The following is a 72,089-nucleotide window of genomic DNA, read 5'->3' as shown; positions in this document are numbered from 1 at the left end:
CCAAGATAGTGAAAGATATCCCTCTTAGGTACCTCCTGTCTAGTGAGAGTAAGAATTTGATTATTGATTTAGGTGAACCATTGTTATCATTTAGAATTAAATCAGAATGTGTTGGCTTTGATACTCGTACTGTAGTCTTGTATGCTTATGGAATTATCTTTGCAGGTGTACGACGTTGTTGTGTTGTAAGCAGTGTATACGGTTTGATAGAGTGATATCATCTAAGAAAATTCCAACAAATAAATGTCTACTAATGAATGGTTGATAAAACATCAAGCTCAAGTCCACTTTTTGAGGCTAACGTTTTAAGCAGGGTTTTGTATTAGAGAATCAAATCAGATTAAGATGAAATCTCCTCAAATTTGCTTTGATTGGGCTATATTGAGTAGTTGGGTTAGATTAGGCAAGTGAATTAGATAAGGTTTATCTCTTTCCCTTCTTATCATGATCTCTTTCTATGTTTATCCCTATGGGTGTTTTGCATAAACACACATTAGAGCTCTTTGTAAAGCATCTAAGAAATTCAAAAATAATAGAAATCTCAAGAACTGGGCCCACACTCACTTGTAGTAGTTGTACATCTCTATCTTCCAACTTAACTGCACTGCCCCAATTGTAAATTGCCTATGTACCCTCTCGATGAGAACTGGGCTCACACTCATGTGATGCCCAACAATATGGACCGTTCATTGGCTAGAAGTATGACTTTAAAACGTCGTCGTTCAAACGTCATCTGAATGACCTTAACATGTCAAGTGCATGTCCACTTTTGCCCAATAGGTAAATGGAGAAATTAAATGATTCGTGTTTGGAGAGTGATGGGGTGCCCAAATTCCATGGGTTAGTTGAGATTGATTTGAAATGGAGATCAGTATTATCCATTTAGGAGGGGTGATGATATTTTCACCCCCCCTGCATTACTACACGCTTCTATAATGTGATTTGGCATAAAGTTGCCCACTTTTCACGTCAAATCAGGTCACAAGGGGAGCGTGCATGGGGCGTGAAAATATCATCTCCCTTAGGCTCTGTTCACTTGCGTTCCCTGGAAAACAACTTATTTTTCCCTGACAAGACCTTGATAAGACAGAATTCTGTTGTTCACTTGCTTTCCAGGGAAAATAGAATTACAGGTGTGGAATATTTGCAAAAAAAGCAAAAAATGACATGGAAAAGCCCATTTTCCCACGCTTTAGGGATTTCATTTCCGACCAAAAACACATGGATTTCGTTTCCCTGGAAAACTAGTGCAAAAAGAAGGGCAAGCAGTTTCCCTGAAAACATTTTCCAACGCAAGTGAACAGTCTAGGAAAACTTTTTCCTGCACAGATTCCCTGAGGCTCTGTTCACTTGCGTTCCCGGGAAAGCAAATCCCTGGAAAACAGCCTCTTTTTTCCTTGACAAGACAGAATTCTGGTGTTCACTTGCTTTCCTGAGAAAGTAATAAGCCTAGGTGGAAAATGTCAAATAATGACATGGAAATTGCCAAAAATGATGTGGAAATGTCTCTTTTCTCACAAGTGTGGGAAACCAAATCCCACTATTTTGGTCGGATTTGCTTTCCAGGGAAAACTAGTGAAAAAAGGTGGGCAAGCAGTTTCTCGGGAAATCTTTTCCTGCACAGTTCCGGCGCACGTGAACAGGCGCTGGAAACCCTTTCCTACACAGTTTCCCTGGATTTCTTTTCCTAATGCCACGTCAGATTCCCGGGAAACCTTTTCTTTTCCTTTCCCGGGAAAACAAGTGAATAGAGCCTGAATTTCTTTTCCAAATGCCACGTCAGATTCCCGGGAAACATTTTCTTTTCCTTTCCCTGGAAAACAAGTGAACGGGGCTCCAATTGCGTTCCCTGGAAAGCAAATCCCTGGAAAACAACCTTTTTTTTCCTTGACAAGACAAAATTCTGGTGTTCACTTGCTTTCCAGTGAAAATAGAATTACACATGTGGAATTTCTGCAATAAGTCAAAAAATGACATGTAAAAGCCCATCCCCCCCCCCCTTTAGGGATTTCATTTCCGACCAAAAACACACGGATTTCGTTTCCCTGGGAAAGTAGTGCAAAAAGAAGGGCAAGAAGTTTCCTTGGAAACCTTTTCCAGCGCAAGTGAACAGTCCAGAAATAGTCCAGGGAAACCTTTTCCTGCGCAGATTTCCTGGATTTCTTTTCCTAATGCCACGTCAGATTCTCGGGAGACATTTTCGTTTCATTTCCCGGGAAAACAAGTGAACAGAGCCTCAACGTAAACCAAAGGAGAATGAACAATGGAATGATGGCTGCCGTGAGGATATGACTCCAAGATATGATATTGATTTTCTATAAAGGTGAATGGGATCATTTGGTTTTCATTGACAGCATATACTTGTCGTAAATTACATTCATACCATTATCGGTATACATATACTAAATTAATGGTGTGCATACACGATTTGTACCTACTAATACAAACTTAGTAAGAGGATAAATTAAGAAAGTTTTACCACTTAATTATTTACAAATGCAAAATTAATCTCTACTTAATAATGGGATCTACATATATAGAATGCATGACAAGAAGCAGAGAGTTGCCTACTTAATAGTGTGGTTTAATCTTGTCCTATAATCAAACTCTTTAAACTACCTAATGTCAATAATTCAAGACATCTAAGGAGCTAACCAACAATGATGGCACGTGGAAATATTTCACTCACTAATTGGAAATGAAAAACCTGTTTCTTTGTGAGGTGGGTACATTTGTCTTTCACGCTCTAACCCAGTCCTTTAAATTCTCAGTCATATGAGCCTTCAATTTGCATTGTTCTTGAAACAAGATCTAGTACATCCTTTCTACTCTCATAGTCATGGCTCTTGAAGGCTGCCCCTCCGATTCTTCTCCCACTCTCCATTCATCTAGTAGTGAAAAGGAGGTCGTCCGTCAGTCAGCAAACTTTCATCCTAACTTATGGGGTGAATTTGTTCATACATTGTCTTCTCATGAAATTGTAAGTATCATCCCAAATATATATGGTGGCCGAGTGTGATGTCCAGTGGTGGCAGCAACCCCCTTGATATTTGATCCAACAGCAGGCCACTTTTTAATATGATGTTGTTGGATCAAATTATATCAAGGGCAGTACTTCTGACGTACCACCTACACTGGACTTCATGCTTGGGCACCATATAAAAATCTCTCTCTCTCTCTCTCTCTCTCTCTCTCTCTCTCTCTCTCTCTCTCTCTCTCTCTCTCAATGATCTCCTTTGAACTCTTAATGTGAAGAGTGATCGCATACCATTCTGTATTTGAAAACTATCACCATTAGAGAGTAGGCTTTCACTCGGATGCCTTACTGGAAATAATCCCATTTCCCTCGAGGTTTTCCATATTTTATCACTTGATTATTTCATCACTGAATAACACTTTAGTAAGAGGGTATATGGCCACTCCCCTTTCCTAACTAGTTTTTCGGATATGGATATGTATTTTAATTTTCTCATAGACAATATTGAATATTGATTTCACTAGCTTCTTGAGAAGATAAAACATTTCTCAAGAAATACTATTATCCATGTTAAAAATTTTACCGGTTTAGTAGCAATATATTGCCACTTACTCTGACCTCATGGATAAAATAATTTACCTTTAGTGACCCTCAGTGTCACTTCTCCAATCTCATGGAATATTATCACATTTATGCTCTTCGATTTCTTTGAATCCAACTCACGTCTTTCATTCTGGATTTTCAATCCAAATCTCATCTTTTTGCTTAGATTTTCAAATCCAAATCTAACTTGTAATCCTGGATTTACTTCAATCCGAATCATATATGCAATCTTGAATTTGCTCAAATTCAAAATGGTCAGAATATTTTTTTAGTTATGCATACTATCTTCTCAAAGTAGATATACTTGATAACATTTTTAAGAAAGAATTTCTCTATATAGCATGCTACTATATACATGATGATACTCTTTAACCATGTATTTTCAAATAAAAAAGATGTTCACTTTATGATTATGTCAATCGTATATTCACGTTATGAATACCAACTGATGATAACTCAATCATAATGCATGAAACACAATATCTATCAATATATAGGCGTAAATGAACCTTCATCACAAGAATGACCTTCATCTCTGATCATATCCGACATCCATGTGTCTGTTTTTCTCTTTCTTACTTCTAAAAGTCATGTCATGCATGAAATGTACATGTCAGATTTTACGTCGCTCTAGTAGTATGGTGCCCAAAATTCTAAATTTTAAATTATCCATTAGCCAAAATACTAATAGAATGTATATGCAATCACAATCATTCGGTTGATTGTTAAGGATGCAAGCACGATGCTTGATGCTACTTTGGATAATCACCAAATGACAGCCCCAAGCAATAAATTATATATATGAAACTAAATGAGTACCTCTTTCTCCAATTCTACATTGAGTTTCTTACCCGCAATCACCGAATCGATAACCAAATCGAACCAGTCTTTTAATCGCCACCAAATGGAGGGTATAATTAAAGTCTTTGGGACAAATTGGTATGGTGGATGAACAAAATTGTTTACAACAAAGGAAGAGAATAAGAGAGGAAGAGAAGTAGGCAAGGCAACTAAAAGGCTTTCTCTTAAAGACTTTAATTTCCCCACTTATGCAGGTGGCTACCATGGAAATAAGTCCCGAGGATACAATGCCTACACTAAGAACAAGGGCTGCACCCCAAGTTCAAGGCAACCAGTATGCCCTTTAAATAACAAGAAAATAGAAAGAATAAAGAGGAGAAAGACGATTTAAAAATGAGATCCCAAGTCTTCTTTTATAGAAGGTAAAAAGACACGAAAGCACCCTTTCAAATGAATCCTTTCATTTAAAACAACACCTTTCCATAACACAAGTGTCTTTTGATTAGAAATACATTTTCACATAAAAAGAAGTGTCTCTTTGTAAAATCTCATTTTTCTATTTTACAAAATAACATATTTTAAAAATATCCAACAGATCTAGCCTAACTTTCCTACGTTTAAGCGAAATTAAAACATTGCGCTTTTGGAGAGAAGAATAAAATCAAATTTAAAGTCTAGAATTTTGAATTTTCTTGTATGTCTTGAAATCTCTTGTATGTCTAATTGCATTGGTTTTATTTCTTTATAAGGATTAAAATTCTGAGATCTTGAGACTTAAGTTAATGTAAGACTAAGAACTCTACCCATATTTCAAAAATTGGATTTTGTCGGACAATTTTATCAGAGTTTTAACTAACTTTTTAATTTTTTTGGGTTTGCGATTGCGTAGTGGTAGATCTGAAGGTCATGTTTCTGGTTATGATCACAGATGACATTTGAAAGTTGGATTTGTTGGGCATTTTGAAAGGGGTTTGTGGCCATTTTAGCATTTGGGTCTTATGTATAATCTAACATGGCCTAGAATATACCCTTTTAATAACTTCGGATGTCTACTATCTGACTGATTCTTTTGAAAAATTAAATCAATAAAATAAAATAACTTGTTAAAGATGTACATGTTTTAGAGTTGTCTCTTGATTACTAAGATTTTAGTCAAAGGATTTTAAATTCAATTTTGTAGATATATAGCTAATGCGAAAGCGCAATAGATATGTAGTAAAATATTGTTGAGTACTGAAAAAAGCTAAAGGAATTCTCGGTCCTCAAATTTGGCTCATTAGAGAAATAACCTGCATATCTCGTGGAAAATTTAAATATCAAATGACAAGTCAAGTCCTCATTGGAGAGGGTGAGATCTCTAGGACCCAACAATTCTAATAGCTCTTCTATTTTGAAGGTGATTACATGCTTAGTGTGAGTATCCGGCCTAGATAAGTTTCCATATACTTTGGCTTTCTTCGTTTGTTTTTTGTATCCACTAGTTAGTGCATAAAATATTCCTTTTCAACATCTTCATCCGCATCGTCATCATAATTATCCTTACTTGAATCCCCTTTCATTGTTTATCTAGCAATAAGAATGAGTCATGCTTTTTAAACTAGTAGGATGTTTTTAATAGTGTAAGGTGTTTGTCCAGGGGCCTGATGCATTGGCTAGACAACGAATTGAAGAACTGAAAGAAGAAGTGAGTTGCATGCTAAGCAATTCCAGTGATCCCTTCCTAGAAATGAATTTGATCGATACACTTGAACTCCTTGGAGTGGCCTATCACTTCGAAACACAAATCGAAGAGGCATTAAGCCGGATTTACATTGCATATACAAATGGCGGATACAATGATGATGATCTTAATGATGTTTCTCTCCGATTCGGACTACTTAGACAACACAGATATAATGTCTCATCCGGTATGAGTAACTATTTGTTTGATGTTCTATTAATTTAGTGTGCTTTCACACATTTGTGCGTATCATTTTCATTTTCATCTTTGATATTTGATGATGAATGTCGCAAAATTTTATTTGTCAAACAGATGTATTTCTCAAATTTATGGACGACGAGGGAAACTTCAATGTGATCTTAGCAAGCGATGCACTAGGTATGTTGAATTTATATGAAGCGGCACATCTTAGTACACAAGGAGAAATTGTACTTGATAATGCCTTGGCATTTACCGCAAAGCACCTCCAGTCCATGATACCCCACCTAAGTCCTACTCTTGCAAGACATGTAGAGAAATCCCTAGAGTTGCCTTTACAGAAGAGCCTCCCAAGGCCGAATGCAAGACAATACATCACTTTATACCAAGAACAGTCTACAAAGAATGAAGTACTGCTAGAGCTTGCTAAGTTAGATTTCAATCTCTTACAGTCAATTCATCAAAGAGAGCTAAGAGACATCTCAAGGTAAATTGCAAGAACTGAATTTGTATGAAGTCCAGCAATATTAGTGTTTTTTTGCACTTGATATGTTGATACTTTTCCTTAGGTGGTGGATAGATATTGACCTCCCAACAAAGTTACCTTTCACTAGAGACAGAGTTGTTGACTTGTACTTTTGGATATTGGGAGTGTATTTCGAACCACAGTATTGCAGAGCTAGAATGATTTTGACCAAAATAATTTCATTCATATCTATTATGGATGATATTTACGACGTTTATAGTACACTGGATGAACTCCAGATATTGACTGCTGTAATCCAATGGTCTGGGATTTGCATTCTCATCTTCTTTTCAAATTTCCAATCCATAATTGAGAGATTTATAACTAAAATGTCATTCCTTTATATTTTCTTTGACCTAAAAATGTAAATTTCAAGCTGAAAATGTGAATTTTTACTGAATTTTCAGGTGGGATATTGGGGCCATGGATCAACTACCAGAGTACATGAAAGTGTATTTTCATGCTCTCGTTAACACGGTCTCTGAAATTGAGGAGGGATTAACGCCGGATGAAAAATACCGTATAACTTACTTAAAAGAATCTGTATGATATGCATCGTTAATGTTTTCTATTTATGTATCTAAGTAGATATAGTAACTATATCTTTCATTAATCCAATCTTCGAAAGTTCCCCAAGTCGAACAGCCCTAGTCAATTGTTTTTATGGTAATGATAAATGCGCCCCTTTTTGTCGCTTGAGACAGCCAGCTGCATTGTACGTGGCAATCAGGTCACTTCATTCCTTCAAATGTGAAGTACATCAGCCCCTTTGCATTCATAGATACACTCTAGCTGGGTGTCCCAAGTAATCAAGTAATGAAAAGGTGCGCATATATCATTTCCCATTTTTTACCTTGTCCAGAGTACTCGTCCAAGTATGAGTTTTGCTGTATCAAGTCAATCTAACGCCTTTGACTCACCCGATTTATTGAAAAATTTACTGCCAATCATTGACTCACCCAAGTGAATTCCCTCTTACATTGCACGAGTTCTAGTCCAAGGGCATATTTTCAAACACTCCACTAAAAATGACAATAAAGATGGTTTATTGGTTGAGTTTTTTTTTTTCTACAGTTGGTTATCCCTCTTACATATACTTCCCAAGTTGTAATTTTCTACAGTTGGGTATCCCAGATGAAATGTTTGAATAGAGCTTACTTCGAGGAGGCCAAATGGTTTCACTCAGGGGATCGTCCAACATTTGAGGAGTACATGAACATTGCGCTAATCACTGCTGGTTACCCATTTCTGATCATAGTTTCTTACATTGGCATGGATGAAATTGTGAAAAAAGAGGCCTTTGATTTGATTAATAGCTTCCCCAATATCATTAAGTCAACTTGTATACTGGGACGAGTCCTTAATGATATCCAATCACGCAAGGTATGATGAATTCAAAAAAAGAAAGAGAGAAAAGTTCTATTTTCACATGTTTTAATTATCACAATATTGCATATAATTCATGGGTTTCGAACATGTAGTTTGAAAAAGAAAGAGGACACATTCCTTCGGTTGTGGAGTTCTACATGAAGTCGCACAGATGCGCAGAGCTAGAGGCGCATGAGAAGTTGCAAGAAATGGTTTCCGTTGCGTGGAAAGACATCAACCAAGAATTCATTAATCTGAATCATATTCCGATGCCTGTCATTACTAGGGTACTCAATTTTGCACGTGCGAATGAAATGATATACCATTACCGAGATGGATACACTGATTCAACAAATGAGATCAAAGACTATATCGCCTTATTGCTTGTTGATCCAATTCCCCTTTGATGAGCAATCCACTTGTTTTTAGAGCCCCTAAAATCAGGCCTTGGAACATAGTCATAATAGGATCCAACGTTAGATGGGCTGTCTAACCAATTTAGTGGATCAGAAACTACACTTAGATCTGTTTGCATACAACCTTGTTATCCAGAAGGATTAGGATAACAATTTGGTAATCCTAATTCTTTCTTGGAAGAGAATCTTTTTTTTTTTTTTAATTTATGTCATAGTAAAAGACTAAAAGTTGAGCATATTTAGATACATATAGGGAATTGGTTTTGTGACCCATTAATCTAGGCAATTTGCACCATGTTTGTTTTCCTTATTTGATTTTCTTATCACGTTACCGTTGTGGACTTGAACCCGTTACAAGCAGTTCGGTATGAGAATCTTTCAACACTTCTTTTAACCACTAGTGTCTTTATTAGAACCCGTGACCACCAGGTCACAATGGAGCAACCTTACCGTTGCGCCAAGGCTCGCCCTCATAGATATGTCTATTATGTGGGAAATGATATTTCCAACCCCTTTTTTTAGACATTCTGCCCCTTGCAGTCTCTTTTTCATATTTTTCTAAAATGACTTTCTTAATTCTTTCATCTATTCTAGCCTACTCAAAATGGGGAAGGGAAGGAGCAGTTGATGCTCGAAATTCTCTCTCTGACCATATTCAAGATCGACCATTCGGTTATTTGATAAAATAACAATTTTGAAGAGGAAAAACAAAGGGGCTGGAAATAATAGCTATATGTGTGTTTGTGTTTGTGTGTGTAAGTGAGTTAGTGCGCGCGCGGGCGTGTGTGTGTGTCTGTGAGGAATAAGATTGTGCGCTCAACCGCACCAAGCTTAGGTGCGGTCGAGGGCCCAAAACTCAAGTGGGCCCACATTGTTAGGATGATCCAAAGTTTGCAAGGCCCTTACATAGATAGGGTGTGTACAAAAAATCAGCTCCATAGGATCATCCTAACCCATCCAAAAGTGGAGGGCAAAATGGACAGACACCGTTTGCCACAAATTTGCCCATTTTTGCCCTCAACTTTTGGAGAGGTTAGGATGATCCAATGGAGCTGATTTTTTGTACACACCCTATCTATGATGGGGCCTTGCAAATGAATTGTTTTGATCACCACCCAAAATGTGGGACCCATGTGTTTGGGCCCTCGACTGCATATAACCTTATATGCGGTCGACCGCACATTCCTTATAAGGTTATATGCGGTCGATCGCATATAAGGTTATATGTGGTCCTCATATAAGGAAACTGTTGGTGAGCTTAAGCTCACCAAACTTATGGTGAGCTAGCTTGCCCAATCACATGGGGGCCCACTTTGTTAGGATGATCCAAACCATTCATTTGAAAGTCCCTTACATAGATGGGGGGTGTACCAAAAATCAGCTCCATATGATCATCTTAACCCCTCCATTTGTGGAGGACAAAAATGGACAGACACAAATCTGCCCCATTTTTGTCCTCCACAAATGGAGGGGTTAGGATGATCCTATGGAGCTGATTTTTGGTACACCCCCTATCTATGATAAGGCCTTGCAAATGAATGGTTTGGATCACTCCCCAAAAAGTGGGACCCATGTGATTGGGCAAGCTAGCTCACCATAAGTTTGGTGAGCTTAAGCTCACCAACAGTTTCCTCTCTCTCTCTCTCTCTCTCTCTCTCTCTCTCTCTCTCTCTCTCTCTATATATATATATATATATATATATATATATATATATATATATATATATATATATATATATATATACATATGAGAAAACGGTTCCTGCACATATGTGTAGAGAGTTCTCTACACACTAGCTTAAAATACAGTAGGGGCCCACATTGTTTGGGTGATCCTATATATCTCTCTCTCTCTCTCTCTCTATATATATATATATATATATATATATATATATATATATAGAGAGAGAGAGAGAGAGAGAGATGTGCCTCTAGTCGGTCGACTAGATATGATACACGTATATAATTCAATATAATATGATGTAATATATAGATATTGAGGAATGGTTATGTTGGGAGAGATGTCATTGTAATACAATTAGGCACACTATGTGGCATGGTGGGTTGTATCTTTGATTTGTCCAAACCATCCATTTCATGTGCCTTAGTGTGCATATCATATAGGCTAAAAGTCACGGCAATCATGAGATCCTAACATCCAACAATGTGTTTTTTCGGCCGTTGAAGACACACCTCAGTTTGCCTCATTTTATCCTTTGTTGCACATACGGAGTTAGAACTTAGAAGACTTTCAGTTGGATATTAAAACGACATTTCTTAATGGTGAACCAGATGAAAAAATGAGGGTGATGGCGTGCAATCCTAACGCAGATTAGACCCTTCTGACTGTTAAAACAACAATTTTTACTTGTAACAAAAATGAGGGCAATGGCCCACAATCCTAGCCTACATTAGACCCTATTTCAAAAAGGGATACATTACTAGTCCTTCCCTCCCAAGATTGCTTGTCCTCAAGCGATTCAATCAAGGTGATGGGCGGAGGCCAATTTTGAATGGAAGCTATCTTTTGTTGATCGACCTTAACTCTTCCCTTCCTTATTATGTGCCCTAGACACCAAAGTTCCATCATTCTAAATATGGAAACCATGATCATACTACGTGTCCCATATATCAACCTAATGTTAACCCATAAAAGCAAGTGAAGGATCCCCTGTTTCCTTATTGTGTGGTACTATTGGTTATGAAGGTAACCTTTATGCCCTCATTGACTCGTGACTATGTTGTGAAGTAGAAGTTTGATATATGTTACTCTAAAATGTTTCTTATGGTCATGACTGGTGCGGTTGGAAGGGGCATGTCTGGGAAATCAATTGTTCTGAAGCTAAACGACAAGAGGAATGGAGGAAGAGTCTTTGGTAACATATTCTTTGGTCAATATGTAAGCATTAACTAGATCTTCTGCCAGAAAATCTGTGTTTTCTTCATTGTTTTTTAATATCTATTGAACGAAGAGAGTTTTCTGAACCAAGTAATCCTTCATCGGCCAGTTAGAAGTTTTCTTGCCAGTTAGGAGTTGCTCAAAAAATGGATTGTCAACTCGATGCAACTTTGTGTAGCAAAAAACCTATGGGAATTTATATGTACTCGATTCTGATTCTTCATATAATATTGAGGCCCTGTTCCTGTTCGTTTAAGATTATGACAAACGATTGTGAGTGCCAAACTGATTATTGGACTCAAAATTACTTTTAAATTTGAGTCTAATAATCAGTTTGGCACTCACAATCGGTTGTCATAATCTTAAATGAATAGGGCCTTAGCTTTATGTGGTTGCTCAATTTTATTTTGAAATGAAAGATTCAAGCACTTCAAAAAGAAATCTGCGTATTTTTCTTGTAACTTGAGAATGGAATGCCATGCTTATTACTAGTTGTCTTACCTCTAGAACCTTATTTCGCAGTGTCTATCCAACAAGTTCCGAAGATTTATGATCTATGTTCATGCAAAAGGAATGATAGTTGATGACGAGTATGTACTCAGGGGATCTGCTAACATTAACCAAAGATCATTGGATGGTTCAAGGGATACAGAAATTGCTATGGGTGCTTACCAACCCAATTACACGTGGGCTGGAAGGCAAAGTCATCCACATGGCCAGGTTTGAAATTTGTTTAGTCTTAATAAATGCATATGCAATGTGCCATTCATTTGCTATGGATCTGATTTTTTTGTAAACACCTTATCTATGTGAGGGCTTTTAAAATGGATGGCTTGGATCACCCAAACAATGTGGGCCCCCACTGTATTTTAAGCTAGTGTGTAGAGAACTCTCTACACATATGTGTAGGAACCGTTTTCTCTCTCTCTCTCTCTCTCTCTCTCTCTCTCTCTCTCTCTCTCTCTCTCTCTCTCTACACATATGAGAGAGAGAGAGGTGCCTCTAGTCGGCCGACTAGATATGATACACGTATATAATTCAATATAATATGATGTAATATATAGATATTGAGGAATGGTTCGTTGGGAGAGATTTCATTGTAATACAATTAGGCACACTCTATGTGGCATGGTGGGTCGTATCTTTGATTTGTCCAAACCATCCATTTCATGTGCCTTAGTGTGCATATCATATAGGCTAAAAGTCACGGCAATCATGCGATCCTAACATCCAACAATTGTTTTTTCGGCCGTTGAAGACACACCTCAGTTTGCCTCATTTTATCCTTTGTTGCACATACGGACTTAGAACTTTGAAGACTTTCAGTTGGATATTAAAACGACATTTCTTAATGGTGAACCAGATGAAAAAATGAGGGTGATGGCCTGCAATCCTAACCCAGATTAGACCCTTCTGACTGTTAAAACAACAATTTTTACTTGTAACAAAAATGAGGGCAATGGCCCACAATCCTAGCCTACATTAGACCCTATTTCAAAAAGGGATACATTACTAGTCCTTCCCTCCCAAGATTGCTTGTCCTCAAGCGATTCAATCAAGGTGATGGACGGAGGCCAATTTTGAATGGAAGCTATCTTTTGTTGATCGACCTTAACTCTTCCCTTCCTTATTATGTGCCCTAGACACCAAAGTTCCATCATTCTAAATATGGAAACCATGATCATACTACGTGTCCCATATATCAACCTAATGTTAACCCATAAAAGCAAGTGAAGGATCCCCTGTTTCCTTATTGTGTGGTACTATTGGTTATGAAGGTAACCTTTATGCCCTCATTGACCCGTGACTATGTTGTGAAGTAGAAGTTTGATATATGTTACTCTAAAATGTTTCTTATGGTCATGACTGGTGCGGTTGGAAGGGGCATGTCTGGGAAATCAATTGTTCTGAAGCTAAACGACAAGAGGAATGGAGGAAGAGTCTTTGGTAACATATTCTTTGGTGAAGATGTAAGCATTAACTAGATCTTCTGCCAGAAAATCTGTGTTTTCTTCATTGTTTTTTAATACTATTATGTACTCCTCTATATGAGTACTATTATATAATATGTTTGTTTTTCTAGAAGTTTGTAGTTGCACACTGGGTGGGCATTATTCTGAGGGTTGAGAAGGATTAGAAACTGATATAGCCGAATATGTCTAGGGAAAGTGTTAGATGTATCAAAATTAGTTAGATAGGAACATACCATGATACTCTCCCAAGAAGAGAAACTCATGTTAGTCGCATGCTCTATTTCTCAGTGTGAAGAAAACACTTTCAATGGAGAGAATCGGATGAGTTTTGCGGTTGCAAGTGTGCCCCACCATGGACAAGTGGAAGAAGTTGGAGTTAATAGGACGTCCATGTGGGTCCCACTAAGCTACTCAACCTGGGAATCCTTGTAAGACTCTTAGGATTCCTTATATGAGTTGGAGTTGCATTCTCTCTATGCAACTCACTCCCAAGGAGAGTAGGAGTTTCGCAAGGAGTGTGCTACTCATTCTACAAATACACCTTATGAAATCTCCCCCTCTATTTTTCTCTCTCATCTTCCTATAGTTGGTGATGATATCTGGTTCTATTGTTTCCTTGGGATTTAGATCATGGAATACACCAATCGTTCTTGTAGCATTTGATCCCAGTCGGACAATTGATTGGATGGTCTCAAAATTCATTAGACGAATCCACCTTTGATACTCTCCCCTGTGCTCTTTGTGCACAGCTAAGCCAACTTAACCCTACACCTAGCTATCATGAAAATCTTCAGAAATATCATAGCATCATTCTATGCTTCATTGAGCATAAAACATCTATATTGTGAGGGCACAGTTTAAGTAGAACGACTAGAATACTTCCTTTGCTACCACACTATTAAATTGTAAACCTTTAGCTACATCTATTTATGGTTATGCTACTCATGCACAACTTACCATGTTTTGTAATTAATTAGTGTCTCAACAATGAATGAGCTTTGAGTTTCTCCGGAAAGATCCCAACTAGAATTGCCAGTCAGCAATTATCAATGCTTACCAAAATTTATGGAAGTAAAACAAATCCATGCCAACTTGGATCTCAGATGCTGCCACAATACAATTGCAGATGAGTTCGTGAACCTAAAGGCAATAGGAGCAAAATATGAAAGTACACTGTTGAACAAAGAGAGTTTTCTGAACCAAATAATCCTTCACCGGCCAGTTAGAAGTTTTCTTGGACTCAATATTACGTTTAAATTTGAGTCTAATAATTGGTTTGTCACTCAAAATCGGTTGTCATAATCTTAAATGAATAGGACCTTAGCTTTATGTGGTTGCTCAATTTTATTTTGAAATGAAAGATTCAAGCACTTCAAAAAGAAATCTGCATTTTTTTCTTGTAACTTGAGAATGGAATGCCCTGCTTATTACTAGTTGTCTTACCTCTAGAACCTTATTTCGCAGTGTCTATCCAACAAGTTCCTAAGATTTATGATCTATGTTCATGCAAAAGGAATGATAGTTGATGACGAGTATGTACTCATGGGATCTGCGAACATTAACCAAAGATCATTGGATGGTTCAAGGGATACAGAAATTGCTATGGGTGCTTACCAACCCAATTACACGTGGGCTGGAAGGCAGAGTCATCCACATGGCCAGGTTTGAAATTTTTTTAGTCTTAATAAATGCATATGCAATGTGTCATTCATTTGCTAGGGGAATTTTTATATACTTAAAAGGTTAAATATAAAAATCTTGTATAAATATCTATAATGCTAAAATGATTCTACCAAGTAGAATGACTAAGATATCCTGATGCACTTTTATCTATTAACCATGCTAAAACTAGCCATTCAAAACAAAAGAAGCAATACTAGCCAAAACTGTCCACTGAAATTCAGGAACTTCTATGGGAAGAATACATATCCTTACTCATAAAAAAATACACATATCTATGAATCAGAAATAATACAAGGGATGTTCAACATTTGGGCATTAAATTTCTAGACCCATCTTTAATGAACGGAATGTAAATTCTTAAAATTGGAAAGTGTGACCAAACATTATGCAATTATACTTATGGAAATTCGTACAATAATGCTTGATGGAGATTAATAGAGAATTGGGATTGAGCCTCTAGCTCAATGGTCAAGGCTTTGTTCTTCAACCTGGAGGTCGGAGGTTCAATCCCAAGCTTTCCTACACCCAAAAAAAAAGATTAATAGAGAATTTTGTATTTTAGTGCATTGAACTTATCTTATTGATTTTTATTGTTTAAATCCTGGTTGTTTTGGATTTTGAGAACCAATTGTGAGTCAAAAACTTATTATTGAACTCAAAATTAAACGTAAATTTGAGTCCAATAATCAATTTTTGACTCAAAATTGGTTCTCAACATCCGAAAAGACAGGTATTAAGAAGATCATTTAGATGTCTTGTGATTATAAATGTACAACTAATCTAATGTGATACGGTTTTTTTATAGGTATATGGGTATCGGATGTCGCTCTGGGCAGAGCATTTAGTAGGCTCTCTGGAGGATTCTTTCCGCGAACCACAGACATTGAAGTGTGTTAGGCGTGTAAATCAGCTAGCAAAAGATAACTGGAAGTCATATGTATCTGATGATATGAAAGAAATGAAGGGGCACCTGATGAAATACCCAATTCAGGTGGAGAGAGATGGAAGAATTGGGCCATTACCCGGTAATGAAAATTTTCCTGATGTGGGTGGTAAGATTCTTGGAGGTCAAACCACTCTCCCTGATGTTCTAACCACATAATTTGTCAGACCCAAAGAAACTGGATAGACTGAGCTTCAAATAATTTAATACAGTCCAACCTTTCGAAAAGAATTATGGGTTGGAATAGTGTGCTAATTCATGGGTTAGATGAGATTTTTTATTTTTGATTTTTTTTGTTGGCTAATTGCAATCTAGATCCCTTATTTATCACTGATATCAAGTGTTACAAGGACATTAAGTTTTCTCAATGAATGGAGTAAATTACTGGTACAGTTATTTTATTGTTCATGGAATTCAAATGATCTGGCTGAAAATCCTGTAGTTAATTTTTTTTATCAGTTTCTCTTGCTTGATCTTGATTCAATGGTAATAAGACATGGGACCCACTTGATCGATCGGCGTCCTAAAGAGTCAAAGCAGGTGGGGCTAACTTCCAATGATCAAATAAACTGCAGTAAGTTTCACAATTGCAAAGTTCCATTGGGGGCAAAGTCCCATACAGGGCTAAAGCTTAAAATCATTTTTATGCTAAGAAAATTATATACTGCTTGTTTGGGATCACTTGAATTTGGATTCTTTTCAGCAGTATAATTTTATAAAAAAAGGGCAGGTACTGTTAAATGATATTTTCAGATTATGTAGACTTTAGGTACATCACTCATGAAAGTGCAAAATTTCAGTAGGAAGCTATTAATAACAATTTAGAGCATAAATAGAATGAAGAAATTCCTCAAAAAACAGTCCAAAGCAACAATTACAGTCCAAAACAATGTATGAATAGTAACATGCATAAAATGGGCCGAGAATTGATGAAATATAGCAAGAAAAATGATTAAGACTAGGAAAATATTGGATAGAAATTGAGATGAATGGATGGAAACAGAATTTTTGTTGAAATATTTGATAGAAAAACAGCAGGAAGTACTTAGCTTGGAGATGGAGTCATGCCAAGAGGAAGGAGATGGAAGGCCTTCAATGTATAGGAATTCCTTTCTAACATCACACTAAGATCTCCTTACAAGCTCCAAATTCTCCCTCCCCCAACCTGGGGTTACAAATCCTTCTCCAAATTTGCCAAAAATCATCAAGTCACCTCAAAAGCTCTCACTAAAAGGCCCCTCAAACACTCAGTAATTATAAGTATACCCTACATACAAATACACCCTACTAAAAAAGAAATAACAAGTAATGCCACTTAAGGATTATTATATTTGTGTCCCTACCCTACTCTTCCTAGAGTTGGCCCTCTCATACTTTGGCCGGAACCTGGTCCTCATCATTCTTGCAATTCGATTGTGCACGGTAAAAACATCAATGAACATTGCCTTGAAGAAGGTATAATCTGATCCTATTCTTTTCTCTTTACACTAAACGAATTGATAAAGTCAATCAAACCGATAGTCATATGATTGTAGTTCGAATATTACTTGAATTTGAGGCATATTTTTGCCAGTTCGAAAGGCATTCGAAGACCTTGTGTCGAACGATATTTTCTCTTATATCAGTAGGGTATAGGATTTTTTCACCAACAAAGGAGTTAAAAATAGTTGTCTACATTGTAACTATTCGATTAAATCTCATTTTATGACATAATCATTGGCTAAATTTACACAAGCATAAGTTCTTATTTTATATAGAATTAAAATATTTCTTACTATCAAAATCTAGAAAACTTGAATGCTCAAACAATAGCTAATTTCTCATTGCTTCCTCATAAGATAACCCTTAGTATAAGAGAAATACAAATAGATGGACTCTTTGAAACCTTGTAGCAGAGTCATTTATTATTAAAAGGTCTCTTGGGATATTTCCCTTGTACTTACACAAGGGACCATCAAATGATATTCTACATTTTAAATGGGAATTGGATCAACCATCACTAAGGTGATACGCTCTTTGGTCTCATGTGTTGAATTCGTGTATCCATCTCTGTACTGGTATAAGACTTCGATCACACGAACAAGATTGACAATCCAAATAATGAGAGGCATCGGAACAGGAGTTGGTTTAATGCAGTCTTTGTTGATGTCTTTCCACGCAACGGAAACCATTTCTCGCAACTTCTCACATGACTCCATCTCTGTGCAACTGTGCTCCTTCATGTAGAGCTCCACACTAGAAGAAATGTGTCCTCTTTCTTGTTCAATCTAAATGTTTGAAACACAAAAATTATTGGTGCTCAAGTTACAAATGTTGAAAATAGGACTCTCTTTTTTTTCTATGAATTCATCATACCTTGTGTGATTGGATATCATCAACGAGTCGACAAACTATAGAAGCTTATCTAACGAGATTGGGGTTGCTATTAATCCAGTCAAAGGCCTCTTTTTTCACAATTTCATCCATCCCAATGCAAGAGACTATGATAAATAATGGGTAACAAGAAGTGATCAGCGCGAGGTTTATGTATTCCTCAAATGTTGGATGAAATAATATATAAAAGCTTCTTACGTAAGCCTTGAGCATAAACTATCTCTCTTATCAGTTTAATGCCGTGTTTCAAAACTCAAATTTGGACTAGAAATTGGCTATGGTAAAAGGGAGTCTATTTAGGCAAATTAATGGTTGGCACAATCAATTTTTTATTAATTTCCGCATGTTATATCAAGGAGTTTTGATGGACTTGGTAGCTAGGGAAAAACTCATACTTGGACGAGAACTTGGCCAAGGTAAAAGGGAGTTATGAGATCTTTAAGAGGATTAAAAGATAACAAAAATAGCCATGCATATCATACAGCTTCTTTCAAGTAAGATGCGTAGTATTTTTCATCTGGAATTAATCCCTCCTCAATTTCTGAGACAGTATTGAGGAGTGCATGAAAATATACTTTCATGTACTCTGGTAGCTTATCCATGGCCCCAACATCCCACCTGGAAATTAAGAACATAAAATTTCTGCATTATTAAAATCCCAAATGAATGACACAAATCAATTATGTAGAGGTTAGAATCTTGCAAAGAAGATGAGAAAGATTATAAGAACCAAATTCTAAACCTTTGGATTGCATTGGTCAATAGCTGGAGTTCTTCCAATGTACCATACACGTCGTAGATGTCATCCATTACCGATACAAATGAAACTATTTTGGTCATAATCATTCTACCTCGGCAATATTGTGGTTCGAAATAAACTCCTAATATCCAAAAGTACAACTCCACAATTCTATCTCTGGCAAAAGGTAACTTAGTTGGGAGGTCAATGTCCTTCCACCACCTAAGGAAAAGGATCAAGATACACTATGTTAAGATGGTAATAGAATTTACCTATTTTAAAAGTGTAAGCTCCATAATTTGAGTTAGCTTTGTTATTTTTATGTTGTCAAACATCAATATATCTATCAAGTGCATAAACTTTGATGCAATTTACCTTGAGATATCTCGTAACTCTCGTTGATGAATTGACTGTAACATGTTGAAATCCAGCTTTGCAAGCTCTAGTAGTACTTCGTTCTTCGTAGATTGTTCTTGGTAAAAAGAGATGTAGTTTCTTGCATTCAACCTTGAGAGGCTCTTGTGTAGAGGCAACTCTAGGGCTTTCTCTACATGTCTCGCAAGAGTAGAGCTTAGGTGGGGTTATCATGGCCTTAAGGTGCTTTCAGGTGAAAACCAAGGCATCATCTAGTACAACTTTCGGTAATTTCGGATTTCGGTCAAAATTTAAAACCATGCTCCAAACTACTATTTTTCTTCCTATTTAAACTCAACACCGTGGAGGTAAAAATCCAAATTAAAGCCGTTAGGTTTTGATGTTTTGTGACTAGTAACTCCCTATATCAACTCAAACCATTTAGGAGAAAAACTTTTCCGATAAAAAAAATTCTTGGAGAAAAAGCGAATGACCCCAGGCATGTACCCCATAACGCAACCTTCCTAGTATGGTCACCCAAAGGGTTCCTAGTATGGTCATTTTCTAGTCATTTTACCTAATACGATATATTTTTGATCAGTTTTTAATGTCATGTGGGTACTTAAGTCATTTAACACTTTTTTGGTATATTTTGGTCATTTTAACCCCTTACAGGTCAGATTTAGATTTATAAATAACCTCTCGTAGAAAGAATTTATAAATCTAAAAAATTTCACTAACATGATGAATTTGTAAATCTTGTGGATTTCATTCAAATCTAAATCCATGTCATAAAGGCTTGCCAAATGCCGAATTTGGATTTAAAAATCCAAATTCACCTCCAAATTCAAATCCAAGGGGTATCCAAATGGGCCCTTATGGATTTTATATGCTATCTGTACTTCCGTCCACCCAATTCTCTCCTCTCTTTCCTTCTTAGCCCCTAGAACAAAGTTGGCCCCACAAATATTCCATGGAATCTGATTAAATTCTCATGAATATGCATGCACCGACAAGTAATAGAAGTTCATCCCATAACCATGATGAATCTATAGATGATCTTTTTTGTTTCATTTTTGTACTCTTTCATAACATCTCTCTCTCTCTCTCTCTCTCGTGTATAAACTACTATAGCATGGTTTTACAATGGTGGGTCCCACTCTATTCATGGGTTTGGGTAGAGTTGGTAGCCTGGCCCCACCCCATCAATAACATTAGGGACGAAATAGTGTGCCCAACTATACCTGAATTTGGATAGACATGGTAGGCTCCACCCATAAAATGGTAGCCCCATCTCAAAACAAGTGTAAAACAGTGGCTCTATCCCATAATAACATGAGGAGTAAAAATAGTGGGCTCCTCACCGTGCATGGGTTTGGATGGAAATGGTGGTTCCACAACATCAAAACATGTGCTGTAAAATGGTGGGCCACCCATGCTTAGGTAGAGAATGATACCATAACCGAGAGTAAAAAATAAGGGAAAAATAGAGATACACCTCCTCTAGTTTCTGAACATTCAACTATAATCCTAACTTTCAAAATGTGATAAGTACACCCCCTGAAGCTTTTTTAACGTGGGGAGTAGATGGCGAGGCGGAAATGACCAAAATGCCCTTGTCTTCCCCAACTGAAAATTAGAGTTTTCAGACTTGAAAACTGAAAATTAGGGTTTGATTCAAAACCTTGTTTATTTATCAACATAAACCCTCGATTTAGGAGTTTTATTTGTCTTCATTCACACCATTATCAAGATTTGCACATAAACCCTAATATTTTAGGGCTTTTTTTTTGTTTTTTATCAATGTTTTTTCTTGAAATGTGGGTTTGATGTAACCATGGGGTGGGATTTCATTGTCTGTGGTGGAGGCGACGGCGGCGGTGGAAATGGCGTAACCCTAATCCCTCTGCAAATGAGGGTATTTCTGTCCTCAAAATATTAACCATGGTTAGTTTCAGTCTTTCCGTCAGGTTAAACTGACGGACCATTGACTGAGGGGGTGTTCTTGTCACGTTTTGAAACATTAAGGGGTGTACTTGTCACGTTTTGAAAGTCAGGATTAGAGGTGAATGTGTCAGAAACTAGAGGGGGTGTAAATGTAATTTTCCCTAAAAAAAATCACCTTTTTGGTGAGTTTCCTAAAACAAAGGAGGCTTAGTACTTGTGGTGAGATGGCTACAACAAATCGGTTTGATTGGTCTCCTCGACAGTTTCTTTACCATTACTCATATATTAATAGTAATTCATGGGTTGTGATTTTCTCAGTCGTATTTCCCTAGACGGTCTTGGGAGCCATATTGGTTGTGTGAGACTTTATCGCTCCAAACCACGGTTTGAAATTTCGGCCAAAATTATCGAAATTTTTGTAATTTCGGCTGAAATTTTCTAAAGCAATAAAAAATTAATATTCTTTCGAAATTTCGCCGAAATTACCCAATTTATCTAAATTTCGACCAAAATTTGGTACGTTTTGGGCATTTAGGATTTCGGGTTGGAAAAAAGAGTTCCTCAGGTCAGGTCAGGTTCGGGTTGCAAAAGGGTTCCTCGGGTAAGGTCGGGTTGGCCTCAACCCGACCAGAGTTGCACGCCTCGGGTAAGGTCGGGTTTAGCAGAAATTGGAATTTTGACCGCCGATTATGTCGGGCGCTTGTCGGGTGACGTGGAACCCTCGAAATTCGCCGGACGAATTTCTCCAAATCCAAGGAAAAATGGGAGAATTTCTCAGGGAAATTCTTTTTCACCGTAATTGTCATAAATTTCTACTTTTGCTTGTAGTTTTTTTCGTAATTGTCATATCTTATTACATTTTGTTGGTATTTTTTTTCGTAATTATCAAACTTTATAACCATTTCTAGGTAATTTTTCATTTAAAACTTTATAACTTCTGCTATTTTACTTTTTTTTTGTAATGATTACTTTTTTTGCTTATTTTTGCTTTTGCTAGCAACCTTTGCCCATGTGCGCATCTTTGCACAAGGATGGCCACATGCCCTTGATATTTGATCCAATGGCAGCTTCTCAAAAAGTGACCTGCAGAGATGCTGCCATTGGATCAAATATCAAGGGCGGTATGTACCTAAAAAGTATTCCTTTAATTTTCCTTTCTTTTTTTCTTTTTCAACTCATTTATCTTTATTTATCTATTTTCATTTTGATTTTCTCCTTTTTTCTGGCTCGACTCCTATAAAATCTCATAACTACAATATCAAGTGAATCTTTATATGGTGTAAGCCCCTATTGTCCAGTATTATTTTAAAAATATTGTACGTCCCACACCATATGATGATCCAAACTATCCATCTGATGGGCTACAACGTATTGGTTGTGCCTAAAAAAACCATTTCCATAGGATGATTTTCCTCTATAGATCAGAGGGCTAGGTTTAGGGTTGCAACTCGGGTCGGGCGGGTTGGGTTTTGGAGAACCCAACCCTACCCGAGAAATATCTCGGGTCGGGTTGGGTCGGGTTTTTTTTCGGAAAACCCACGATTCCCAAACCCGGCCCTACCCGTGATAAATCTTGGGTCGGTTCGGGTCGGGTCGGGTTTTTTCACGTTGACGCAAATTTTTAAGGAAAATTCTTGTTTGGCAAGGCAACTCAACTCATAGAAGCAGAAATTACACTCACATTACACTTGAATCAAACAATGATGTAATTACACTCACATCACACTTGAATCAAACAATGCTGTAATCAAACAATGTTGTAATTACAATCAAACAATGCTGAATCAAACACTTGAATCAACTCAACTCATAGAAGCAGAAATTACACTCACATACAGTAACAGTGGGTGCGTGGGTTTTCACTTTTAACTTTGGGATAATTACATTTACACCCCCTATAGTTTCTGACACATCCACTTCCACCCCTATAATTTAAAACGTGACAAATACACTCCTGTAGTTTCAATTTGTTTAAGGTTTGCCCCCTCAGCTGAAGGTTCGTCCATAGATTGAAGGGTTAGGATGATCCGATGGAGCTGATTTTTTGGGCACACCATATCTATGTCAGTACCCATCAAATGAACGCTTTGGATCATCCAAATAACGTGGGCCCCTACCCGAATCCAAACACTACCAAAAAATCATCCAAATAATGTGGGCCCACATTGTTTGGATGATCCAAAGCGTTCATTTGATGGGTCCTGACATAGTTAGGGTGTGCCCAAAAAATCAGCTCCATCGGATCATCCTAACCCTTCAATCTATGGAGGAACCTTCAGCTGAGGGGGCCTACCTTAAACAAATTGAAACTGCAAGTGTGCATTTGTCATGTTTTAAACTATAGGGGTGGAAGTGGATGTGTCAGAAACTAGAGGGGGTGTAAATGTAATTATCCCTTTAACTTTTAACTAACAATAGAAAAAAATGTACATACTATAACTTATGTAACTCGGGTCGGGTCGGGTCGGGCCCCTTGAAACCCGGCTCGACCCGAGATTCATGCGGGCTTTTGAATGCTGAACCCGGCTCGACCTGAAACCCATGAAACCTGAACCCGACCCAGGCTATTTTCGGGTCGGGTCGATGCGGGTCGGGTTTTACCCGGCTCGAGTTGCAGCCCTAGCTGGGTTCATCCTATATATATATATATATAAATGATTTTTTGGGCACAACCTATTCACGTTGTGGCCCATCAAATGTACGTCCCACACCATAGGATGATGCAAGCCATCCATTTGATGGGCCACAACATAAACAGCCTGTGCCTAAAAAATCATTTCCATAGGATGATCTTCCTTTATAGATCGGAGGGCTAGGTTGATCCTGTGGAAATGATTTTCTGAGCACAACCTATTTACGTCGTGGCCCATCAGATGGATGGTTTGGATCATCCTATGTTGTTGGCCGTACAATACTTTTTAAAAAATATTGGACTATACGGGAAGATTATGCTGTTGGCCGTACAATACTTTTTTTTAAATATCATCACCCTTCCTAAATGTATAATACTGATCTCCATTTCAAATCAATCTCATCTAACCCATGGATTTTGGGCACCCCATCACTCTCCACACACAAATCATTTAATTTCTCATAGAGAAGGTACATTGGCAATTTACAATTGGGGCAGTGCAGTTAATAAAGTTGTTGGAAGATAGAGATGTACAACTACTACAGTGAGTGTGGGCCCAGTTTTCATTAATAAACTTAAATAATTGAAGCAAAGATAGCGGAGGAGGACCACCGACTCAGGTACTATTAGGTCTTCCTTTTGGGGAAAGGCGAAAGCAAGAACGTGAGGCACGTTTTGGCCGTCTCTTGTAAAATCTCGAATAGTTTTGATTTATATTTTAAAGAAAGTTCTAGGTTCAGTTAAAAAAGAGGCCCGTTTCATTTTTGGCCCGGTTTATTTTGGATATTTAGAATAAGTCCTCATGGGTTACAGTATAAAAAATTTCAAGAAAACTCATGAAATCCTCGCAAGTGTTCCAATCTGGGAGACTTACAGTGTAACGGAGAGGTTGAGGTATATTTTCATTAACAAATGATTGAATTAAATTTTTATATGGAGGCAATGTTTTAACATTAAATAAGTTGAATTTCACCTATGTCTAACATCTAATTTGAATTTAGAAAATTCTTTTCCATAGGTGTTGCATAATTTTGCAAATTCTTGTCTTCTAGACATTGAAGAATTGATAAATGTAATATAAGTTTTAATATTTTCTATTTGTGGGTCAATAAGAGCTAAACCATCTTGCACAGTCAAATTTAAAATATGGCATGCATATCTAATACGAAAAAGTTTTTCACTTAAAATAGGTTTCAATTCAGTTTTTAATGACTCTACTACGGAAGTATTATTACTAGCATTATCTAGAGTTATAGAAAAAAAAAAATTTGCAATATTATATTCACGAGCAGTATTTAAAATATGTGTTGATATAACATTTCCAGTATGTGGGTAATCAATAAGACTAAAGCTAACAATTCTTTTTTTCTAAAAGCCAATTAGAGTGGATATAGTGTGCGGTTACACAAATATATGAATAACCCTTTTTGGTACTCCAACTATCGGAAGTAAGTGCAATTTTTCCATTAAATCCTTCAAAATATGAAATCAGTTGTTGTTTACATTCATTAAAAAGTTGACAACTGTTTGATTTTAGAGTGTTTCTGGTACCCTTTTAAAAGCAGGATTTAAAGCTTGTTTAACATATTTTTCAAGACGTTTATCTTCTCCAAAAATAAATGGTTGTTCGGAGTATATAACGTATGCGGCTAGTTCTCTTCTATTCTGATCATGAGAGTAGGAAAATGTTCCTATTGAACTAGACGTGCAACTTAGTTGAGTTTGCTTAGGGTCTAACTGGCCATGTTTTTTACCACAAGCATCGGCATGCCTTTTTAAGTGGCCCGTTCCACTTGAAACATTACAACTAAGATCCCTTTTATAATGTTTACAAATTGCCCTAACTTCTACTTTCCCATCGGGACGTCTTATCTCTTCATGAGTAAAGGTAGACCAAACAGTTGAAGTTCTACCCCTTTTAACTTTAGAGTGAGAAGGAGCTTGGCTCTCACTAGCACTAAGGTTGGGTTCATTTTGGACTTCAAATTCAACCCCGTCTTCACTCAACTGACCTCCAAAATAACCTTCCATTAACTCATCACTGCCCATGACTTGGGTGCTGTCATGGCCAATGTTGGGGTAGAAAACTTCTTCTGAATCGGCCATTAAGAGAGGTTTAAAAAAATTTAATGAAAGGAGAATTATAATTAAATATTTAAATGGGTACCAACCTCACCTATTTGAGCAAAATCTCACCCTCTTGTTGATCGTCAATCGCCGCCCTCTTGATGAGTAGTTAGTGCTACTAAGTAGAGAGAAGTAGATTGGAGAGAGAGGGGGAGAAGTTGATTGGGGGAGAGAGAGATAGAGGGTGAACTTGATTAGGGAGAGAGAGGAGTTAATTGGAGAGTTTAGATAATAGAGAGAGAGAGTGAGCTTTGGTGAGAAATGAAGGGGGTGGAAAGTTGTATTTATAGGATTAGGTGGGTTATTTTTTGGCTTCCCAAAATACTCCAAAAAATAGTTGTTGGGGGGTTAATTTGGTAAAAGACATGAAATGACTTAAATATCCACAAAAAAAAGTTGTTGGGGAGGATATTTAGGGAAGGTAAAATATTTAAACAATAAAATCTAAAATACCCTCCAAAACTAGTTGTTGGGGGGTTAATTTGGTAAAAGACATGAAATGACTTAAATATCCACAAAAAGAGTTGTTGGGAAGGGTATTTAGGAAATCTAAAAGATTTAAACAATGAAAATACCAAAATACCCCCTAAAAAGAGTTGTTGGGGTGGGGTATTTTCAAGATTTTATGAAAATATATTTTTTGGACTAATTGTGATCTAGATCCCTTATTTATCACTGATATCTAGTGTTACAAGGACATTGAGGGGCCGTTTGGATACGCGGATTTTAGAATCCGGGATTTCTTCAAAATTGTATCTAAGAGGCAAGAGAAGAAGCGGACCAGCCATCGTTTTGTACTCGTTTTTTGACTTCTCGCCCTTCTTTCCGTCAGCAAGAGAGTAGCAGATCCTCCCATATTTCCAAGTTTTAGAAATCTCAGGATGCAGGAGAGATTTTTAAAACAAGAATTTCACACTAAAAATCCAAGAAACGCTGTTAGGACAGCATACACTAACTTGATCACGAACCCTCTTTTATACTGTTTTCAAACTAAAAACCTGGATTCTAAAATCCGTGTATCCAAACAGCCCCTAAGTTTTCTCAATGAATGGAGTAAATTACTGCTACAGTTATTTTATGGTTCATGGAATTCAAATGATCCGGCTGAAAATCCTGTAGTTAAATTTTTTTATCAGTTTCTTGCTTGATCTTGATTCAATCGTAATAAGACTTGGGACCCACTTGATCAATCGGCCTCCTAAAGAGTCAAAGCAAGTGGGGCTAACTTCCAATCATCAAATAAACTGCTGTAAGTTTCACAATTGCAAAGTTTCATTGGGGGCAAAGTCCCATACAGGGCTAAAGCTTAAAATCATTTTTATACTAAGAAAATTATATACTGATTGTTTTGGATCACTTGAATTTGCATTCTTTTCAGCAGAATAATTTTATTAAAAAGGACAGGTACTGTTAAATGATATTTTCAGATTATGGGTTAAATACAGCTCAACTCCACTAAACCTCAACAGTTCCAAAGAAGCAAAAACAGTTCTGTGGCAATTTTTTCTGAATTCTGACTTTGAAAAATGGTGATTGTTCCTGCCGTTTGGATTAAATCTCATTTTATGACATAATCAATGGCTAAATTTACACAAGCATAAGTTCTTATTTTATATAGAAGTAAAACATTTCTTACTATCAAAATCTAGAAAACTTGAATGCTCAAACAATAGCTAATTTCTCATAGCTTCCTCATAAGATAACCCTTAGTATAAGAGAAATACAAATAGATGGACTCTTTGAAACCTTGTAGCAGAGTCATTTATTATTAAAAGGTCTCTTGGGATATTTCCCTTGTACTCATACAAGGGACCATCAAATGATGTTCTACATTTTAAATGGGAATTGGATCAACCATCACTAAGGTGATACGCTCTTTGGTCTCATGTGTTGAATTCGTGTATCCATCTCTGTACTGGTATAAGACTTCGATCACACGAACAAGATTGACAATCCGAATAATGAGAGGCATCGGAACAGGAGTTGGTTTAATGCAGTCTTTGTTGATGTCTTTCCACGCAACGGAAACCATTTCTCGCAACTTCTCACATGACTCCATCTCTGTGCAACTGTGCTCCTTCATGTAGAGCTCCACACTAGAAGAAATGTGTCCTCTTTCTTGTTCAATCTACATGTTTGAAACACAAAAATTATTGGTGCTCAAGTTACAAATGTTGAAAATAGGACTCCCTCTTTTTTTTTATGAATTCATCATACCTTGTGTGATTGGATATCATCAACGAGTCGACAAACTATAGAAGCCGACCTAACGAGATTGGGGTTGCTATTAATCCAATCAAAGGCTTCTTTTTTCACAATTCCATCCATCCCAATGTAAGAAACTATGATAAGAAGTGGGTAAGCAGAACTGATCAGCGCGGTGTTTATGTATTCCTCAAATGTTGGATGATGCCCTGAGTGAAACCATTTGGCCTCGTTGAAGTAGGCTGTATTCAAACATTTTATCTGGGATAACCAACTGACGAAAATTAGAACTTGAGAAATACATGTAATAATATATAAAAGTTTAGTAAGCATAAACTATTAGGGTTGCAACTTGGGTCGGTTTTACCCGACCCACATCGACCCGAACTGAAAATATCCTGGGTCGAGTTTAGAAATCATAGGTCTTGGGTTGGGTCAGGTTTCATGTTGAAAATCCCAACCCTATCACGAATCAGGTACGGTTTAAAGAAAAAAAAAAGAAAGAAACCCGGCCCGACTCTAATAGGTGTGCTATGATTTTCTTAAATATCTCTTAAATAACATGCCAAATTATTTTCAAGTATACTGATATAATTGTTTTCATTGAAGTGATAAGGTTTGTGACGTGAAAAAGTAGTTCTTTCCTAAATTTATCCACTTGAGAACTTAAATTTAGGGATTTTTGGTGTGAAGATTTGAAATTAATCACTATTGTAAGCTAAACTTTAAAAACCCGACCCAACCCGAGAAACTATCTCGGGTAGGGTAGGGTTTATGAATTATGGGTTTCCATAATGAAGGGACCCGACCCCAGATAATTCTCGGGTAGGGTAGGGCAGGGTTATGAAAAACCCGACCCGAGATTCAACCCTATCTTTCTTCTACCAAAACAAAGGTAGAAGAAAGATACAAAAAATATAGATCTCTTTCCATTTCTTGTGCTGATCAGAATTTCAATTGTTTTGCTGTTGATCAGGATTATAATAAGCAAAATGCCATTTTAAATGGTTTTAAGAAACACACATTTTGTAGGAAAACGTCCGCGTTCTTTGCTTCAATTATTTAAGTTTATTAATGAAAACTTGGCCCACACTCACTGTAGTAGTTGTACATCTCTATCTTCCAACAACTTTATTAACTGCACTGCCCCAATTGTAAATTGCCAATGTACCCTCTCTATGAGAACTGGGCCCACACTCACGAGATGCCCAGCAATATGGACCGTTCATCGGCTTAAGGCTTATTACAAGCCCTCGTCATTCTTGCAATTCGATTGTGCAAGGTAAAGACAATCAATGGATATTGCCACCAAGAAGGTATTCTCTGGTCCTGTTCTTTTCTCTTTATACTAAACGAATTGTTAAAGTCTTTGTTCACAAGGCAGGTCCTCTTCTTTTCTCTATATACTAAACGAATTGTTAAAGTCTTTGTTCACAAGGCAATCAAACCAGCAGTCTGTTGATCATAGTTCGCATATTACTCGAATTTGAGGCATATTTTTGTCAATTGGAAAGGCATTCGAAAACCTTGTGTCGAAGGATATTCTCTCTCTTATATAAGTATATGATTTTGCACCAACAAAGGAGTAAAAATAGTCGTCCAGATTGTGACTATTGGATTAAATCTCATTTTATGAAATAATAATTGGCTAAATTTACACAAGCATAAGTTCTTATTTTATAGGAAAAATTCTCAAAAAATTGTGATTTTTATGAGAAAATCTCAAAAAAGGGTAGAGTTGGCTAATTTCTCAAAAAGGAGTGAAACGCATCCCAAGAAGTGTTTTAGGACTAAAATGCCCTTATGTTGCCTTTCCCTCAAACAAAATGAGCAACAAATCCCAATGCATTTCACCTACCAATTTTGACTTTTTTACCTTCTTCTTCCCACCCCAAAATCAAACTCCATTGGCTGTTGTAAAAATCCCAAACGAAATTCCACTGCAGAGAGGTGAACTCCCCTCTCCTAAAATGTAGATTTTATTGGATCTTTTCTTTGGCCATCAAACCTAAGCTTCTCAAGTAGGTCCATTGTGATACAATTGCATACATTTAACATGTTCCTTACACTATAGTGTATTGTCATCTTGTTTACTTGTTAGGGATTTGTTATGGTTGTGTTAGGCATTTGTTATTATCATCATCCGTTTTCCAATACTATGGTGTATTGTCATAATCTCTTTATCTCTCTATTGCCCTCTAAGTTTCTATTTAGAATAAACCAGGATGGAACTCATGTCTATACAGTTACAACCACTATAAATAGTGAGAATTACTGTATTTATTGGATTTTAAACACTTGGAATCACTAATTAGACCTAGGAACCACTATTTACCAGTATTTAGTGGTTCCAAGGTATAAATAGTGGTCCACACAATCTAATATTACTTCAGTGGATGTCAAAGTTGTAATGAATATATGAACAATGGGTTAAATAGTTGTCTAAACAGTCAGATCTTATCGTGGTTCATAGTTTAGATGGCCTAATACTTGTTCCGTTCCGAGAGTTTAAATTGTGATATTGAAATAGTTATACAGTCAAAACCACTATAAAAAGTGAGAATGACTGTATTATTCGATTTCAAACACTCGGAACCACTAATTATACCTAGGAACCACTATTTACCAGTATTTAGTGGTTCCAAGGTAGAAATATTGCTTCACACAATCTAATACTACTTCAGTGGATGTCAAAGTTGCAATGAATGTATGAACAATGGGTTAAATAGTTATCTAAACAGTCAGATCTTATCGTGGTTCATACTTTAGATGGCATAATACTTGTTCCGTTCTGAGAGTTTAAATTGTGACATTGAAATAGTTATACAGTCAAAACCACTATAAAAAGTGAGAATGACTGTATTATTCGATTTCAAACACTCGGAACCACTAATTATACCTACGAACCACTATTTACCAGTATTTAGTGGTTCCAAGGTAGAAATATTGCTTCACACAATCTAATACTACTTCAGTAGATGTCAAAGTTGCAATGAATGTATGAACAATGAGTTAAATAGTTGTCTAAACAGTCAGATCTTATCGTGGTTAATAGTTTAGATGGCCTAATACTTGTTCCGTTCCGAGAGTTTAAATTGTGATATTGAAATAGTTTTACAGTCAAAACCACTATAAAAAGTGAGAATGACTGTATTATTCGATTTCAAACACTCAGAACCACTAATTATACCTAGGAACCACTATTTACCAGTATTTAGTGGTTCCAAGGTAGAAATATTACTTCACACAATCTAATACTACTTCAGTGGATGTCAAAGTTGCAATGAATGTATGAACAATGGGTTAAATAGTTGTCTAAACAGTCAGATCTTATCGTGGTTCATACTTTAGATGGCCTAATACTTGTTCCGTTCCGAGAGTTTAAATTGTGATATTGAAATAATTATGTAGTCAAAACTACTATAAAAAGTGAAAATGACTGTATTTATTGAATTTTAAACACTCGGAACCACTAAATAGACCTAGGAACCACTAATTATACCTAGGAACCACTAATTTTACCTAGGAATCACTATTTACCAATATTTAGTGGTTCCAAGGTATAAATAGTGGTTCCAAGGTAGAAATATTGCTTCACAGAATCTAGATTACTTCAGTGGATGTCAAAGTTGCAATGAATGTATGAACAATGGGTTAAATAATTGTCTAAACAGTCAGATCTTATCGTGGTTCATAGTTTAGATGGCCTAATGCTTGGTCCTTTCCGAGAGTTTAAATTCCAATAAAATTGAAATAGTTATGCAGTCAAAACCACTATAAAAAGTGAGAATGACTGTATTTATTGGATTTTAAACTCTCGGAACCACTAATTATACTTAGGAACCGCTAATTTTACCTAGGAACCACTATTTACCAGTATTTAGTGGTTCCAAGGTATAAATAGTGGTTTCAAGGTATAAATAGTGGTTCACATAATCTAATATTACTTAAGTGGATGTCAAAGTTGCAATGAATGTATGAACAATGGGTTAAATAGTTGTTTAAACAGTCAGATCTTATCGTGGTTCATAGTTTAGATAGCCTAATACTTGTTCTGTTCCAAGAGTTTAAATTGTGAGATTGAAATAGTTATGCAGTCAAAACAACTATAAAAAGTGAGAATGACTGTATTTATTGGATTTTAAACACTGGAACCACTAATTAGACCTAGGAACCATTAATTATACCTATGAACCACTAATTATACCTAGGAACCACTAATTTTACATAGGAGCCACTAATTATACATTTTCACATGTTTTACACCTGTTTGACGGAATGGTGGAAATGTCGACCTGCAGGTCGACCTGTAATTGGTCTTCCTAACTGTTTGGTCAAATGGTGAAAAGGTCGACCTATCAAGGCAAATTCCCACCTGTTTGTACATATGCTATAAAGGTCGACATGCAGGTCGACCTATTATGACAAATTAGCTCCTGTTTGCGAAGAATGTAAAAAGGTTGACCTTCAAGTGTGACCCGTACAATACTATTTGCATTGTATTTCATTAGATCACCCTGTGGAAATGATTTTTTAGGCACAACCTATTTGCATTGTGGCTTATCTAATGGACGGTTTGGATCATCCTATGGTGTGGTATGGGTGGGGCCTACGTTGTTCAAAGATGGTGGGGCAAAAAGAAACCGTTGGTGGAATGGTGGGCCCATCTTTGAACAACGTAGGCCCCACCCATACCACACCATAGGATGATCCAAACCATCCATTAGATGGGCCATAAACGTAAATATGTTGCGTCCCAAAATATCATTTCGATAGGCTGATCCTAGCCCTTCGATCTAAATAGAAACTACATCTATGCAACCTCTATAGATTTTAGGGTTGTGATCATCTTATGGAAATGATTTTGGGGCACATCCTATTTACATTGTGGCCCATCAAATGAATGGTTTGGATCATCCTATGGAGTTGGCCGTATAGTAACATTAAGGCCCGTCCACAATATAGGATGATCCAAGCCGTCCATGGTTTGGATAATCCTATAGAGTTGGTCATACAGTAACATGTAGACACCCCATTTTGACCGTGCCCTGCACCTCCTTGTTTTGTGATATTGAAATAGTTATATAGTCAAAACCACTATAAAAAGTGAGAATGACTGTGTTATTCGATTTCAAACACTCGGAACCACTAATTATACCTAGGAACCACTATTTACCAGTATTTAGTGGTTCCAAGGTAGAAATATTGCTTCACACAATCTAATACTACTTCAGTGGATGTCAAAGTTGCAATGAATGTATGAACAATGGGTTAAATAGTTGTCTAAACAGTCAGATCTTATCGTGGTTCATAGTTTAGATGGCCTAATACTTGTTCCGTTCCGAGAGTTTAAATTGTGAGATTGAAATAATTATGTAGTCAAAACTACTATAAAAAGTGAAAATGACTGTATTTATTGAATTTTAAACACTCGGAACCACTAAATAGACCTAGGAACCACTAATTATACCTAGGAACCACTAATTTTACCTAGGAATCACTATTTACCAATATTTAGTGGTTCCAAGGTATAAATAGTGGTTCCAAGGTAGAAATATTGCTTCACACAATCTAAAATTACTTCAGTGGATGTCAAAGTTGCAATGAATGTATGAACAATGGGTTAAATAATTGTCTAAACAGTCAGATCTTATCGTGGTTCATAGTTTAGATGGCATAATGCTTTTTCTTTTCCGAGAGTTTAAATTCCAATAAAATTGAAATAGTTATGCAGTCAAAACCACTATAAAAAGTGAGAATGACTGTATTTATTGGATTTTAAACTCTCGGAACCACTAATTATACCTAGGAACTACTAATTTTACCTAGGAATCACTATTTACCAATATTTAGTGGTTCCAAGGTATAAATAGTGGTTCCAAGGTAGAAATATTGCTTCACACAATCTAATACTACTTCAGTGGATGTCAAAGTTGCAATGAATGTATGAACAATGAGTTAAATAGTTGTCTAAACAGTCAGATCTTATCGTGGTTCATAGTTTAGATGGTCTAATACTTGTTCCGTTCCGAGAGTTTAAATTGTGATATTGAAATAATTATGTAGTCAAAACTACTATAAAAACTGAAAATAACTGTATTTATTGAATTTTAAACACTCGGAACCACTAATTATACCTAGGAACCACTAATTATACCTAGGAACCACTAATTTTACCTAGGAATCACTATTTACCAATATTTAGTGGTTCCAAGGTATAAATAGTGGTTCCAAGGTAGAAATATTGCTTCACACAATCTAATACTACTTCAGTGGATGTCAAAGTTGCAATGAATGTATGAACAATGGGTTAAATAGTTGTCTAAACAGTCAGATCTTATCGTGGTTCATAGTTTAGATGGCCTAATACTTGTTCCGTTCCGAGAGTTTAAATTGTGATATTGAAATAGTTATACAGTCAAAACCACTATAAAAAGTGAGAATGACTGTGTTATTCGATTTCAAACACTTGGAACCACTAATTATACCTAGGAACCACTATTTACCAGTATTTAGTGGTTCCAAGGTAGAAATATTGCTTCACACAATCTAATAGTACTTCAGTGGATGTCAAAGTTGCAATGAATGTATGAACAATGGGTTAAATAGTTGTCTAAACAGTCAGATCTTATCGTGGTTCATATTTTAGATGGCCTAATACTTGTTCCGTTCCGAGAGTTTAAATTGTGAGATTGAAATAATTATGTAGTCAAAACTACTATAAAAAGTGAAAATGACTGTATTTATTGAATTTTAAACACTCGGGACCACTAAATAGACCTAGGAACAACTAATTATACATAGGAACCATTCATTTTACCTAGGAATCACTATTTACCAATATTTAGTTGTTCCAAGGTATAAATAGTGGTTCCAAGGTAGAAATATTGCTTCACACAATCTAAAATTACTTCAGTGGACGTCAAAGTTGCAATGAATGTACGAACAATGGGTTAAATAATTGTCTAAACAGTCAGATCTTATCGTGGTTTATAGTTTAGATGGCATAATGCTTGTTCCTTTCATAGAGTTTAAATTCCAATAAAATTGAAATAGTTATGCAGTCAAAACCACTATAAAAAGTGAGAATGACTGTATTTATTGGATTTTAAACTCTCGGAACCACTAATTATACTTAGGAACCACTAATTTTACCTAGGAACCACTATTTACCAATATTTAGTGGTTCCAAGGTATAAATAGTGGTTTCAAGGTATAAATAGTGGTCCACACAATCTAATATTACTTCAGTGGATGTCAAAGTTGTAATGAATGTATGAACAATGGGTTAAATAGTTGTCTAAACAGTCAGATCTTATCGTGGTTAATAGTTTAGATGGCCTAATACTTGTTCCGTTCCGAGAGTTTAAATTGTGATATTGAAATAATTATGTAGTCAAAACTACTATAAAAGTGAAAATGACTGTATTTATTGAATTTTAAACACTCGGAACCACTAAATAGACCTAGGAACCACTAATTATACCTAGGAACCACTAATTTTACCTAGGAATCACTATTTACCAATATTTAATGGTTCCAAGGTATAAGTAGTGGTTCCAAGGTAGAAATATTGCTTCACACAATCTAATACTACTTCAGTGGATGTCAAAGTTGCAATGAATGTATGAACAATGGGTTAAATAGTTGTCTAAACAGTCAGATCTTATCGTGGTTCATAGTTTAGATGGCCTAATACTTGTTCCGTTCCGAGAGTTTAAATTGTGAGATTGAAATAATTATGTAGTCAAAACTACTATAAAAAGTGAAAATGACTGTATTTATTGAATTTTAAACACTCGGAACCACTAAATAGACCTAGGAACCACTAATTATACCTAGGAACTACTAATTTTACCTAGGAATCACTATTTACCAATATTTAGTGGTTCCAAGGTATAAATAGTGGTTCCAAGGTAGAAATATTGCTTCACACAATCTAAAATTACTTCAGTAGATGTCAAAGTTGCAATGAATGTATGAACAATGGGTTAAATAATTGTCTAAACAGTCAGATCCTATCGCGGTTCATAGTTTAGATGGCCTAATGCTTGTTCCTTTCCGAGAGTTTAAATTCCAATAAAATTGAAATAGTTATGCAGTCAAAACCACTATAAAAAGTGAGAATGACTGTATTTATTGAATTTTAAACTCTCGGAACCACTAATTATACTTAGGAACCAGTAATTTTACCTAGGAACCACTATTTACTAGTATTTAGTGGTTCCAAGGTATAAATAGTGGTTTCAAGGTATAAATAGTGGTGCACACAATCTAATATTACTTAAGTGGATGTCAAAGTTGCAATGAATGTTTGAACAATGGGTTAAATAGTTGTTTAAACAGTCAGATCTTATCGTGGTTCATAGTTTAGATAGCCTAATACTTGTTCTGTTCCAAGAGTTTAAATTGTGAGATTGAAATAGTTATGCAGTCAAAGCAACTATAAAAAGTGAGAATGACTGTATTTATTGGCTTTTAAACACTGGAACCACTAATTAGACCTAGGAACCATTAATTATACCTATGAACCACTAATTATACCTAGGAATCACTAATTTTACGTAGGAACCACTAATTATACATTTTCACATGTTTTACACCTGTTTGACGGAATGGTGGAAATGTCGACCTGCAAGTCGACCTGTAATTGGTCTTCCTAACTGTTTGGTCAAATGGTGAAAAGGTCGACCTATCAAGGCAAATTCCCACCTGTTTGTACATATGCTATAAAGGTCGACCTGCAGGTCGACCTATTATGACAAATTTGCTCCTGCTTGCGAAGAATGTAAAAAGGTTGACCTTCAGGTGTGACCCGTACAATACTATTTGCATTGTATTTCATTAGATCACCCTGTGGAAATGATTTTTTAGGCACAACCTATTTGCATTGTGGCTTATCTAATGGACGGTTTGGATCATCCTATGGTGTGGTATGGGTGGGGCCTACGTTGTTCAAAGATGGTGGGGCGAAAAGAAACCGTTGGTGGAATGGTGGGCCCATCTTTGAACAACGTAGGCCCCACCCATACCACACCATAGGATGATCAAACCATCCATTAGATGGGCCATAAACGTAAATATGTTGCGTCCCAAAATATCATTTCGATAGGCTGATCCTAGCCCTTCGATCTAAATAGAAACTACATCTATGCAACCTCTATAGATTTTAGGGTTGTGGTCATCCTATGGAAATGATTTTGGGGCACAACCTATTTACATTGTGGTCCATCAAATGAATGGTTTGGATCATCCTATGGAGTTGGCCGTATAGTAACATTAAGGCCCGTCCACAATATAGGATGATCCAAGCCGTCCATGGTTTGGATAATCCTATAGAGTTGGTCATACAGTAACATTAAAGCCCAATCGTAGGCCCCACCTATATTTTTCAAATTGAACCGTACCGTCCACAACATAGGATGATCCAAGCTGTCCATGGTTTGGATCATCTTATGGTGTGATTCGTACAGTAACATTAACCCAATTTAGGCCCGGCCCATATTTTTAAAATGAAGTGTACCGTCAAGACCATAGGATGATCCGAGCCGTCCATTTGATGGGCCGTAACATTAATGGCTTGTGCCCCAAAAATCATTTGCATAGGATGATCACAACCCTCCAATGTATAGAGGTTTCCATAATAAGCAAGTTCTCTTTATATCTGAGGGCTAGGATCATCATATGGAAATGGTTTTTTGGGACACAACCTATTTACGATGTGGCCTATCAAATGGACTGCTTGGATTATCCTATGGTCTGGACGGTACACTGCTATAGTGAGTTGGATTTGGGCACCAACTCACCAAGGAGGAGAATTTTTGGGGGGCCCTCAATTGTTCCAGTTGTGGAGAGAGAGAGAGAGAGAGAGAGAGAGAGAGAGAGAGGGAGAGAGAGAGAGAGAGAGAGAATGCTTCGAAATTGACATAAAATGGGGAAAATTGGAAGAAATTGTGAGCTTAAAAATATATATAGGAATTTGAGAATTTCATTATGAAATTGTCACTATTTTCGTTTGAAACAAAAGTCAAATGCAAACTGCCCAATCAAGAAGATCGAACCAAATTTTAAGCTTCGGATCGTGGAAAAATGAGAATTTATTCCAGATCTAACTCTAATACCAAATTTGATGTAGACTTTAGGTACATCACTCATGAAAGTGCAAAATTCAGTAGGAAGCTATTAATAACAATTTAGAGCATAAATAGAATGAAGAAATTCCTCAAAAAACAGTCCAAAGCAACAATTACAGTCCAAAACAATGTATGATCAATAGTAACATGCAGAAAATGGGCCGAGAATTGATGAAATATAGCAAGAAAAATGATTAAGACTAGGAAAATATTGGATAGAAATTGAGATGAATGGATGGAAACAGAATTTTTGTTGAAATATTTGATAGAAAAACAGCAGGAAGTACTTAGCTTGGAGATGGAGTCATGCCAAGAGGAAGGAGATGGAAGGCCTTCAATGTATAGGAATTCCTTCCTAACATCACACTAAGATCTCCTTACAAGCTCCAACTTCTCCCTCCCCCAACCTGGGGTTACAAATCCTTCTCCAAATTTGCCAAAAATCATCTAAGTCACCTCAAAATCCAAAGACCCCTTATATAGTGGGCGTCCAACTCTATTCCCTACCAATTACAAAAGCTCTCACTAAAAGGCCCCTCAAACACTCACTAATTATAAGTATACCCTACATACAAATACACCCTACTAAAAAAGAAATAACAAGTAATGCCAGTTAAGGATTATTATATTTGTGTCCCTACCCTACTCTTACTAGAGTTGGCCCTCTCATACTTTGGCCGGAACCTGGTCCTCATCATTCTTGCAATTCGATTGTGCACGGTAAAGACATCAATGAAATTCGATAGTCGTAGGATTGTAGTTCGAATATTACTTGAATTTGAAACATTTTTGCCAATTCGAAAGGCATTCGAATACCTTGTGTCGAAGGATATTTTCTCTTATATCAGTAGAGTATAGGATTTTTGCACCAACAAAGGAGTTAAGAATAGTTGTCTACATTGTGACTATTGGATTAAATCTCATTTTATGACATAATCATAAAATGATTACAAGGAATATTGCTGGGGATAGTTGCGAGAGATGTGAGGGAGATGGAGAGACTTGAGAGGGTAGGAGTGCGGGGAACATAAAGAGCTCCCAAAAACCGGGAAAACAAATACCCAAATCTAAATAGTATTTTATTTTCATTTGCTTTTATGGATTTTATCTGCTATCTGTACTTCCGTCCACCCAATTCTCTCCCTCTCCTTCCTTCTTAGCCCCTAGAACATAGTTGGGCGCCCCACGAATATTCCATGGAATCTGATCAAATTCTCATGAATATTCTTGGGCCGACAAGTAATAGAAGTTCATCCCATAACCATGATGAATCTATAGATGATCTTTTTGGTTTCATTTTTGTACTCTTTCATAACATAAGTCTCTCTCTCTCTCTCTCTCTCTCTCTCTCTCTCTCTCTCTCTCTCTCTCTCTTGTATATAATGTAGTATAGCATGGTTTTACAATGGTGGGCCCCACTCTAATGCATGGGTTTGGGTAGAGTTGGTAGTTTGGCCCCACCCCATCAATAACATTGGGGACAAAATAGTGGGCCCAACTATACATGAATTTGGATAGACATGGTAGGCTCCACACCCATAAAATGGTAGCCCCATCTCAAAACAAGTGTAAAACAGTGGCTCTATCCCATCAATAACATGTAGGGGTGCAACTTGGGCGGGCTCAACCCGAACCCGACGGGTTCAACTGGGGAAAAAGTCGGGTTGGGTTGAGTTCGGGTCCGGTTCGGGTTCGGTTGGGTTTTGTCAACCCGGGTTGAGTTCGGGTCGGGTTCGGATTGAGGGCTTGGGCAACCCGACCCAAGTGAACTCGACTTTTTTAATTTTTTAAGCTAAAAATCTCGGATTGGGTCCGGTTGAAGTTGGGTTCGGGTTGGCAAAAAGGGTTCCTAGGATCGGGTCGGGTTGGAACTCAGGTCGGGTCGGGGTCGGGGTCGGGTTCGGGTTGCACCTACCTTTTCATGTGAAGAGAATGCAAGAAATTGATCACCCCAAACATCAGGATGAAAGTTTGCTGACCGACAAACTACCTCCTTTTCATTATTTGACGAATGGAGTGAGGGACAAGCATTGGAGGGGAGGCTTTCAAGAGCCATTACAGTATGAGGAATTAAGTTAGTTACGGGCTTTGATTCAAGACTTACACACATTTGAGGCAAGGTTTAAAATTTCGGTCGTAATCTGGTACAAAACGAAAAAACAATATTTTATTCATTATTAAATTTCGGCCGAAATTACGGTGAAATATTAAATTAATATAAAAAAAAAACAGATTTTTTGTGTCAAATTTCGGACAGACCGAAATTCCGAAATTTTTTACCGAAATAAATGACTATTTCGGTTTTCTGTGGTTTCGGTGTCGGTCTCCAACGAAATCCGAAATTTCGGATTTCGGTCGAAATTTAAAACCATGATTGGAGGCAAGGATGCTCAATAATTTATAGTGCTGGGAGAGGCACACATAAGCTTAGGGGTGAAAATGACCCAAGCAAAAATCGTACCACGTTTTTCATTTCCAATTAGAGAGAGAAGCATCTTTTGACTGAAAATTTTATGGGGCTGATATTTTCACCCAAAAAAAAAAGATTAATAGAGAATTTTGTATTTTAGTGGATTGAACTCATCTTATTGATTTTTATTGTTAAGGCCCTGGTTGTTGTGGATTTTGAGAACCAATTGTGAGTCAAAAACTAATTATTGAAGTCAAAATTAAACGTAAATTTGAGTCCAATGATCAATTTTTGACTCACAATTGGTTCTCAACATCCGGAAAGACAGATATTAAGAAGATCTTTTAGATGTCTTGTGATTATAGATGTACAACTAATCCAATATGATACGGTTTTTTTTATAGGTATATGGGTATATGGGTATCGGATGTCGCTCTGGGCAGAGCATTTAGGCTCTCTGGAGGATTCTTTCTGCGAACCACAGACATTGAAGTGTGTTAGGCGTGTAAATCGGCTAGCAAAAGATAACTGGAAGTCATACGTCTCTGATGATATGAAAGAAATGAAGGGGGACCTGATGAAATACCCAATTCAGGTGGAGAAAGATGGAAGAATTGGGCCATTACCCGGTTATGAAAATTTTCCCGATGTGGGTGGTAAGATTCTTGGAGCTCAAACCACTCTCCCTGATGTTTTAACCATAGTTACCAGGGTGGGAAACGAAACGTGAAACGGAAACGGAAAACGCATGAAAAAAAATACAGGGGAAACGAGAAACGAGAAACAATAGAAAATCGTACGAGAAACGTCTTAGTAAATGATGTGTTTTTTCCAAAATGATTTTCGTAAGTTCCACACATGTTTCCTACACGTTTCATATGCGATTTCTTCGAGTGTTGCATATGTTTATCACATGTTTACACATTATTTACATGTTTTCCATATGTTTCTCATGTGTTTCAGAAATATTTCTCCAATTTTGTATCATATTTTGGAAACGTTTCCAAACGTGTTTCCCTCATTTTAGGGGAAACGAGTTTCCCAACCGCGAGAAACACGTTTTAGGGGAAACGGGTTTCCCACTCGCCCTAGGAGTTTCCGGCAACTATGGTTCTAACCACATAATTTGTCAAACCCAAAGAAACTGGATAGACTGAGCTTCAGAGAATTTAATACAGTCCAACCTTTCAAAAAGAATTATGGGTTGGAATAGTGTGCTAATTCATGGGTTAGATGAGATTGATTTGAAATGGAGATCAGTATTATACATTTAGGAAAATGAAACAAAAAAATGTTTATGTCAAGGGAGTCCAACAATCTGGAAGAGCATATTCGATTTTTTATTTTTGATTTTTTTTTGTTGGGTAATTGTAATCTAGATCCCTTATTTGTCACTGATATCAAGTGCTACAAGGACATTAAATTTTCGGTCTCCACCGAAATCCGAAATTTCGGATTTCGGCCGAAATTTAAAACCATGCTCCAAACCAAGGTTTAAAATTTCGGTTTCAGTACCGGTTTCGGACCCTGAAATTTAGAAATTTCGGTCGAAATCTGGTACAAAACCCGAAACTAATATTTTATTCAATATTAAATTCCTACCAAAATTACCAAAATTTAGGTGAAATATTAAATTAATATTAAAAAAAACATATTTTTTGGGTCAAATTTGGGAAAAACCGAAATTTCGGCCGAAATAAATGACCGTTTCGGTTTTAATCGATTTCGGTGTCGGTCTCCACTGAAATCCGAAATTTCGGATTTCGGTCGAAATTTAAAACCATGCTCCAAACTACTATTTTTCTTCCTATTTAAACTCAACACTGTGGAGGTAGAAATCCAAATTAAAGCCCTTAGGTTTTGTGACTAGTAACTCCCTATTTCAACTCAAACCATTTAGGTGAAAAACTTTTCCAATAAAAATATTTCTTGGAGAAAAAACGAATGACCCCAGGCATGTACCCCATAACGCAACCTTCCTAGTATGGTCACCCAAAGGGTTCCAAACCAAGGTGCACCCCGACCATATCAAAATGATATGAAGGGAAAGAAACATGCTTAGTATATATTATAGATAGATAGATGGGATTTGCTTGGGACCATTGCAGAAGGCATTTTGCGGACCGGATGGTGCATGAGAGACTGGTGGGGATGCAACTCGGATCGGGTTCAACCCAAAAAAAGGTCAAGTCGGATTCGGGTTCAAGTTTGGGTTGAGGGTTTGGGCAACCCGACCTAGTGAAACCCGACATTTTTTATTGAAAAGTTTTTGTAAGCTTAGAAACTTGGGTTGGGTCGGGTTGAACTCAGGTCGGGTTGGGTTCGGGTTGGAAAAAAGGGTTCCTCGGGTCGGGTCGGGTTCGGGTTGCAAAAGGGTTCCTCGGGTCCGGTTGGGTTGGCCTCAACCCAACCCGAATTGCAACCGTAGAGAGCAGCCACTCCAGATGAATTAAGTGAGTAAGACAAAATGTGAGCCTATGTACCTGCTCTCACATGCAACAGGCAGCCGCAAAAGCCCTTCAGAGAAAGTCGCTACAAATCCCTAGATGGATAGATGGTGTTGTACCCATGGTTTAAAATTTCAGTTTCGGTAACCGTTTCGGACATTCGGAAAATCGGAATTTCCACCGAAATTCCGGAAATTTGGTCCTCCCGTTCGAAATTCCGGACAAAAAATTTGAAATTTCGGATCAGAATTCGAAATTCCGAAATATCTGCCGAAATTTTGGAACGTTTGTTTTTTTTTTAAATATGAATTGCATTTTCTCGAAATTTCGGCCGAAATTTGGTAAATGGCGAAATATTTAATTTCGCCAAATACCGGTTTCGGTCCCAACCGAAATCCGCAATTTCGGAAATTTTGGTCCGAAATTTAAAACCATGGTTGTACCTACCTTTTCATGTGAAGAGAATGCAAGAAATTGATCACCCCAAATATCAGGATGAAAGTTTGCTGACCAACGAACTACCTCCTTTTCATTATTTGACGAATGGAGAGAGGGACAAGCATTGGAGGGGAGGGCCATTACTAGATGAGAAATTAAGGTAGTTATGGGCTTTGATTCAAGACTGACACACATTGGAGGCAAGGATGCTCAATAATTTATACGACTGGGAGAGGCACACATGCTTAGGGGTGAAAATGCCACAAGCAAAAATCGTACCACGTCTTTCATGCCAATTAGGTAGGGAGAGATGCATCTTTGATACCACGTCTTTTCATTTCCAAAGTTCTGTGCGGGCACATGAATCATGACCCCCGCAGGTTTCATTGGCTCGTCATCCGTGACACATCATGATCATGTCTTTTCCGAACTGTGGGACTACAAATACGTACAAACGTGTCCTTGATATTTGATCCAATGGCAGCTTCTCAAAAAGTGAGCTGCAGAGATGCTGCCATTGGATCAAATATCAAGGGCGGTATATACCTAAAAAGTATTCCTTTAATTTTCCTTTTCTTTTTTTCTTTTTCAACTCATTTATTTTTATTTATCTATTTTCCTTCTGATTTTCTCCTTTTTTTTTTCTGGCTCGGCTCATATAAAATCTCATAACTACAATCATGGTTTTAAATTTCGGACCGAAATCTGACCGACACCGAAACCATCCAAAACCGAAATGGTCATTTATTTGCAATCCAAGGCGTTGGAGTGCATCGACTAAATTCATTACTTGCAATGGGTCACTTGCATTCTTTAGCATAGACTTTACTTCTTCTTTCAGTTGTTCAATCCGTTGTGTAGCCCACGCATTACACCCCTAAACGAATACCAACTTAGTGGTTGCAACAGTTTGTGTTTTGAATTCAAATATTATGTCACATGTTCTGCATGTTGTAACCACCTTACAAATCATATATATTTAAAACATCATCTCCTCGCATTAAGGAAATTGAGTGAGAACCAAGAAATACTTTAAAAGTATATGTTTGGACACCATAAAATATAGGGCGATGATAAATTCCCACCCCCTGTAGGATAATTCGCACCCCTTTAATGTGACGTCAAAAAGCATTAAAGTCTGCCACATACCCTCCTTTACAGGGATGTGAATTTTCCTACAGAGGGTGCGAATTTATCTTCTCCCAAAATATATTCCATTATTACAAGGAATATTGCTGGGGATAGTTGCGAGAGATGTGAGGGAGATGGAGAGACTTGAGAGGGTAGGAGTGCGGGGAACATAAAGAGCTCCCAAAAACCAGGAAAACAAATACCCAAATCTAAATAGGTATTTTATTTTCATTTGCTTTTATGGATTTTATATGCTATCTGTACTTCCATCCACTCAATTCTTAGCCCCACGAATATTCCATGGAATCTGATCAAATTCCCATGAATATGCATGCACCGACAAGTAATAGAAGTTCATCCCATAACCATGATGAATCTATAGATGATCTTTTTGGTTTCATTTTTGTACACTTTCATAACATAACTCTCTCTCTCTCTCTCTCTCTCTCTCTCTCTCTCTCTCTTGTATATAAACTAGTACTATAGCATGGTTTTACAATGGTGGGCCCCACTCTATGCATGGGTTTGGGTATAGTTGGTAGCCTGGCCCTACCCCATCATTAACATTAGGGACAAAATAGTGGGCCCAACTATACATGGATTTGGATAGACATGGTAGGCTCCACCCATAAAATGGTAGCCCCATCTCAAAACAAGTGTAAAACAGTGGCTCTATCCCATCAATAAATGAGGAGTAAAATAGTGGGCTCCTCACCGTGCATGGGTTTGGATGGAAATGGTGGTTCCACAACATCAAAACATGTGCTGTAAAATGGTGGGCTACCCATGCTTAGGTAGAGAATGATACCATAACCGAGAGTAAAAAAAAGGGAAAAATATAGATACACCCCCTCTAGTTTCTGACACATTCAACTCTAACCCTAACTTTCAAAACGTGATAAGTACACCCCTTGAATATTTTTTAACGTGAGGGAGTAGACGGCGAGGCGGAAATGACCAAAATGCCCTCGTCTTCCTCAACTGAAAATTAGGGTTTTCAGACTTGAAAACTGAAAATTAGGGTTTGATTCAAAACCTTGTTTATTTCTCAACATAAACCCTCAATTTAGGAGTTTTATTTGTCTTCATTCACACCATTATCAAGATTTGCACATAAACCCTAATACTTTAGGGTTTTTTTTTGTTTTTTATCAATGTTTTTTCTTGAAATGTGGGTTTGATGTAACCATGGCGTGGGATTTCATTGTCTGTGGTGGAGACGACGGCGGCGGTGGAAATGGCGTAACCCTAGTCCCTCTGCAAATGAGGGTATTTCTGTCCTCAAAATATTAACCATGGTTAGTTTCAGTCTTTCCGTCAGGTTAAACTGACGGACCATTGACGGAGGGGGTGTTCTTGTCACATTTTGAAACCTTAAGGGGTGTACTTGTCACGTTTTGAAAGTCAGGATTAGAGGTGAATGTGTCAGAAACTAGAGGGAGTGTAAATGTAATTTTCCCTAAAAAAAATCACCTTTTTGGTGAGTTTCCTAAAACAAATGAGGATTTGTACTTGTGGTGTGGGGGCTACGACTAATCAGTTTGATTGGTTTCCTCCTCCGAGGTTTCTTTACCATTACTCATATATTAATTGAAATTCAAGGGTTGAGATTTTCTCAGTCGGATTTCCCAAGTTATTCTTTCAGTCAAGATAGATGGAGTTGTACCTACCTTTTCATGTGAAGAGAATGCAAGAAATTGATCACCCCAAATATCAGGATGAAAGTTTGCTGACCGACGAACTACCTCCTTTTCATTGTTTGACGAATGGAGTGAGGGAGGGAATCATCTCCCATTATAAAATGCAGAGTTGTCAAATAAACTGTGAATATATAAAAGCCAAAGGTATTGAGGTTCAGATCATCAGTATAGAACTGTAAATATAATTGACATTCGAGCTTCGTAACCACCAAAAGTTTAAATTCAAATTAGGAGATGTAAACACACAGAAAATTTGGAGTTCCGACGTGTGTTTTTCCAAATGCCTGGGCAATGGTTCAATCACAGTTGAATTAATTTGCATAGATGCAGGGGCGGAGCCAGAAATTTGACCCATGGGGGGCAAAAAATAGTTGTTATATAATAATTAATAAATTATCTTAAAGTAAAAAAAAAAAAAATTACACAAATTTTAATTCAAATTACTTTCAATTTAAAAATTATTTATATTTATTTTTTCTGCCCACAAAAAATTTACTCACTTCATTGTCTTCCAAATTAATTTTGAAGCTCTCACAAGTCATAAGATTTGAGTAACTACGCATTTGTAGCCCATAAAAGTATAGGCCCCGCCCCCATCAAAACATGAGGCGAAGTCGCCTCTAGTGTATTTATGCTACACTAATATGCACTACAGATGGCTGTCCAAAGTAACAAAAAAAGGGGCGAATGTATCATTACCCAAACATGATGTGAAAATACTGGGCCCCGCCAAATCAAAACATCATGTGTAAATGGCGGGCCCTGCTCCATAGCTGTAAAATGGTGGGACCCAGCTTATGCAATGGCTTGGGTGGAGATAGTGGGATGCATGCACAGCATCAAAACATGAATTAAAATGGTAGGCCTCACCCATCAAAACATGAATTAAAATGGTGGGGCCTACCTATGCTATGTATAATGTGCAAAAAGAAATTACACCATAGAAAAAATTCCAAACAGAGGACAATAATCAGTTTTAGATTCAAAATCAATTTTCAAAATCCGAAAACCAACAAGGCTGTTCCACTAAAAAGTTAACTCTTACTTTTGTAATCACTTGTATTACACCTTGTTGGGTATCCATTTAGGATGGTACTAAGACCATGTGAGTCACGCGATGATGTTTTACAAGATCAATGGTCTTGATTTCATATACATGTTCACTCATGTCCCTTTTTAAATCCCAAAATTATTACCAGGGAGAGGTGCCATATCCTAATTCATAGGAAAAAATTTCGGTAAAAATCGAGGGCATCTGATGAAGGTTATAGCATCAATACGAGGCTATAAATTAGCCTAAATTGTTGTGAGGTGGTACAAAAGTCCTGACACTCTTTGGCCCTGATTCAGCTTAAGTTGATAACCAAAGCGTAGAAACTCTTGCCGAATCTCTCTTTCCAATTCATCCTTGTCTGAATTGGTGGATCATCAACATCTCATCATCGCGTCAAAGCTTTCCAACAATCCGCTACTCGAACTCTAAACCTTCCAACCACCAATGGCACTTGCCTTTTCACTGGAACCTGATAACCTTTGATCAGTTCACTGACCCAATTCCAATCAAAGCCAGGAATCAGCTCTGTTGAAATAAATTGCAATGCCTGACTTTTCATTGATCTAGCAGTGAAGATCTTCCAAGAATTCTTAAAAAAGATATTTTGTTAAAGTCTAAAGAATGTTTAGAGATGGGAGTAATTTGATTTTGGATGAGGAAGTGAATCTAAAACTAAAGAACTAAAACCAACCAATATTTGAGCATGCTGCAGAATTTTTCAGTAATTGTGACTAAGAACTAAGCTCTAAAGACCTTGCGTCTTGCTGAGACTTCTGAAAGAACCAATGTAGATCTTAAGTACATTGTTCACACAATTCTCAGTAGGTGAGAGTATCAAATAGATTGATGATTAATCTCCAACTTACACAAACAAATGCTAACCGAAACATGAGGATTCAATTGGTTTTGTCTGAAGAACTTGAGAATTTTCAAATGTTGACTGTTGAAGCTCCCAATCGAACTTGAAGGATTGTTGTAAGATATATTTCGAACTTAGATCAGACATTAATCAGCAATCATATTCGATGAAAAGAGCTGAAAGAATCTCACAAACTTTTGTCCTTCAAGGCTAACCTAGAATGTCCATTTTCTGTGCAGGTCTTTTTAATCAAACTCAAAAGGACTGGAATATTAGGTGAAAGATCTCTTTAGATCTGTAATTTTAGGAGAGATTTTTATAGATCTGAATTCTTGTAAGCTTCATCAATAAAAAGAATCAAGAGAAACTAAGGAAGATGACTGAGACTTTGAAACTCAATGCAAATTGAGAAACTGAATTTCAGCGGGATTTTTGTATCATATAACATGGAACATTCAGGTCACTGATCTGTGAAACGAGAACGCATCTAAGCAAGTTTTCTAAGACCTCGTAGATCTGTTTAAGAGGTTGTCTCATTAGGAGAAATAAGGGCCAAATCTGGAGAAAAATCAGGTACTAATTGTGAAGTTTGCTGTCATCTCACATTTGTTTTACTTTTCTTCACTTGAAAAATTACCAATTCAGATCAACATCTTTAGAAAATCGATTCTTACAAATTGTGGTAACTGGAAAACATTCCAAATCTGAGAGTGAATTAGACGACTTCTTTAAATCTTGCTTTCGGTTTCAAGTTCTCAGGCATATGAAAGTGAGAACCAGAAATAATCTCAGATCTGGTTCACTTTTGGGTCTTTTACAGGAAATATTCATCAAAGATGATAAAAACTGAAAGGAATGAAGAGCATTTACTGATCTGATGTTTTCATATGAAATTTGACCAACATTACCCCAGAGATCCAATCTTTGTAGCAGAGAAACAAGAGAACAAGTGAAACTAGATCTGGATTTCTTGAGGTATCCTTGCTTTCCGTCAAAGAACAAGCGATGTTCTTGCAATGGGGCACAGGAACAATGAAGGATTTCAGTAAAATCCTGCATTCAGCAAGAACAAAGAAAAGAAGAAAGATCAATAAAATGGAAATCTTAGCGTACAACAAACCTTCTCTTCAGAAAGAATCCCACCAGAAAATTTCTGCACAAGTAGAAATCTCTCCCTCCAAATCTCATATCTATTTCTTAATTTCAAATTCCAAAAGGTTGCTGAAAATGAGGGAAAGAGGCATTATATAGACATCCCCATTACAAAATATGAACTTCTTAACATACTCCTAATGACAATTTTCTTTTTAAGGACAAATGACAACTACATAATGAAATACAAGTATACTAATACAGCAAGTAATCAATATACTAATCTACTATACAAGGGGCTATATGAGTGGCTCATGTTTGTCAAGGGGACGCTCTTGCCGCAATACCCCTCCATGGCATATCATAAGTGTGCTCCTTTGGCCCATGTTGGAGGGTACCATGGTACCACTCCACTCTATTTGTACTCAGAGATGGGGTTGGAAAATTGATCTCTCTTCTTTTTCATCTTCCTTATCTATCGCACTTTCATGAATTTACGAGGAAGGATTCACCTTCACAACTATCAGACTCTTCAGCATAGAAAAACTAAACTTCCTCGTTACTCCTTACAACTTATTTTGCATTCTCCGTCTTTCATCTGCCATTTAATTACCTCTCACCATCTCTCTCCCTCCTTTCTATCTCCATGCCTTCCAAACTTACGGGGGTTCTATCTTATGGAATAGCTTGAATCAACTACTTTCATTGTTCAGGTAGGGTTTGTTGTGTATTATGAGGCCACTAAACAAAGAATTAGTCACAAAATTTTATCGAGGGACTTGGAGTCATAGAATCTATTTCTATGCTATTGTTTATCTATTATGGTATAAAAATTCTAATCAAATTATCATAGCCGTGTGATCAAGTGTGATGAAAAACATTTATCTAATTGACACAGCTCCATATTCCACATGGGTCCACTAAAGTGTGCTTTAATGCATCATTCATGTGACATGCCTTTAGGGCTGCAAATGAACCGAGCCGAGCCGAACTTTGGGGCGTTCGGGCTCGGGATTTGAACCCAAGCCCCCTCTAAATCCAGCGCCTTAACCACACTCGGCCAAACTTTCATTTGTGATAAACAACCCACATGGGTCCACTAAAGTGTGCTTTAATGCATCATTCGTGTGACATGCCATAGGTAATCATGCCCAAATATTCCACATGGGTCCACTAAAATGTGCTTGATGCATACTTCATGATGCCATGCATTAAGTGATCCAGTCCATTGCCAGTTGTGCATGTGGAACATATATAGGGTGATTAAATTTAAGTCCTTTGTTTACCCTGCATAATTGGAATACTAGGAGTCAAATATCCCCCTTAACTTATCTTACATATTTTTTTGGTAGGTAGGTTGGGATCAAACCTCTAACAATACAAATGGTTTGAAGGGCATTTTCGCAATTCAGGTTGGTAGATAGCACACTCTACCTGTCCTTCCAACGCCAAAAATCCCCGGTGGGACCCACCTCTAACAGTTCCTCGATAAGTAGAGGCCTTTGTCTCTCCAAATTCCGCGCCAAAAAAAAATCATACCAAACCAAACCAAACTCCTTTCTCGTTTCTCTCTTCCGATACGATACGATACAATGCAAGGAGGGCAAATAGTGGTTGAATCATTTAAGGACGCATCTGTATTAATTTTATGTTCTCCTTCAACTGGTTTATCCCAGGTGCAACATTTGGAGGTGCAGAGTTGCCCAGAGAATCTGTATCCAAAGTTTTTGGCAATTGTGATGTCCCTTTCAGTGTGCTCACTACTCAGCTGAAGGCTGTTTACCTTTTGTCTTGTGGTCAAGAGTATGTCATTTAGGATATACTTCTTATGGGTTGATTTTTGTTCAAAAATTCTAGCATTTCTTTCAGCCCAGATTTTATGGACAGCCACAGTGAAGGCGAACTTGATGGTGATTGCAAGTTGGCTGTCGCCCAAGAAACGCTCTCTGGCCCATTTTTCTTCTTCCGTGATACTTTTGAGAGGTTTTCTCCTAATGCCAATTCTCCAAAGGATGGATCTCCAGAGCCATGCAGAGAAACTACATTGGAAGAAGATATGGTTAATGCTTTCTGGTTCAGCCTTGCAAAGGATACAAGTAGAGTCAACTTGTAGACCCATAGCAATTAGGTGATCCTTAGTGCTGAGCTTGTTTTGGAGGGCCTTCCAAGCAGTTGATGAAAGCATAGGTACAAAGCCTTTCATCCAGACTGTTTTTGCCCAAGGGACCTTCGGGGAGTGATCTCGGATAGTTTTCCATCCACTCTTAGTTGAGTAGCTTCCATCAATAGTAGGCATCCAGATTGGAATGTTGCCTGATTCACTTGTAAACAGTGTTTCCATGAGAAAGTCTTTTTCTTCGGAGAGGGATGGATTATCCAGACAAGGGTGCCAAGTTCCATGGTTATAGATCTGGGATAGCCAGGTGATTGAGCTCAGGGAACTGTCAGTGCAATTTCTGGGTATGAGATTGGCAAGAGTTCCTTTTGGATGCCACGGCTGATTCCAAAAATCAATGTTCCTGCTATCCCCAATCTGGTAGCAGCAGTGTTGCCGCAGAATGTCTCTTGCTTTAAAGATATTTCTTGCCCCCCAGGATGGTTTAGATGGCATGGGAATTGTCCAGATGTTTCTGTTTCTAATGTACTTGTAATGAAACCAGTTACACCATAAAGAGTTGTTGCAATTGAGAATATTCCACAAAAGCTTGAGTTGAAGGGCCTTGTTTACATCTTTTAGTTTCCTGATTCCCATTCCCCCTTCACATAATGGCTTGCAGAAGTGAGACCATCCTACAGAGTGGAATTTTCTAGATTCTTTGTGCCCCCAAATGAAGTCTCTCATGAGTCTCTCAGTGTCTTCAAGGATTCTCATCGGGAGGTTGAAAGCTGAAAGTACTGTCTTCACAAGCTCACATCTGTCAGCTTGCGAAAGGCTTTTGCTACTCCAAGAATTGATCCTGTTTCTAATTTTGCAAAGGAGGGGAATGCAGTCTTGAGCTGATAGCCTTGAGGAGATGAGAGGGACACCCAGATATCGTATCGGAAGCTTTCCCTCCTTAAATTCGAGAATGTTAAGGATTTCTCTTCTTGTGCTAGCTCGAGTTCCAGAGAAGAAGATTTCACTTTTGTCCACATTTGCTTGAAGGCCAGAGGCTTCACTGAATTTCTTAAGACAATCTTTTAATCCAGCAGCTGTAGCAATGTTTGCTTCAGAAAATAACATCAAATCATCAGCGAATAAAAGGTGGGTAATTGAGAGATTGCCTCTAGAGAAAGGGGTGGAAATCAGGTTTTCTTGTAGGGCTTTTTCAAGGTTTATGGATAACATTTCCATGGCAATACAGAAGAGAAGGGGGAAAGGGGGTCTCCTTGCCTCAGACCATTTGAAGAGGAGAAATAACCTTGGGGAGAGCCGTTGACAAGAACCAAAAAATGAGGAGTTGAGATGCATTCATTTATCCAATTGACCCAGACTCTACTAAATCCTTGCATATGCATGAATTCAAGTAGGGCTTCCCTATTGATATTATCAAAGGCTTTGGCTAAGTCAATTTTTAAGCACATGGAAGGGACTTTAGAGGGGATATGGAATTTATGAAGGAGATCTTGGGTAAGGAGAATGTTTTCATGAATATTTCTGCCCTTTATGAAAGCTGATTGAGATGGGCTTACAAGAGAGGAGATGACATTTCTGAGTCTTCCAGCTAGGATTGAGGTAATGGTTTTGTATAGGAAATTACATAAAGAAATTGGTGGGGGTAATGGCATCGGGACTTTTGGGACAAAGAGCTATGAATGTAGCATATACAGCACTTAAGAAGTTAAGAGCTTACCAGATTTAAAGAAGTTTTGCACTGCTTTCACAAAATCAGGGCCAAGGATGTACCAGAAGGATTTGAAGAAGGAGGCATTGAAACCGTCAGGGCCCGGGGCTTTGTCTCAATTGGCCTTCCATACAGTATCACGAATTTCTTCCTCACTAACCGGTTTGCAGAGAGTGTTGGCTTCCTCTGGAGTTAGAATTTTCAGAGGATCGGGGATGTTGTTACCAGCCAAGTTCCCATTATTGAGGATTTTTTCAAAATGAGAGACAAGAGTTAAGGAGATCTCTCTAGGAACAGTTAGAACATCACCATCAGTGGCATGCTTCAGAGCCATAATATGATTTCTGTTCAGTCTGGTTTTGAGAGAATTGTAGAAGAATTTTGTGTTGGAGTCTCCTAACTTGAGCCATTGGACTCTGCTCTTTTGCCTGTAGAAAGACTCCTCCATTGCAGCCAAATTAAGAAGTTTCTGGCTGAGAACTCCTTCCCTTTCAGCTAGCTCAGCATTTGTGAGGTCAAAATGTAACATCACTTGGACGTCAAAGAGTTCTTTCCGCACCAGTGGGGTTTTTACGTCAATTCGACCAAACACATTTTCATTCCAGGCCCGAATATGGTTCTTCACAATCTTCAATTTCTGGGTGAATTGATACATAGGATTGCCTATTATCTCCGTGGCCCAAGCCCTTTCAACAATTGGGTATAATGATGCGTCCTCTAGCCACATGTGGAGGAACCTAAAAGGTTTAGGCCCCTGAGGAGTGTGGGGGTTGAGAGCAATTGTGATAGGACAGTGATCAGAGATACCGGGGGGGGGGAGGTTTGCATAGGATTTGGGGTGCTCTTGAAGCCAGAGGTCATTCACCTTTGCCCTGTCTAGTTTTGCTTGTTTCCTGGCTTCTCCTTTGGACTTATTGTTCCAGGTCCAGGAATGTCCAATGGACCGGATGTCACGTAAAGAACAATTGGAGATGCAGTCATTGAAGTCAGTCATATCAATAGGATTATAGTTCTGACTTCCCCATCTCTTATGGGAGGATTTAACAACATTGAAATCTCCTACAAGGATCCAAGGGAGCTGAGTTCTGGATTCAATCTCCTCAAGATTAGATCAGAGGGCACGGCGCGAGATATAATAATTATGAGCATAAACACATGTGAGATTGAATCTTTGGTTGGTTTGCAGAACCTGCACTTCAGCATGCACATGCTGACTGCTTTCTTCGTTGATGGTGATGTTCACTGAATTTGGGTTCCACAGCATCCAAATTCTGCCTTTAATTACAGAGGAATAGTTGCCATACTTCATCCAGCCTTCACAGATACTATTAGTGATTTCATTAAATTTATGAATTTTCGCTTTTGTCTCCAAAAACCAGTAGATTAGGGCTTTAGATTTTTGGACAAATTCTTTTGCCTCTCTGATTTTGGACCTCGAGCAGAGGCCCCTGATGTTCCAGGTAGCAACAATCATTGGGAGGGACGGGGGTTGATGGGGGTGGGGGAGATTTGCTGATATAGGTGGTGATATGGCTTTCAGAGTAGTGCATTGGAGAGGGGGGGGAGGGGGAGAAGAGGTTTGAAGAAGGGGTTGACACTTGTGGAGAGGATTCCATTTGGTCAATGGTAATGGTAGTTTCTGAGAGGGGGGAGGACTTTTGGTTTTTCTTTTTCTTTGTTTTTTTATGTTGTGGGGTTGAGGTTTGTGTAGTATCAGTGTGGGAGGGGGAGTTTTGAATAGCAGGGCTGACTGGAGTTTTTTGTAGAGCTTTCTAGCTGGGTAGTTGGTTGAGGTTCAGGGAGAGAGGTTTCTGCAGTGCAGATTTCTTCTTCAAGATTCTCAAGGATGTTGAAAGCATTTGAGGGGGGAATGATATCTTTTGCACCATGGTTGTTTCTTCTGGTTCCACCTTTTCTTGCTCCAACTGACTTTTTTCCACCCATTCCTTTTTTTGTTTTTGTTTTGGAACGACTTTACTTTGCATCAGGCCACATCTTTCCGGGGAGTGGCTGAAATACTTGCAAGTAACACATGCTCTAGGCTTCCAGTCGTATTCCACAACTTGGGTCTCCAAACCAGTGGGGGTCTGGTTGTGGATGATCTCTGGAAGGGGGGTCTCTGCCTCTATCTCTACACATACTCTTGCAAATGTGAGTCTGGATCCTTCTGCTGTTTTGGTGTCCATATATAGGGGTTTGCCCACTAGACTTGCTAGTTTTCCCAATCCCGTCGGTGTCCAGTACTTTAGGTGCAGCCCAGGGAACTTAATCCAGAAAGGGATGGATGATAATTTCATTCTTTCCATTGCACATTCTGGTGACCATCTTTGGATGATGAGGTTTCTACCCCCATATGTTGTAGGGGTTTCCAACACCTTAGTGCAATCTTCTTCATTGTTGAATTTAAAGAGGAAGAAGCTGTTAGACAAAGCTATAAGATTGAAATCTCCCTTGAGTTTCCATTTCTTAGTTAAGTGGTCTTTTAGAGAGAGGTAATATGGCCTTCTCCCCAGAAAGTACCCCAATAAGCAATGGCTCCACATGTCAGATGCTTTTTTGAAGTCTGTCTCTTCACAGAGAGCTCTTTTTGGAGCAGAATTCGGATCTATAGGAGAGTGAAATTCGATTTTGGTTTCAACGGTTTGGGATTTCTGGGAGGTGAAGAGGGAGTTCCACAGAGGGTTTTGGTTTGGAATGATGGTGGGGTCTTGAAGATCTGGTTTCCACGCAATAGGAGCAAAATATGAAAGTACACTATTGAACGAAGATAGTTTTCTGAACCAAGTAATCCTTCACCGGCCAGTTAGAAGTTTTCTTGCCAGTTAGGAGTTGCTCAAAAAATGGATTGTCAACTCGATGCAACTTTGTGTAGAAAAAAACCTATGGGAATTTATATGTACTCGATTCTGATTCTTCATATAATATTGAGGCCCTGTTCCTGTTCGTTTAAGATTATGACAAACGATTGTGAGTGCAAACTGATTATTGGACTCAAAATTACGTTTAAATTTGAGTCTAATAATCAGTTTGGCACTCACAATCGGTTGTCATAATCTTAAATGAATAGGGCCTTAGCTTTATGTGGTTGCTCAATTTTATTTTGAAATGAAAGAGCACTTCAAAAAGAAATCTGCATATTTTTCTTGTAACTTGAGAATGGAATGCCATGCTTATTACTAGTTGTCTTACCTCTAGAACCTTATTTCGCAGTGTCTATCCAACAAGTTCCAAAGATTTATGATCTATGTTCATGCAAAAGGAATGATAGTTGATGACGAGTATGTACTCATGGGATCTGCTAACATTAACCAAAGATCATTGGATGGTTCAAGGGATACAGAAATTGCTATGGGTGCTTACCAACCCAATTACACGTGGGCTGGAAGGCAGAGTCATCCACATGGCCAGGTTTGAAATTTTTTTAGTCTTAATAAATGCATATGCAATGTGTCATTCATTTGCTAGGGGAATTTTTATATATTTATAAGGTTAAATATAAAAATCTTTTATAAATATCTATAATGCTAAAATGATTCTACCAAGTAGAATGACTAAGATATCATAATACACTTTTATCTGTTAACCATGCTAAAACTAGTCATTCAAAACAAAAGAAGCAATACTAGCCAAATCTGTCTAGTGAAATTCAGGAAATTCTATGGGAACAATACATATCCATACTCATCAAAAAAAAAAAAAAAACATATCCATGAATCAGAAATAATACAAGGGATGTTCAACATTTGGGCATTAAATTTCTAGACCCATCTTTAATGAACGGAATGTAAATTCTTAAAATTGGAAAGATTGACCAAACATTATGCAATTATACTTATGGAAATTCGTACCATAATGCTTGATGGAGATTAATAGAGAATTGGGATTGAGCCTCTAGCTCAATGGTCAAGGCTTTGTTCTTCAACCTGGAGGTCAGAGGTTCAATCCCAAGCTTTCCTACACCCAAAAAAAATGATTAATAGAGAATTTTGTATTTTAGTGCATTGAACTTATCTTATTGATTTTTATTGTTAAAATCCTGGTTGTTTTCGGATGTTTCGAACCAATTGTGAGTCAAAAATCTTGCCCTCCGAGAGTTGCTTTCTTTGGGTGGTCGGTTAGCTGGGGCCGCATTCAAACTATGGATTTTTTGAGGAAACGAGGAATGTGGTTGGTAGATCACTGTCCTCTATGTTTATCCGCTGGGGAATCCATTGACCACCTTTTCATACACTGTAAGGTTGCTCGCCATATTTGGGGTCTTATTTTTTCTCGTTTTGGAATCAGTTGGGTCCCCTCCAACTCTATGGCTGAATTCATTCAGAGTTGGGCCTGGACTCCTTGGAAAAGGAAAGGCAGAACGCTGTGGAAGATGTGTCTCCTGGCCTCATGGTGGTTCTTGTGGAAAGAGAGGAATGCTCGTATCTTTGAAGGGAAGGCTAGATCTCCCTATTGGATTTATATTCAGTTGATAGCTGCGGTCATATCCTGGGCTCGAAGCCTTCCTCTGTTTCGTTTTGTTTCAGCTTTCGACCTCTGGGAAGGATGGTCAATCATATGCTTGGAATCGGCTACCAAAGTGAAAATCCTCCCCTCCTGGATTCCTCCTCCTCCGGGATCCCTGAAACTTAACTTTGACGGATCGTCTATCGGCAATCCAGGAATGGCAGGAGTAGGGGGGTTATGTAGAAACCACAAAGGGGAAGTCCTCTGGGTCTACTCGGGACCTATCGGAGTGGCAGACTCAAACGAGGCAGAGGTCCGAGCCGTTCATAGCGGGCTTCTCTCGATGCCTCGTCTAGAGTGCGACAAAATTATCGTCGAAGGGGATTCCTTAAATGTTATTCGCTGGCTTTCGGGTAACGCTTCTCCCCCTTGGCGATTTTTGCCTCTCTTAGAGGAAATAGAGGACAGGGCTAAGGGCTCCTCAATAGTTTTTCGCCATGTCAGGAGATCAGCCAATGCGGAAGCAGACTCCCTTGCCAAGAAAGGAGTCTTTCGGGCCGCGTTTGAGTGCTTTGACTATCTACCTCCTTGAATTATTGTACTGCTATCTTTGTATTATCTTTGTTCCTTCAGGACCACCTCGGTTCTGTTTTTACATATATATATATATATATATAATCTGTTGCCCTTTTCAAAAAAAAAAACTGATTATTGAACTCAAAATTAAACGTAAATTTGAGTCCAATAATCAATTTTTGACTCACAATTGGTTCGAAACATCCGAAAAGACAGGTATTAAGAAGATCATTTAGATGTCTTGTGATTATAGATGTACAACTAATCCAATGTGATACGGTTTTTTTTATAGGTATATGGGTATAGGATGTCGCTCTGGGCAGAGCATTTAGGCTCTCTGGAGGATTCTTTCCGCGAACCACAGACATTGAAGTGAGTTAGGCGTGAAAATCGGCTAGCAAAAGATAACTGGAAGTCATATGTATCTGATGATATGAAAGAAATGAAGGGGCACCTGATGAAATACCCAATTCAGGTGGAGAGAGATGGAAGAATTGGGCCATTACCCGGTTATGAAAATTTTCCTGATGTGGGTGGTAAGATTCTTGGAGCTCAAACCACTCTCCCTGATGTTCTAACCACATAATTTGTCAAACCCAAAGAAACTGGATAGACTGAGCTGCAAAGAATTTAATACAGTCCAACCTTTCGAAAAGAATTATGGGTTGGAATAGTGTGCTAATTCATGGGTTAGATGAGATTGATTTGAAATGGAGATCAGTATTGTACATTTAGGAAAATGAAAAGTAATGTTTATGTCAAGGGAGTCCAACAATCTGAAGAGCATGTTCGATTTTTTATGTTTGATTTTTTTTGTTGGCTAATTGTAATCTAGATCCCTTATTTATCACTGATATCAAGTGTTACAAGGACATTAAGTTTTCTCAATGAATGGAGTAAATTACTGCTACAGTTATTTTATGGTTCATGGAATTCAAATGATCTGGCTGAAAATCCTGCAGTTAAATTTTTTTATCAGTTTCTCTTGCTTGATCTTGATTAAATTTTAGGTACATCACTCATGAAAGTGCAAAATTCAGTAGGAAGCTATTAATAACAATTTAGAGCATAAATAGAATGAAGAAATTCCTCAAAAAACAGTCCAAAGCAACGATTACAGTCCAAAACAATGTATGATCAATAGTAACATGCAGAAAATGGGCCGAGAATTGATGAAATATAGCAAGAAAAATGATTAAGACTAGGAAAATATTGGATAGAAATTGAGATGAATAGATGGAAACATAATTTTTGTTGAAATATTTGGTAGAAAAACAGCAGGAATTACTTAGCTTGGAGATGGAGTCATGCCAAGAGAAAGAAGATGGAAGGCCTTCAATGTATAGGCATTCCTTTCTAACATCACACTAAGATCTCCTTACAAGCTCCAACTTCTCCCTCCCCCAAGCTGGGGTTACAAATCCTTCTCCAAATTTGCCAAAAATCATCTAAGTCACCTCAAAATCCAAAGACCCCTTATATAGTGGGCGTCCAACTCTATTCCCTACCAATTACAAAAGCTCTCACTAAAAAGCCCCTCAAACACTCACTAATTATAAGTATACCCTACATACAAATACACCCTGCTAAAAAAGAAATAACAAGTAATGCCACTTAAGGATTATTATATTTGTGTCCCTACCCTACTCTTACTAGAGTTGGCCCTCTCATACTTTGGCCGGAACCTGGTCCTCATCATTCTTCCAATTCGATTGTGCACGGTAAAGACATCAATGAAATTCGATAGTCGTAGATTGTAGTTCGAATATTACTTGAATTTGAAACATTTTTGCCAATTCGAAAGGCATTCGAATACCTTGTGTCGAAGGAAATTTTCTCTTATATCAGTTGAGTGTAGGATTTTTGCACCAACAAAGGAGTTAAGCATAGTTGTCTACATTGTGACTATTGGATTAAATCTCATTTTATGACATAATCATTGGCTAAATTTACACAAGCATAAGTTCTTATTTTATATAGAATTAAAACATTTCTTACTATCAAAATCTAGAAAACTTGAATGCTCAAACATTGGCTAATTTCTCATAGCTTCCTCATAAGATAACCCTTAGTATAAGAGAAATACAAATAGATGGACTCTTTGAAACCTTGTAGCAGAGTCATTTATTATTAAAAGGTCTCTTGGGATATTTCCCTTGTACTCATACAAGGGACCATCAAACGATATTCTACATTTTAAATGGGAATTGGATCAACCATCACTAAGGTGATACGCTCTTTGGTCTCATGTGTTGAATTCGTGTATCCATCTCGGTACTGGTATAAGACTTCGATCACACGAACAAGATTGACAATCCGAATAATGAGAGGCATCGGAATAGGAGTTGGTTTAATGCAGTCTTGGTTGATGTCTTTCCACGCAACGGAAACCATTTCTCGCAACTTGTCACATGCCTCCATCTCTGTGCAACTGTGCTCCTTCATGTAGAGCTCCACACTTGAAGAAATGTGTCCTCTTTCCTGTTCAAACTACATGTTTGAAACACATAAATTATTGATGCTCAAGTTACCCACAATGAAAATAGGACTCTTTCTTTTCTCTGAATTGATCATACCTTATGTGATTGGATATCATCAACGAGTCGACAAAGTATAGAAGCTGATCTAACGAGATTGGGGTTGCTATTAATCCAGTCAAAGGCCTCTTTTTTCACAATTTCATCCATCCCAATGCAAGAGACTATTATAAGTAATGGGTAAGCAGTACTGATTAGCGCGGTGTTTATGTATTCCTCAAATGTTGGATGATTCCCTGAGTGAAACCATTTGGCCTCGTTGAAGTAGGCTCTATTAAGACATTTCATCTGGAATAACAAAATGAAGAAAGTTAAAACTGGGGAAATACATGAAATAATATATAAAAGCTTCTTACATAAGCCTTGAGCATAAACTATCTCTCTTATCAGTTTAATGCCGTGTTTCAAAACTCAAATTTGGACTAGAAATTGGCTATGGTAAAAGGGAGTCTATTTAGGCAAATTAATGGTTGGCACAATCAATTTTTTATTAATTTCCGCATGTTATATCAAGGAGTTTTGATGGACTTGGTAGCTAGCGAAAAACTCATACTTGGACGAGAACTTGGCCAAGGTAAAAGGGAGTTATGAGATCTTTAAGAGGATTAAAAGATAACAAAAATAGCCATGCATATCATACAGCTTCTTTCAAGTAAGATGCGCAGTATTTTTCATCTGGAATTAATCCCTCCTCAATTTCTGAGACAGTATTGAGGAGTGCATGAAAATATACTTTCATGTACTCTGGTAGCTTATCCATGGCCCCAACATCCCACCTGAAAATTAAGAACATAAAACTTCTGCATTATTAAAATCCCAAATGAATGACACAAATCAATTATGTAGAGGTTAGAATCTTGCAAAGAAGATGAGAAAGATCATAAGAACCAAATTCTAAACCTTTGGATTGCATTGGTCAATAGCTGGAGTTCTTCCAATGTACCATACACGTCGTAGATGTCATCCATTACCGATACAAATGAAACTATTTTGGTCATAATCATTCTACCTCGGCAATATTGTGGTTCGAAATAAACTCCTAATATCCAAAAGTACAACTCCACAATTCTATCTCTAGCAAAAGGTAACTTAGTTGGGAGGTCAATGTCCTTCCACCACCTAAGAAAAAGGATCAAGATACACTATGTTAAGATGGTAATAGAATTTACCTATTTTAAAAGTGTAAGCTCCATAATTTGAGTTAGCTTTGTTATTTTTATGTTGTCGAACATCAATATATCTATCAAGTGCATAAACTTTGATGCAATTTACCTTGAGATATCTCGTAACTCTCGTTGATGAATTGACTGTAACATATTGAAATCCAGCTTTGCAAGCTCTAGTAGTACTTCGTTCTTCGTAGATTGTTCTTGGTAAAAAGAGATGTAGTTTCTTGCATTCAACCTTGAGAGGTTCTTGTGCAGAGGCAACTCTAGGGCTTTCTCTACATGTCTGGCAAGAGTAGAGCTCAGGTGGGGTATCATGGCCTTAAGGTGCTTTCTGGTGAAAACCAAGGCATCATCTAGTACAACTTCTCCATGTGTACTAAGATGTGCCGCTTCATATAAACTCAACATACCTTGTGTGTTGCTTAAGGTCACATTGAAGTTTCCTTGGTCGTCCTTAAATTTGCTAAATACATCTGTTTTACAATTAAATGTTTGTGACACTCATCATCAAGAAGCAACAATGAAAATTATGTGCACATATACATAGAATGGATGCATACAACTATACAAACGAGCAAAAATAAACAAAATAATGATAAAAATCAAACAAATGGCAAAGGTGATACCAGATGGAATATTATATCCTTGCTGTCTAAGTAGCCGGAATTGAAGAGAAATGGCATGAAGATCATCAGCATTGTCACCACCTTTAGTATATGTATAGTACTACCGGCTTAATGCCTCTTCGATTAGTATTTCGAAGTGATAGGCCAATCCAAGGCGTTGGAGTGCATCGACTAAATTCATTATTTGCAATGGGTCACTTGCATTCTTTAGCATAGACTTCACTTCTTCTTTCAGTTGTTCAATCTGTTGTGTAGCCCACGCATTACACCCCTGAACGAATACCAACTTAGTGGGTTCAACAGTTTGTGTTTTGAATTCAAATATTATGTCACATGTTCTACATGTTGTAACCACCTTACAAATCATATATATTTAAAACATCATCTCCTCACATTAAGGAAATTGAGTGAGAACCAAGAAATACTTTAAAAGTATATGTTTGGACACCATAAAATATAGGGCGATGATAAATTCCCACCCCCTGTAGGATAATTCGCACCTCTTTAATATGAATTGACGTCAAAAAGCATTAAAGTCTGCCACATACCCTCCTTTAAAGGGATGTGAATTTTCCCAAAGGGGTTGCGAGTTTATCTTCTCACAAAATATATTCCATTATTACAAGGAATATTGCTGGGGATAGTTGCGAGAGATGGGAGGGAGATGGAGAGACTTGAGAGGGTAGGAGTGCGGGGAACATAAAGAGCTCCCAAAAACCGGGAAAACAAATACCCAAATCTAAATAGTATTTTATTTTCATTTGCTTTTATGGATTTTATCTGCTATCTGTACTTCCGTCCACCCAATTCTCTCCCTCTCCTTCCTTCTTAGCCCCTAGAACATAGTTGGGCACCCCACGAATATTCCATGGAATCTGATCAAATTCTCATGAATATTCGTGGGCCGACAAGTAATAGAAGTTCATCCCATAACCATGATGAATCTATAGATGATCTTTTTGGTTTCATTTTTGTACTCTTTCATAACATAAGTCTCTCTCTCTCTCTCTCTCTCTCTCTCTCTCTCTCTCTCTCTCTCTCTCTCTCTTGTATATAATGTAGTATAGCATGGTTTTACAATGGTGGGCCCCACTCTAATGCATGGGTTTGGGTAGAGTTGGTAGTTTGGCCCCACCCCATCAATAACATTGGGGACAAAATAGTGGGCCCAACTATACATGGATTTGGATAGACATGGTAGGCTCCACACCCATAAAATGGTAGCCCCATCTCAAAACAAGTGTAAACAGTGGCTCTATCCCATCAATAACATGTAGGGGTGCAACTTGGGCGGGCTCAACCCGAACCCGACGGGTTCAACCGGGGAAAAAGTCGGGTTGGGTTGAGTTCGGGTCCGGTTCGGGTTCGGTTGGGTTTTGTCAACCCGGGTTGAGTTCGGGTCGGGTTCGGATTGAGGGCTTGGGCAACCCGACCCAAGTGAACTCGACTTTTTTAATTTTTTAAGCTAAAAATCTCGGATTGGGTCCGGTTGAAGTTGGGTTCGGGTTGGCAAAAAGGGTTCCTAGGATCGGGTCGGGTTGGAACTCAGGTCGGGTCGGGGTCGGGGTCGGGTTCGGGTTGCACCTACCTTTTCATGTGAAGAGAATGCAAGAAATTGATCACCCCAAACATCAGGATGAAAGTTTGCTGACCGACGAACTACCTCCTTTTCATTATTTGACGAATGGAGTGAGGGACAAGCATTGGAGGGGAGGCTTTCAAGAGCCATTACAATATGAGGAATTAAGTTAGTTACGGGCTTTGATTCAAGACTTACACACATTTGAGGCAAGGTTTAAAATTTCGGTCGTAATCTGGTACAAAACGAAAAAACAATATTTTATTCATTATTAAATTTCGGCCGAAATTACGGTGAAATATTAAATTAATATAAATAAAAAAACAGATTTTTTGTGTCAAATTTCGGACAGACCGAAATTCCGAAATTTCGACCGAAATAAATGACCATTTCGGTTTTCTGTGGTTTCGGTGTCGGTCTCCAACGAAATCCGAAATTTCGGATTTCGGTCGAAATTTAAAACCATGATTGGAGGCAAGGATGCTCAATAATTTATAGTGCTGGGAGAGGCACACATAAGCTTAGGGGTGAAAATGACCCAAGCAAAAATCGTACCACGTTTTTCATTTCCAATTAGAGAGAGAAGCATCTTTTGACTGAAAATTTTATGGGGCTGATATTTTCACCCAAAAAAAAAGATTAATAGAGAATTTTGTATTTTAGTGGATTGAACTCATCTTATTGATTTTTATTGTTAAGGCCCTGGTTGTTGTGGATTTTGAGAACCAATTGTGAGTCAAAAACTAATTATTGAAGTCAAAATTAAACGTAAATTTGAGTCCAATGATCAATTTTTGACTCACAATTGGTTCTCAACATCCGGAAAGACAGATATTAAGAAGATCTTTTAGATGTCTTGTGATTATAGATGTACAACTAATCCAATATGATACGGTTTTTTTTATAGGTATATGGGTATATGGGTATCGGATGTCGCTCTGGGCAGAGCATTTAGGCTCTCTGGAGGATTCTTTCTGCGAACCACAGACATTGAAGTGTGTTAGGCGTGTAAATCGGCTAGCAAAAGATAACTGGAAGTCATACGTATCTGATGATATGAAAGAAATGAAGGGGGACCTGATGAAATACCCAATTCAGGTGGAGAAAGATGGAAGAATTGGGCCATTACCCGGTTATGAAAATTTTCCCGATGTGGGTGGTAAGATTCTTGGAGCTCAAACCACTCTCCCTGATGTTTTAACCATAGTTACCAGGGTGGGAAACGAAACGTGAAACGGAAACTGAAAACGCATGAAAAAAAATACAGGGGAAGCGAGAAACGAGAAACAATAGAAAATCGTACGAGAAACGTCTTAGTAAATGATGTGTTTTTTCCAAAATGATTTTCGTAAGTTCCACACATGTTTCCTACACGTTTCATATGCGATTTCTTCGAGTGTTGCATATGTTTATCACATGTTTACACATTATTTACATGTTTTCCATATGTTTCTCATGTGTTTCAGAAATATTTCTCCAATTTTGTATCATATTTTGGAAACGTTTCCAAACGTGTTTCCCTCATTTTAGGTGAAACGAGTTTCCCAACCGCGAGAAACACGTTTTAGGGGAAACGGGTTTCCCACTCGCCCTAGGAGTTTCCGGCAACTATGGTTCTAACCACATAATTTGTCAAACCCAAAGAAACTGGATAGACTGAGCTTCAGAGAATTTAATACAGTCCAACCTTTCAAAAAGAATTATGGGTTGGAATAGTGTGCTAATTCATGGGTTAGATGAGATTGATTTGAAATGGAGATCAGTATTATACATTTAGGAAAATGAAACAAAAAAATGTTTATGTCAAGGGAGTCCAACAATCTGGAAGAGCATATTCGATTTTTTATTTTTGATTTTTTTTTGTTGGGTAATTGTAATCTAGATCCCTTATTTGTCACTGATATCAAGTGCTACAAGGACATTAAATTTTCGGTCTCCACCGAAATCCGAAATTTCGGATTTCGGCCGAAATTTAAAACCATGCTCCAAACCAAGGTTTAAAATTTCGGTTTCAGTACCGGTTTCGGACCCTGAAATTTAGAAATTTCGGTCGAAATCTGGTACAAAACCCGAAACTAATATTTTATTCAATATTAAATTCCTACCAAAATTACCAAAATTTAGGTGAAATATTAAATTAATATTAAAAAAAACATATTTTTTGGGTCAAATTTGGGAAAAACCGAAATTTCGGCCGAAATAAATGACCGTTTCGGTTTTAATCGATTTCGGTGTCGGTCTCCACTGAAATCCGAAATTTCGGATTTCGGTCGAAATTTGAAACCATGCTCCAAACTACTATTTTTCTTCCTATTTAAACTCAACACTGTGGAGGTAGAAATCCAAATTAAAGCCCTTAGGTTTTGTGACTAGTAACTCCCTATTTCAACTCAAACCATTTAGGTGAAAAACTTTTCCAATAAAAATATTTCTTGGAGAAAAAACGAATGACCCCAAGCATGTACCCCATAACGCAACCTTCCTAGTATGGTCACCCAAAGGGTTCCAAACCAAGGTGCACCCCGACCAGATCAAAATGATATGAAGGGAAAGAAACATGCTTAGTATATATTATAGATAGATAGATGGGATTTGCTTGGGACCATTGCAGAAGGCATTTTGCGGACCGGATGGTGCATGAGAGACTGGTGGGGATGCAACTCGGATCGGGTTCAACCCAAAAAAAGGTCGAGTCGGATTCGGGTTCAAGTTTGGGTTGAGGGTTTGGGCAACCCGACCTAGTGAAACCCGACATTTTTTATTGAAAAGTTTTTGTAAGCTTAGAAACTTGGGTTGGGTCGGGTTGAACTCAGGTCGGGTTGGGTTCGGGTTGGAAAAAAGGGTTCCTCGGGTCGGGTCGGGTTCGGGTTGCAAAAGGGTTCCTCGGGTCCGGTTGGGTTGGCCTCAACCCAACCCGAATTGCAACCGTAGAGAGCAGCCACTCCAGATGAATTAAGTGAGTAAGACAAAATGTGAGCCTATGTACCTGCTCTCACATGCAACAGGCAGCCACAAAAGCCCTTCAGAGAAAGTCGCTACAAATCCCTAGATGGATAGATGGTGTTGTACCCATGGTTTAAAATTTCAGTTTCGGTAACCGTTTCGGACATTCGGAAAATCGGAATTTCCACCGAAATTCCGGAAATTTGGTCCTCCCGTTCGAAATTCCGGACAAAAAATTTGAAATTTCGGATCAGAATTCGAAATTCCGAAATATCCGCCGAAATTTTGGAACGTTTGTTTTTTTTTTTAAATATGAATTGCATTTTCTCGAAATTTCGGCCGAAATTTGGTAAATGGCGAAATATTTAATTTCGCCAAATACCGGTTTCGGTCCCAACCGAAATCCGCAATTTCGGAAATTTTGGTCCGAAATTTAAAACCATGGTTGTACCTACCTTTTCATGTGAAGAGAATGCAAGAAATTGATCACCCCAAATATCAGGATGAAAGTTTGCTGACCGACGAACTACCTCCTTTTCATTATTTGACGAATGGAGAGAGGGACAAGCATTGGAGGGGAGAGCCATTACTAGATGAGAAATTAAGGTAGTTATGGGCTTTGATTCAAGACTGACACACATTGGAGGCAAGGATGCTCAATAATTTATAGGACTGGGAGAGGCACACATGCTTAGGGGTGAAAATGCCACAAGCAAAAATCGTACCACGTCTTTCATGCCCAATTAGGTAGGGAGAGAATGAGAAATGCATCTTTGATACCACGTCTTTTCATTTCCAAAGTTCTGTGCGGGCACATGAATCATGACGCCCGCAGGTTTCATTGGCTCGTCATCCGTGACATCATGATCATGTCTTTTCCGAACTGTGGGACTACAAATACGTACAAACATGTCCTTGATATCTTGAGCTGCAGAGATGCTGCCATTGGATCAAATATCAAGGGCTGTATATACCTAAAAAGTATTCCTTTAATTTTCCTTTCCTTTTTTTCTTTTTCAACTCATTTATATTTATTTATCTATTTTCTTTCTGATTTTCTCCTTTTTTTTTCTGGCTCGGCTCATATAAAATCTCATAACTACAATCATGGTTTTAAATTTCAGACCGAAATCTGACCGACACCGAAACCACCCAAAACCGAAATGGTCATTTATTTGCAATCCAAGGCGTTGGAGTGCATCGACTAAATTCATTATTTGCAATGGGTCACTTGCATTCTTTAGCATAGACTTCACTTCTTCTTTCAGTTGTTCAATCCATTGTGTAGCCCACGCATTACACCCCTGAACGAATACCAACTTAGTGGTTGCAACAGTTTGTGTTTTGAATTCAAATATTATGTCACATGTTCTACATGTTGTAACCACCTTACAAATCATATATATTTAAAACATCATCTCCTCGCATTAAGGAAATTGAGTGAGAACCAAGAAATACTTTAAAAGTATATGTTTGGACACCATAAAATATAGGGCGATGATAAATTCCCACTCCCTGTAGGATAATTCGCACCCTTTAATGTGAATTGACGTCAAAAAGCATTAAAGTCTGCCACATACCCTCCTTTAGAGGGATGTGAATTTTCCTGCAAGGGGTGCGAATTTATCTTCTCCCAAAACATATTCCATTATTACAAGGAATATTGCTGGGGATAGTTGCGAGAGATGGGAGGGAGATGGAGAGACTTGAGAGGGTAGGAGTGCGGGGAACATAAAGAGCTCCCAAAAACCAGGAAAACAAATACCCAAATCTAAATAGGTATTTTATTTTCATTTGCTTTTATGGATTTTATATGCTATCTGTACTTCCGTCCACCCAATTCTTAGCCCCACGAATATTCCATGGAATCTGATCAAATTCCCATGAATATGCATACACCCCATAACCATGATGAATCTATAGATGATCTTTTTGGTTTCATTTTTGTACACTTTCATAACATAACTCTCTCTCTCTCTCTCTCTCTCTCTCTCTCTCTCTCTCTCGTATATAAACTAGTACTATAGCATGGTTTTACAATGGTGGGCCCCACTCTATGCATGGGTTTGGGTATAGTTGGTAGCCTGGCCCCACCCCATCATTAACATTAGGGACAAAATAGTGGGCCCAACTATACATGGATTTGGATAGACATGGTAGGCTCCACCCATAAAATGGTAGCCCCATCTCAAAACAAGTGTAAAACAGTGGCTCTATCCCATCAATAAATGAGGAGTAAAATAGTGGGCTCCTCACCGTGCATGGGTTTGGATGGAAATGGTGGTTCCACAACATCAAAACATGTGCTGTAAAATGGTGGGCTACCCATGCTTAGGTAGAGAATGATACCATAACCGAGAGAAAAAAAGGGAAAAATATAGATACACCCCCTCTAGTTTCTGACACATTCAACTCTAACCCTAACTTTCAAAACGTGATAAGTACACCCCTTGAAGCTTCTTTAACGTGAGGGAGTAGACGGCGAGGCGGAAATGACCAAAATGCCCTCATCTTCCTCAACTGAAAATTAGGGTTTTCATACTTGAAAACTGAAAATTAGGGTTTGATTCAAAACCTTGTTTATTTCTCAACATAAACCCTCAATTTAGGAGTTTTATTTGTCTTCATTCACACCATTATCAAGATTTGCTCATAAACCCTAATATTTTAGGGCTTTTTTTTGTTTTTTATCAATGTTTTTTCTTGAAATGTGGGTTTGATGTAACCATGGGGTGGGATTTCATTGTCTGTGGTGGAGACGACGGCGGCGGTGGAAATGGCGTAACCCTAGTCCCTCTGCAAATGAGGGTATTTCTGTCCTCAAAATATTAACCATGGTTAGTTTCAGTCTTTCTGTCAGGTTAAACTGACGGACCATTGACGGAGGGGGTGTTCTTCTCACGTTTTGAAACCTTAAGGGGTGTACTTGTCACGTTTTGAAAGTCAGGATTAGAGGTGAATGTGTCAGAAACTAGAGGGGGTGTAAATGTAATTTTCCCTAAAAAAAATCACCTTTTTGGTGAGTTTCCTAAAACAAAGGAGGATTTGTACTTGTGGTGAGATGGCTACAACTAATCGGTTTGATTGGTCTCCTCCTCGACAGTTTCTTTACCATTACTCATATATTAATTGTAATTCATGGGTTGTGATTTTCTCAGTCGGATTTCCCTAGACGGTCTTGGGAGCCATAATGGTTGCGTGAGACTTTATCGCTCCAAACCACGGTTTGAAATTTCGGCCAAAATTACCGAAATTTTCTAAAGCAATAAAAAAATTAATATTCTTTTGAAATTTCACTGAAATTACCCAATTTACCTAAATTTCGACCAAAATTTGGTACGTTTTGGGCATTTCGGATTTCGGCCATTTCGGTGTCGGTAATTTCGGATTTCGGTCAAAATTTAAAACCATGCTCCAAACTACTATTTTTCTTCCTATTTAAACTCAACACCGTGGACGTAAAAATCCAAATTAAAGCCGTTAGGTTTTGATGTTTTGTGACTAGTAACTCCCTATATCAACTCAAACCATTTAGGAGAAAAACTTTTCCGATAAAAATAATTCTTGGAGAAAAAGCGAATGACCCTAGGCATGTACCCCATAACACAACCTTCCTAGTATGGTCACCCAAAGGGTTCCAAACCTTGGTGCACCCCGACAAGATCAAAATGATATGAAGGGAAAGAAACATGCTTAGTATATATTATAGATAGATAGATGGGATTTGCTTGGGACCATTGCAGAAGGCATTTTACGGACCGGCTGGTGCATGAGAGAGTTGTGGGAGTGCAACTCGGATCGGGTTCAATCCGAACCCGTGGGGTTCAACCCAAAAAAAGATCGGGTCGGGTCGGGTCGGGGTTGGGTTGAGGGTTTGGGCAACTCGACCTAGTGAAACCCAACATTTTTTATTGAATATTTTTTGTAAGCTTAAAAACTCGGGTTGGGTTAGGTTGAACTCAAGTCAGGTTGGGTTCGGGTTGGAAAAAAGGGTTCCTCAGGTCAGGTCAGGTTCGGGTTGCAAAAGGGTTCCTCAGGTAAGGTCGGGTTGGCCTCAACGCGACCCGAGTTGCACCCCTAGAGAGCAACCACTGCAGATGAATTGAATGAGTAAGACAAAATGTGAGCATATTTGGCTGTTCTCACATGTAACAGGCAGCCGCAAATGCCCTTCAAAGAAAGTCGCTAACAAATCCCTAGATAAATAGATGGTGTTGTACCTACCTTTTCATGTGAAGAGAATGCAAGAAATTGATCACCCCAAATATCAGGATGAAAGTTTGCTGACCGACGAACTACCTCCTTTTCATTATTTGACGAACGGAGTGAGGGACAAGCATTGGAGGGGAGGGCCGTTACTATATGAGGAATTAAGGTAGTTATGGGCTTTGATTCAAGACTGACACACATTGGAGGCAAGGATGCTCAATAATTTATAGGAGAGAGAGGGAGAGAGAGAGAGTTTGATTATTGATTTAGGTGAACCATTGTTATCATTCAGAATTAAATCAGAATGTGTTGGCTTTGTTACTCGTACTGTAGCCTTCTATGCTTATGGAATTATCTTTGCAGGTGTACGACGTTGTTGTGTTCTAAGCAGTGTATACAGTTTGAGCGAGTGATAGTAAACTCTTCGTCCAGATT

At 37.8% G+C, this 72,089-nt stretch overlaps 3 protein-coding genes, 1 long non-coding RNA gene and 2 pseudogenes across 7 annotated transcripts; 1 reads left to right on the top strand and 5 right to left on the bottom strand.

The window, feature by feature from the left end:
- The first annotated feature begins 2,676 nt into the window (after positions 1-2,676).
- Positions 2,677-16,484, top strand: LOC143848099 (beta-cubebene synthase-like). 2 transcript variants are annotated; one of them, XM_077356906.1, is made up of 10 exons: positions 2,677-2,980; positions 6,018-6,288; positions 6,414-6,786; positions 6,869-7,087; positions 7,233-7,368; positions 7,960-8,208; positions 8,307-8,480; positions 12,031-12,228; positions 14,946-15,143; positions 15,970-16,483. In XM_077356906.1, exons 1-10 carry the CDS (start codon positions 2,840-2,842, stop codon positions 16,264-16,266), a joined length of 2,256 nt encoding a protein of 751 aa, XP_077213021.1. In that variant the 5' UTR covers positions 2,677-2,839; the 3' UTR covers positions 16,267-16,483. The 2 variants fall into 2 exon arrangements, with proteins under 2 accessions (XP_077213021.1, XP_077213022.1); XM_077356907.1 differs by lacking the exon at positions 6,869-7,087 and having other exon boundaries at positions 15,970-16,484.
- Positions 16,485-18,657: 2,173 nt separating this feature from the next.
- LOC143848867 (beta-cubebene synthase pseudogene) lies at positions 18,658-19,894 on the bottom strand (annotated as a pseudogene). The gene is made up of 3 exons (XR_013235493.1): positions 19,595-19,894; positions 19,223-19,441; positions 18,658-19,098 (listed from the first exon to the last, which is right to left on the bottom strand). The product of XR_013235493.1 is annotated as a beta-cubebene synthase pseudogene (transcript).
- Positions 19,895-27,938: 8,044 nt separating this feature from the next.
- On the bottom strand, positions 27,939-29,797 carry LOC143849014 (beta-cubebene synthase-like). The gene is made up of 2 exons (XM_077358065.1): positions 28,497-29,797; positions 27,939-28,407 (listed from the first exon to the last, which is right to left on the bottom strand). Exons 1-2 carry the CDS (start codon positions 28,815-28,817, stop codon positions 28,114-28,116), a joined length of 615 nt encoding a protein of 204 aa, XP_077214180.1. The 5' UTR covers positions 28,818-29,797; the 3' UTR covers positions 27,939-28,113.
- A 19,492-nt stretch (positions 29,798-49,289) lies between these two features.
- LOC143848546 (uncharacterized) lies at positions 49,290-50,493 on the bottom strand. Its single transcript, XR_013235412.1, has 2 exons — positions 49,800-50,493; positions 49,290-49,709 (listed from the first exon to the last, which is right to left on the bottom strand). It is a non-coding gene; the product is annotated as an uncharacterized LOC143848546 (long non-coding RNA).
- A 3,194-nt stretch (positions 50,494-53,687) lies between these two features.
- On the bottom strand, positions 53,688-54,566 carry LOC143848865 (uncharacterized). The gene has a single exon (XM_077357925.1). The coding sequence runs from the start codon at positions 54,564-54,566 to the stop codon at positions 53,688-53,690; it is 879 nt and encodes a 292-aa protein (XP_077214040.1).
- Positions 54,567-60,612: 6,046 nt separating this feature from the next.
- Positions 60,613-68,129, bottom strand: LOC143848624 (beta-cubebene synthase-like; annotated as a pseudogene). Its single transcript, XR_013235430.1, has 7 exons — positions 67,901-68,129; positions 62,924-63,194; positions 62,401-62,770; positions 62,029-62,247; positions 61,769-61,904; positions 61,168-61,416; positions 60,613-61,081 (listed from the first exon to the last, which is right to left on the bottom strand). The product of XR_013235430.1 is annotated as a beta-cubebene synthase-like (transcript).
- Positions 68,130-72,089: the final 3,960 nt, after the last annotated feature.

The sequence above is a fragment of the Tasmannia lanceolata genome, unplaced genomic scaffold (assembly GCF_043159265.1).
Source record: "Tasmannia lanceolata isolate RefF3 unplaced genomic scaffold, GAP_Taslan_0.1 ptg000016l, whole genome shotgun sequence".
NCBI lineage: Eukaryota > Viridiplantae > Streptophyta > Magnoliopsida > Canellales > Winteraceae > Tasmannia > Tasmannia lanceolata.
The sequence above is the reverse complement of the archived record's forward strand: the minus strand, read 5'-3'. Positions and strand labels throughout refer to the sequence as shown.

Bases quoted from the DNA above. Each gene is read 5' to 3' on its own strand.
- LOC143848099 (XM_077356906.1), top strand. From the start codon at position 2,840: ATGGCTCTTGAAGGCTGCCCCTCCGATTCTTCTCCCACTCTCCATTCA. The intron at 6,289-6,413 runs GTATGAGTAACT...TTTGTCAAACAG, and splicing joins CAGATATAATGTCTCATCCG to ATGTATTTCTCAAATTTATG. The intron at 8,481-12,030 runs GTACTCAATTTT...CTTATTTCGCAG, and splicing joins CGATGCCTGTCATTACTAGG to TGTCTATCCAACAAGTTCCG.
- LOC143849014 (XM_077358065.1), bottom strand. From the start codon at position 28,817: ATGCTTACTAAACTTTTATATATTATTACATGTATTTCTCAAGTTCTA. The intron at 28,408-28,496 runs GTATGATGAATT...TCAAACATGTAG, and splicing joins ATGATATCCAATCACACAAG to ATTGAACAAGAAAGAGGACA.
- LOC143848865 (XM_077357925.1), bottom strand. From the start codon at position 54,566: ATGACTGACTTCAATGACTGCATCTCCAATTGTTCTTTACGTGACATC.